Raw genomic sequence first — 72,089 nt, forward strand, 5'->3', positions numbered from 1 at the left:
AGAATTCTAGGCCCGATTTTCACACCACTACCACCATACACACTTTTTAAATATCATAGTCAGTCAAGTTTTTGCTTCTGTTTTTTTCTCTGAGAAGTTATATGTCAGTATTGTCATTGATTATTTGAAGACATTCCCTTGTATTTCATAACAACTCTTCCAGTTTTCTGTATCTTTATTTCTTTTATATATTTACATGTGAGAAACATACCATCATATTTGCTGGTTTATTACATTTAATCTGACCAATAATTAGTTTTATGTTTTGGGCCATGATTCTAATGTTTGCTTGAGTGGGTGAATGAAAGTCACTCAGTCGTGTCTGACTCTGCGATCCTATAGATTGTAGCCTGCCAGGCTCCTCTGTCCATGGAATGCTCCAGGCAAGAATACTGGAGCAGGTATCCCTTCTCCAGTGGATCTTCCCAACCCAGGAATCAAACAGGTGTCTCCTGAATTGCAGGCAGATTCTTTACCAGCTGAGATACCAGGGAAGCCTAAAGTTTGCTTCAGTTCAGTTCAGTTCAGTTGCTCAGTCGTGTCCGACTCTTTGAATCGACCCCATGAATCGCAGCATGCCAGGCCTCCCTGTCCATCATCGACTCCCGGAGTTTACTCAAACTCATGTCCATCGAGTCGGTGATGCCATCCAACCATCTCATCCTCTGTCATCCCCTTCTCCTCCTCCCTCCCAGCATCAGGGTCTTTTCCAATGAGTCAGCTCTTCCCATGAAATGGCCAAAGTACCGGAGTTTAAGCTTCAGCATCAGTCCTTCCAATGAACACCGAGGACTGATCTCCTTTAGGATGGACTGGTTGGATCTCCTTGCAGTCCAAGGGATTCTCAAGAGTCTTCGCCAACACCACAGTTCAAAAGCATCAATTCTTCGGTGCTCAGCTTCTTCAGAGTCCAACTCTCACATCCATACATGACCACTGCAAAAACCATAGCTTTGACCAGACGGACCTTTGTTGGCAAAGTAATGTCTCTGCTTTTTAATATGCTGTCTAAGTTGGTCATAACTTTCCTTCCAAGGAGTAAGTGTCTTTTAATTTCATGGCTGCTATTACCATCTGCAGTGATATTGGAGCCCAAAAAATTAAAGTCTGATACTGTTTCCACTGTCTTCCATCTATTTCCCATGAAGTGATGGGACCAGATGCCATGATCTTAGTTTTCTGAATGTTAAGCTTTAAGCCAACTTTTTCACTCTCCTCTTTCACTTTCATCAAGAGGCTTTTTAGTTCATCTTCACTTTCTGCCATAAGGGTGGTGTCATCTGCATATCTGAAGTTATTGATATTTCTCCCAGCAATCTTGATTCCAGCTTGAGCTTCATCCAGCCCAGCGTTTCTCATGATGTACACTGCATATAAGTTAAATAAGCAGGGTGACAATATACAGCCTTGATGTACTCCTTTTCCTATTGGGAACCAGTCTGTTGTTCCATGTCCAGTTCTAAGTGTTGCTTCTTGACCTGCATACGGGTTTCTCAAGAGGCAGATCAGGTGGTCTGCTATTCCCATCTCCTTCAGAATTTTCCACAGTTTATTGTGATCCACACAGTCGAAGGCTTTGGCATAGTCAATAAAGCAGAAATAGATGTTTTTCTGGAACTCTTTGCTTAGGTTGGGGGTAAATCAAGTGAGAATTTAAAATAAATTATCCATTTCTTTATTTACCCTTCAATTATGATACAATCACCTATTCCAACTCAGATTAAAAATATGGAAAGTATAAAATTATATTTACTTGCAACTTACATAAATATGCACACACCCAGACTTTTACTGTCTCCTTGAAAAACGGATATAGAATTAAATATAGGCAAAACTTAAATAAAACATTTTTCATGCTTTAAGATAAACTGGAATCCTGCTGCTTATTGTTAGGATATAGAAGTAAAGCCTATGCTTTCATGGTAACAAAATGAAAAAATAAATAAATTATTTAAAAGACAATAGCTCTTATATAGTATGCTATATATATTCTGAAACAGAATAGTGGATGCAAGGAACCCTGAGAAACTGAATTCCAGAGATGAAAATGTCTTCCGTGGGTGAGCTAAGAATCATAGCTACTGAGGGATAAGACAAAAGTAAAAGCAAAAAACACTTTTTCCAGGAGCAGACAGATAAAAGAGAGGCAGAATTCTTAATGATAATTTGAAATAGCATGGCAAATTGAATGAAAAGCCTCAAATATAAAATTAAATCACTCAACCTAAAATTCCCCTCTTCCCTCTTTTTTTCTGAAGAAAGTTGCTGTGAAAGAGTAGCTAGAAATTAAAGAGAACTTAAGAAGTCTTAATGAGTTTCAAAGAGATTAGATTCATAAACCCTCACACAAAATTTTATGAAGTTTTGGCTATTACAGCCCATATCAAATGTTTACACTATTAAAGAGATCAGTAACTGTTATGTGAGCAGACAGGGGTTTTACTAAGAAGGTTTAAAAAACATTGTAATTAAAATAGCACCTAAATTGGTATAGTTTAAATGTTTAGTTCCCTATCCTAGCTGCCAGATGAAGGACAGAACTGTTGGCTCAGGAATGCAAATTTTAAAAATTGTATTTCCATCTTCTCTACACTGTTATTTTATACCCATTATCCAGGAAAATGAAAGAAGAGGGAAAATTGAGAAGCATGAAAATACAAAAAAACCTGATACATTACTAAGAGGAAAATATTCAATAGAAACAGACCCACAGATGACTCAGATGTTGGCACTAACATTTAAACAATGATATGGTGCAGTTTCAAGGAGAAAAGAAAACTGATTGTTTTCAATCACAATCAGTTTTGTGATGCTTCTTACCTAAACAGCAAATATTTTTGTTTTTCAAATATAACCCTACAGAAAGGGATAGATTGAAGACCACTTTATTAGTAATGGGATATGGGATGGAAGTCCCTTTTAAATGGAAAGATTAAAAACTGCTTCCTTCACTACTTTGAAGTACCTTAGAGAGGAAGACAAAAATAAAAGGAGAGCAGACAGGCCCAAATGAGAATGTGGATCTAAACTTCGGGGTTTAAGAAGGTTGTTGCTTTGCACATACCCATGTGTGTGTAAAGGAAAGACAACTGAGCTGGCACAGCTTATCACTGGCAGATTTCCCACCCCTTGGCACCATTTAATGTGGAGTAGGAGCCATTCTGATCAACTGGTGAAAGAAATAAAAACTAAGGTAGCTTTTCTAATTCACCTTACTCTCAAGCAGCAAGAGGTAATTAAGAAACTCCTAAATGCTATGGGAGGAGAACACAGAATGCTGAGGTTAAAGCAGCCCTGATAGAGAGACGCTGAATCCAGAAGCAGAGCTAGGTGCTCAGACACCAGTAGTGGGCACCACATCATTCCAAAAGATTAGATAGGATTAATCACAGCATGGCAGATACAAATAAGGAACCAAAACTAATCAGCCATTCTTCATCAGAAAAGAGAGAGATCATGATATTCCTAATGGATTGAGTCTCTTCTCTGACTTCTATGGAGTCAATAAAAGCCACTCCTGGTACTTATTACCTATTTGGAGAAGATAATGAAGAGATAATAGATGTATGAAACACTGAAAAATTCCATGTGAATGTCTGGGGGAAAGAAAAAAAAAAAAAACTCTTAAGAAAGACCATTAATAGGCAATATCCAACTGTTTGTTTACTTCTGGACTTAGCCTGGAAACTGGAAAATGAAAGTAAATAAATAGCAAAAAAGTATACAGCTTATTTTGGCTTAACTGAGACGCAATCTAAATTTACAATTTACTGTCTGAACAACTGCAGCAGAAGTTTAGAATATAATTTTATTTTTGAACGTATATAGGAATTATTTTTAAGAACCAGTCAATAGGCTAAAAAGGCACAAATCTAAAATGGCTTTCAACTATTGTTCTTTTGATGCTTAGAAAGTAAGAAAAAATGCAAACAAAGATATCTCTTATTTAATTAATTAATTGTCTTAATCTCCCAAACCATAATCTATAATAGGGGAAACAGGCTCTGAGTGTTTGCTCTCTTCACACCACTGGGAGGGGGCCGTCCAGGGCAAAGCCATAGCAAGACTCTCAATAATGCAGGGCACAGAATCAGGGTCTCTTCTGCCCAGACCTAAGGATGGTACTGTCTCTCCAGCAGTATAATGCTTCAGTGATAATATTAATGGGAAACGAATGGGAAAACATGGGGACGTTTAAAAGGAAGTATCGCAGAGACCCAGGAAGGACTATGAAAGAGATTATACTTCAGTGCACAGATTAAAGTCAAATGCAGAGGTATGTTAACTCTGTGAGCTGCAAGTGGGATGAGTCATAGCTTGTAAATGGTTCTTATTTGGATATTAGTAAGCCAAAGTTATAACAGTTATAAAATTATGTGGCTTTAAGGTCAACCAAACAACGCTCTGTTGCCAATAAGATATCTTCGTAATTTCCCACCCACCTACGTGCTGAGTCATCACATTTCTGATATCTATCAGGCTAATTCACCAATGGATAAATTGTTTTCCCCTCGGAAGGAAATTGTTTTCCCCTCATTACAACAGGATATTAAAAACCAAATTTCATGTAATCAACCATCAGAAGATTGGTCCTAACTCACCCTGTCCAGTGTTTCACATCTTTTAATATTTATGCCAAAAGTATAATAAAAATGTGTCTAGAATCAATAAAAAACAGTACTTTCCTTGATTTTTAGTGCTTTTCAAGCAGTCTATTATCTAACATTATTAATGAAAATGGACCAACTTTACTTTTCATGATATACTCCATTAATATCAGTTACTTAAGTCCATGTAACCTATACAACGGAGAAGGCAATGGCACCCCACTCCAGTGCTCTTGCCTGGAAAATCCCATGGACGAAGGAGCCTGGTAGGCTGCAGTCCATGGGGTCGCTAAGAGTCGGGCACCACTGAGCAACTTCACTTTTCACTTTCATGCATCGGAGAAGGAAATGGCAACCCATTCTAGTATTCTTGCCTGGAGAATCCCAGGGACAGCGGAGCCTGGTGGGCTGCCGTCTATGGGGTCGCACAGAGTCAGACACGACTGAAGTGACTTAGCAGCAGCAACCTATACAAGTATGGTATAAAAAGGGAAAGATAATCAAAGTGCTTGAATGATGAACTATTTAATGGTTATTTACTGCTTATAATTTTGAATATGTATTGAATTAGAAAAAATAACGTAATTAATTGTAGTGTACCTTAATGAAAGGCCTCTCAGGTGCCAGTAAGGTAGAAGTAGTGAGAAAAAGTATAATTTATTTTTTAACTTCTAGGATTGTGGTATAAAAATATTCCCTCATTTGCTCCACTCAAAAGCAAGCCAACATTGTGAATTTAATCCAAATTGAGTTACTCTCATTTCCATAGTTATTTTACCACCAATAAAAGCAATCAGCAATTTTGGACTTATTAACTCTACATGGTATACATATTATTTGTATCCCTATGTTCAAATAATATTGTGACTGATTAACGGAGGAGAAACAAAAGATATGTTCATAGACTGTTCACATAAAATATGTCCATTATCAACCTTACTAACTCTTGTATTTTAGTATACCTCTTATCCCTGGCTTCCACCTTCACATTTAAACTTGATTTTAGTTTGATAATTAATCACATTATGAAAAAACAGTCTTTTGCTCCATCCTTGCTCTTATACAATCTTAATTATAAAATTGTATGAGTTTAATTATAAGACTTTAACTTAGTGCTCAATTATATTGTGTTCTTCATAGTGGAAATCATTCAATATCAGTGTCAGGAATGTTTCTTTTTTTTACCAACTGATTTATGGATTATACTCAATATAATCAGACAAATCCTGAAGTTTAATGAACATTCAGGGGAAAAAATGTCTACAGAAAATGGAAAGTACTTAGCTCTAGCAATCTGACTGTTTTTTGATTTCTTAAAGATCTAGTTTTTGTTCTAAAGTCTTTGCTTAGTCTGTGAACAAAGTCTCATGTCTCTTGTCTTGCTCTGTTAGCCATACTGATGATAAACAGAACATTTAAAGATATGATTGAATACTGTGGTTACTGATTTGGAACTCAAAGTTGGACCATTAACTGAAAATAAAATGATAATCATCAAACTATTCTTTGTCCCCAGTACTACGAGAGGAAATTAAAATGAGCCTAAAAGACAAATTCTTTACAAAGGGAGTTTTTCAGTATAGTCAGGCCATTTTATTTATCAAATCAATGATTTGACTTTAATGAAGTGATGCAAAATCTTCACAGTTATATATTTTAAGAAGAATTTTATTTCATAATAGTTTTAGATTTTCAAATAAAAAAAGTGAAGATAGTAATATGCTCAAGTTTCCCTATTATTAACAGCTTACCTTATTACAGTACATTTCTTACAATTAATGAACTGATACTGAATAATCATGAATAAGTAAAGTACATATTTACTAATTTATCTTTGGTTTTTATAGAATTTCCTTTTTTTCTACTTCAGAATCACATTCAGGATATGACACTGCCCTTAGCTGCCATGTCCCCTTAGGCTAATATTGGCTGTAACAGTTCCATAGACTTCTCTTATGTTTAATGACCCTGACAATTTTGAGGATTACTGCTCAGGTATTCAGTCATAAGTTGTGTTCACCTTTTTGTGACTCCGTGAACTGCAGCAGGCCAGGCATCCCTGTCCTTCACTACTGCCAGAGTTCACTCAAACTCATGTTCATTGAGCCAATAATGCCATCCAACCATCTCATCTTTTGTTGCCTGCTTCTCCTCTTGCCCTCAACTTTTCACAGCATCAGGGTCTTTTTCAATGAGTCGGCTCTTCGCATTAGGTTGCCAAAATATTGTAGCTTCAGCTTCAGCATCAGTCCTTCCAATGAATATTCATGGTTCATTTCCTTTAGGGTTGACTAGTTTGATATTATTGCTGTCCAAGGGACTCTCAAGAGTCTTCTCCATTACCACAATTTGTAAGCATCAATTCTTTGGTACTCAGTCTTCTTTATGGTCCAACTCTCACATATTTACATGACTACTTGAAAAACTATAGCTTTGACTATATGGACCTTTGTTGGCAAAGTGATGTCTACATTTTATATGCTGTCTATGTTTGTCATGGTTTTTCTTCCAAGGAGCAAGTGTCTTTTAATTTCCTGGCTGTAGTCACTGTCCACACTGATTTTGGAGCTCAAGAAAATAAAATCTGTCACTATTTTCACTCTTTCTCCATCTGTTTGCCATGAGGTGATGGGACCAGATGCCAAGATATTAGTTTTTAGAATGTTGAGTTTTTAGCCAGCTTGTTTACTCTCCTCTTTCACCCTCATCAAGAGGCTCTTTAGTTCCTCTTTGTTTTCTATCTTTAGAGTGGTATCATCTGCATATTTGAGGTTGTTGACAATTCTCCTGGCAATCTTGATTCCAGCTTGAGCCTGCTGACCTTAATCACATGGCTGTGTTAGAGTTTAACTGATTTTTTTCCACCATAGGGTTAGTTTTATTCCCTCCCTCCATATTTTGCCCTTTGGAAGGAAGTTACTATGCACAGCCCATACTTAAGGGATGAGGAGCTATGCTCCACTTCCTTGAAGGTAAAGTATCTATATAAATTAACTGAAATTATTTTATGTAGATTTATATTGTACCCAATGATTTATTCAATCATTTATTTACATCAATATGGACTCATATATTTATTTTGTATTTTTGGCTTATAATCCAGTGTTACTATTAATATATCTATTTGGTTGTTCAACCTGTTGTATATTTGGCCACTGGAAACACTTTGAGTTGACTTCTGGTTACTTACTTGTCTCTTTGGTATAGCCAATTCATAGTAATTTGTTTTATTTTTATTTTAAATGTCCTTACTTTCTGGCACTGAATTTCAGGCTCATTTTGTGCATTTCTGTCTAAGTCTTAGAATCAGCCATTTCTCCACAGAGCTCATTTCTTTAATTGAAAATCATATTATAAACCAAGATCTGGGTATTAAGTGTGCTCATTGTTAATGAGGTATCATTATCACCATCCTTCTCAAATGACAGAGAAAGGAATTATATGTATATATACTAGTGTGTATGCATATATCTCTAAAATTTATATATGTAATAATCTATATTCATATTAAGTTAAATATGAGTGAATAGTGCTGTCTTCAACTCTAATACATTATAATGGATCATCCTAACTTCCTCCCTTACCTGTGGACTTCCATTTGAATAATGAGAAAACTGGCCCCCACCATCCATTTATTTTTTAATGCTTGATCATTCAATTTCAGTATACATGTAGATTAGTATCAGAATTGCTAACTTGTGCCCTATGTGAGAAATAGTTTACTAATGAGTAAACAGGACTTATGTACAATTTCTGATTTAGTGTTACAAACTCTGCTCATTTCCAAAATTACTTAAGCCAACACCATTTTCCCCCATGCCCTTCAGTGAGTTTGTTTCATAAATTTGTAATAGAGTTAGATTGTTTTGTTGTCACATTCTGAATTCCATCTGAAGAGCTCATGACAGCTTAAATAATTCTTTTAAAAATATATATCTATTAAAGTTCAATCTTTGTTCCATAAATTTATATGGGTTTTAAGAAAGACATTGCATTCTATATCCCTTATTATAGTATCAAACAAACTAGTTTCAGTGTTCTAAAAATTGCCCTTTGCTTCACTTATCCAGCCATTTTCCCCAGCCTCCAGGAACTCCTGGAAACCACGTTCTCTTTACTATCCCTGTTGATGTTCAGTCACTAAGTCTTGTCCGACCCTTTGTGACCTCATGGACTGCAGCACACCAGGCATCCCTGTCCTTCACTATCTCCCAGAATTTGCTCAGACTCATGTCCATTGAGCTGGTGAAGCCATTCAACCATCTCATGCTTTGTAACCCCCTTCTCCTCCTCTCGTCAATACTTCCCAGCACTAGGGTATTTTGCAATGAGTCAACTCTTCACATCAGGGGGTCAAAGTATTGGAGCTTCATCATCAGTTCTTCTAATGAATATTCAGGGTTCATTTCCTTTAAGATTGACTGGTTTGATATCCTTGCTGTCCAAGGGACTCTCAAGAGTCTTCTCCAGCACCACAATTCAAAAGCATTGATTCTTTGGCACTCAGCCTTCTTTACTGTCCAACTCTCACATCTGTACATGACTACTGGAAAAAAAAAAACATAGCTTTGGCTATATGCACCTTTGTCAGCAAAGTGATGTTTCTGTTTTTTAATACACTGTCTAGGTTTGTCATAGCTTTTCTTCCAAGGAGCAACTATCTTTTAATTTAACTATCACTGTAGTTTTACCTTTTCTAGGTTGTCAAATTATTTGGAATCATACAATATGAAGACTTCTAGACTGACCCTTTAACTTTAGCAACACATATCTAAGATGCATTCATGTTTTTTTCATGCCAAACTGTCTCCCAAAGTAATGATCCCAGTTGGTATTCCCATGAACACCAAATGCAAGTTCCTGTTGTCCACAATCTCACAGGCAATCATGTTGTCAGTGTTTTTCATTTAAGCCATTTTAAACATATATAGCAGTATCTCACTATTGTTTTAATTTTCAATTCCTTATAATAAACTATGTAGAGTATATTTTCATTACATATGATCCATTTATACATTTCTTTGGCAAAATGTCTATTCAAATATTTTCACTGTTTTTTTTAAATTAGATTTTTTAATTACATAATGCCAAATGTTCTTTATATGTTTTGGATTCAAGTCTTAGATCAGATATGTGGTTTGCAGGTATTTTCTCCCACATTGTGGCTTGTTTTTTATTCTCTTCGCAGCTGTTCATTTGCTAAGTCGTGTCCATCTCTTTGCAACCACATGAGTGTAGCACATCAGGTTTCCCTGTCCTTCACTATCTCCCAGAGTTTGCCCAAGTTCATGTCCATTGAGTCTGTGATGCTATCCGACCATCTCACCTTCTGCCTCCCCCTTCTCCTTTTGCCTTCAGTCTTTCACATCATCAGGGTCTTTTTCAGTGAGTTGTCTGTTTTCATCGGGTGATCAAAGTATTGGAATTTCAGTTTCAGATCAGTTCTTCAATGAATTTCCAGGGTTGATGTCCTTTAGAACTGACTGGTTTGATCTCCTTGCAGTCCAAGGGGCTCTCGAGAGTCTTGTCCAGCACCACAATTCAAAAACATCAGTTCTTCGGCATACAGATTTCTTTATGGTCTAACTCTCACATAGACCATGTACATGACAACTGGAAAGACCATAGCTTTGACTATTTGGATCTCTGTTGGCAATGTGATGTCTCTACTTTTTAATACGCTGTCTAGGTTTGTCATAACTTTTCTTCTAAGAAGCGTCTTCCAATTCTATGGCTGCAGTCACCATCCGCATTGATTTTGGAGCCCAGTAAGGGAAAATCTGTCACTGCTTCCACTTTTTCCCCTTCTATTTGCCATGAAGTGATAGGACTGGACGCCGCGATCTTCATTTTTTGAATGTTGAGTTTTAAGCCAGCTTTTTCACTCTCCTCTTTCACCTTCATTAAAAGGCTCTCTAGTTCCTCTTCACTCTTGGCCATAGAATGGTATTATCTGCATATCTGAGGTTATTGATATTTCTCTGGAAATCTTGATTCAGCTTGTAACTCATCCAGCCTGGAGTTTTGCCTGGTGTACTCTGCATATCAGCTAAATAATCAGGATGATAATATGCAGCTTTTCCCAATTTTTAACCAGTCACTTTTTCCATGAAAATTTCCAGCACCATAAGCTTAAAAGACTATCCATTCTTCACTGACATGCCCGTTTCTTTGCCAAACATGAGGCGATTACATCATATGGGTTTATTTCTAGACTTTCTATTGCATTCTATTGATCTATGTGTATTTTTTTGCCTCCACTAATATCACATAGGTGACACTTGCTTATTGTAAACTTATCCTAAGTCTTAAAATTGGATAGTGTTAATACTCTGAATTTGTTCTTCTTCAGTACCGCATTAAAAGTTCTGTATCTTTGCTTTCTCTTTATAATTTTAGAATCTCTTTATAAATGTCAAGGGTATTACTCACTATAATTCTGACTAAGATCTCACTGAATATATTGATCAAGTTGGAAAGAATTTGTATCTTACCAATATTGAATCTTACAATACATGAACAAGATTATTTTGCTATTTAGTTAGCTCTTTGATTTTTTTCAACACAGTTCTTTAGTTTCTCACATATATATCCTGTATATATTTCCTTAAATTTATAGCTGCTGCTGCTGCTGCTAAGTCGCTTCAGTCGTGTCTGACTCTGTGCGACCCCATAGACAGCAGCCCATCATGCTCCTCTGGCCCTGGGGCTCTCCAGGCAAGAATACTGGAGTGAGTTTTCATTGCCTTCTCCATGTATGTATGTGAGAGTTGGACTAAAAAGAAAGCTGAGGGCCAAAGAATTGATGCTTTTGAACTGTGGTGTTAGAGAAGACTCTTGAGAGTCCTTGGACTGCAAGGAGATCCAACCAGTCCATCCTAAAGGAAATCAGTCCTGAATATTCATTGGAAGGACTGATGCTGAAGATGAAACTCCAATACTTTGGCCATCTGACTCATCACAAACTCCGAGAGTTGGTGATGGAGAGGGAGGCCTGGCATGCTGTAGTCAATGGGGTCCCAAAGTTTCGGACACAACTGGTTGACTGATCTGAACTGAGTTTCATCCAACTCTACCTGAAATTTAGCAATTCCCTCAAGTTTGAAAGAAAGTGAAAGTTAAAGTCACTCAGCCATGTCTAACTCTTTGTGACCTCATGGCCTATACAGTCCATGGAATTCTCCAGGTCAGAATCCTGGAGTGGATAGTATTTCCCTTCTCCAGGGGATCTTCCCAACCCAGGGATTGAACCTAGGTCTCCACTTTGCAGGCAGATTATTTACCAGCTGAGCCAAAACGGAAGTCCAAGAATACTGGAGTGGGTAGCCTATCCCTTCTCCAGTGGATCTTCCCAACCTGGGAATCAAACCAGGGTCTCCTGCATTGCAAGTGGATTCTTTACCAACTGAGCTATGAGGAAAGCTATAGGTAAAAATCAACAGTAATAAAATAAGTAACCATGACTTTGGAATTTGATATGATTTATGCATTTAATTTATGCATTTAAAAGTACTACATTTGAGAAAAGTTTACAGCCTCAACTAGACTATTAAGGTTCTTAGCACTAGTTAAAGAAACAGACATATTGACAGGCAGATAAGAAAACATACACACATACATAAACAAGTGAATGACTACACATTTTATATAGAGATATATATAGAGATACTTGATTATCCCTATGTATTATTATCTTAATGGAAATTTTAAAATTATTATTACTAGGAGTGTTACTACAGCAAAAATCATAGCTCTTCATTATTTATTTTGTAGCACTGGAAAAAAAAAAAAAAGACAACAAAAAACCTCAGGGACACTTTTAGCCTGGGTGTTATTTTCCTATGTCTACTATTTTTGCTAATGCAGATGACCAATTAATCTGAGAGACTGCCTCAAATTCTGGTGCACAGAGACACTACATAGCCATTTCTCTTCTGGGTGTCATGACAATTCCAAAAACACTATCTGGAAGGGGATTCAGGTCCTTTCTGCTCTTGGATCACACAACTTTGCTGCATATTTGAAAATTTTAACAATCCCTGTACTTTAAAGATACTCAGAGATATACTCAAGGATAGAGTGCGAGGAGAGCACAGAACATTCTTTCTGAAACCCACATAATCTATGTTTCCCTCATTTCCTAGTGTACTCACTTTCTCCCCTGAACAAGAAATTCTGATCATCTGTTTGGTAATATTAGCTAGAATTTCTTTGATCCCAGTGGGTTAAAGACTTCTGAAAAATTAAAAGTTAAGAGAAGTCCTCTGCTTGCTCCCTTCACCAACATTTTCTGTATTCATCTTTCCTCTGAGTCAAAGAATAATGAATGTTTAGCTGACTGAATATGGAAAACAGCATCTGTAGCATAAGATAAGCAATTCTCCTGATTAATGGGCTTCCCTGGTAGCTGAGTGGTAAAGAACCCACCTACCAAACGCAGGAAATGCAGGTTTAGTCCGTGGGTTAGGAAAATACCATGGAGAAGGTAATAGCAATGCACTCCACTATTCTTGTCTGGGAAATCCAATGGACAGCAGAGCTTGGTGGGCTACAATCCATGAGGTCGCAAAAAAGTTGGACATGACCTAGGGACTAAATAACAACAACCATTCATATTTCAAAAACGTTCGTCATTTCTTTTGCTTCAATTTTTTTTTCTGATAGTGAGAAATATTCCTTTTAATAACCTTGTAAACTAAAGAGCCTCTTGAATATGAAAGAGGAGAGTGAAAAAATGGGCTTAAAACTCAACATTCAGAAAACTAAGACAACGGCATCTGGTCACATCACTTCATAGCAAATAGATGGGGAAGCTATGGAAACAGTGACAGACTACTTTTGGGGGGCTCCAAAATCACTGCAGATGGTGATTGAAGCCATGAAATTAAAAGATGCTTACCCCTTGGGAGAAAAGTTGTGACCAATCTAGACAGTATATTAAAAAGCAGAGGCATTACTTTGCCAACAAAGGTTCATTGAGTCAAAGCTACGTTTTTTCTAGTAGTCATGTATTGATGTGAGAGTTGGACTATAAAGAAAGCTGAGCACCAAAGAATTGATGCTTTTGAATGGTGGTGTTGGAGAAGACTCTTGAGAGTCCCTTTGGCAGCAAGGAGATCCAACCAGTCCATCCTAAAGGAAATCAATCCTGAATATTCGTTGGAAGGACTGATGCTGAAGTGGAAACTCCAGTATTTTGGCCACCTGATGGGAAGAACTGACTCATTTGAAAAGACCCTGATGCTGGGAAAGATTGAAGGCGGGAGGAGAAGGGGACGGCAGAGGATGAGATGGTTGGATGGCATCACCCACACAGTGGACATGAGTTTGGGTGAACTCCGGGACTTGGTGATGGACAGGGAGGCCTGGCGTGCTGCAGTCCATGCAGTCCCAAAAAGTCGGACATGACTGAGCAACTGAACTAAACTGAAGTTGCATCAGTCATGCCTTTTCTATGTTTTCTGATGTTTTGACATCTGGAGACTTCCCGATTGAGGAGAGAGTTCCCCACGGATGACCAATATCTGGGGACAGTAAAGGGCCCATCTACAAGTGTGCCTTCCATGTGCAAACCAACCAATCCAAAACCTGTAATCCCTAACTACATCTCCTACTGAGCATTTATTCTTTGGAACACTATTCATCCACACTGATCACTTCATATGTTCTAGAACCTGCTGAAATTCTTCAAACCGGCCAATCCTAAACATAAAATTTAGCTCTGTCTTGCCTTCTCATGGAAACCACAGTAAAGCCCCTTGCCCATGTTTTCCCCTCACTCTCTCTACATCCTGACAGACCACGGTGCTTCTCTTTGGGCCTCTTGCATGGTGTGACAGGTCCCTTCTCTTGAGGACTGTGAGTAACAAGCTCTTACTTCAAGCGACAGTTGTCTCCTCCCCTGTTGGGCTCAACATGCTTGAATGACAATAAAACCTACCTTTTAAAACCTAAGGATAATTATGTATCTATCAAAAATGCATCTGGTAATTTTATTAGGCCAAGTTACTAAAAAGTTATGTGTTTTGTAAAAGTATATATTTTTAAGATGTTGGATATCAACTGCTTAAAATCCTGGAAAAAAGGAAACAGTTTATACTCTTTGCTACAGTACTTGGGAGTATTTATTTCCTCACATTCCTGACAATATCCTGTAAAATAATTCATCATAAAATTTGCCAATAAAGCAATATAGTATTTGCCAGTATGCAAATATTTTGCTTCCCCTAGGTCGGCTGGGCTCTGATAAAACACCAGAAAGTTAGGTTTGGGTTAGTAGGTTTCTCCTGAGGGCAGACCTTGTTAAGAACAGGATGTTCTGGGTTTCCTGATGGAAGCAGAAGGAGCTTTTTTCCAGTGTTCACTGCGAAGCTGGCAGAGCTCCAGGATATAAATTCACAAAAGTACTGGGCCCATCAGATGATTGGGTCTTCTTGGAGTATTTACTCCTCACTGAGCACACAGCAATTAGTCAATTGCATTTCAGGTTTTCCTGCCCTGGCATTGGTTCCCATGAGGATTTATGCTCTGCTTAGGTAAGTTGTGATGCTTTCTGTATTCCTGTCCATCTCTACATTTTGGGGACAGCAGTTTGTCCTGTGACTTCATTTCTCTCTTGGATCTAAGAAAAGTTGTTGATTTTTTAGTCTATTCAGCTTTTCACTTGTGCTTAGGATATAGTGGTGACTTCCAAGTTTCTTATATGCTGGCTCTTATTTACTATACAATATGGCTTTTTGAACATGGCCACTACATCTGTGTCTCAGCCATCCTCTATCCAGTCCGTGGCTGATGATGTTAATCTCATAACTTACTAAAGTGCATATCATCCTTAGCCAGAGTGGCCCTTTGCAGACCTTCTATTTCTTTTTAATAGTTTTTCCATTCACCTCACATTGGTACACAGAGATGTAGAGTCAGACTAAAAAGAGGAGCTGAGGAATCTACACTTGATGGAGGAGATGGCTGGCCTAGGGATGCTTGACTAGATGTTTCCCCCCTTCCATTTGTTAAATACAACCTGAGTGGTAAAATCTTGCTCTAGTATCACAATAAATGCAGGGATTTTTTCCTAAGGGGCTATCAGTTTTCCTGGGCTTCATTAGCTGAATATATGCTTCACAGAAGAATGTTCCAACCAGCTTCTCTCCAACTCACTTCTGAGATTATAATGGCGAAACAGGCTATATGAAATATATATGCTGTGGGGGAAGAAATTGAAAACTTACTGGTTTCATATATTTTTAAGTTATTCATTATGTTGGTTTTCTATTTGACTTGGCCTCTGCTCTAGAAAACCACTGTGTCCATGTACCATCAATTTTCCTGGTTATTTTGCTAGCCAATTTGGAAGGAAAAAAAAAATTTTTTTTTTCACTTAACTGAGATTTTGTTATTTATTTAGGAGCTTTCCTACAGATAGTTTTTGTCTGATGATAGGAAGATATTTATTCAGAAACAATACCTGTTGCTTGCAGGTGAGATCCATGACTACACATATTTTTTTCCTCTATTTTTCTAAAAAGTGTTAGCGTTTGAGAATAAAATCTCTCCTAGATTAAGAGTACTTGTCATTTCTACACTACAAACAACACTTCAGATGCAACTTTACTGGGTTAGAATATTTCTCTTTTGATTAAGAAACAAACTTACCGATAGTTGAATTATTTCAAACCCATACTCCTCTATTAGAAAATCAGTCAGAGTAAAAATCATCCAGCCATAGACTTTTCCATTTGTTGTAACTTTATATTTGCTGTATAAAGCATATTTTTGTATTCTGAGAAGGGCACCTTTCACTGCAGCAAAAGTGACTCCCATTGACCATTCAAAGAATAACCATAAATTGTGAGTTGCCCGTTTACTCCAGTAAAATATTCACCTCCAAATTTTAGAGATATTAAGAGGATTTTCTTCATCCACTTCATATAGCACTGAATTGCTTTTGCAGAAATGGGAAATGGAAAAATTCCTTCAACATGATACTATCTTCACTTTGGGAGAAATTCTTCTATTCAGTGCTTGGTTTATATCATGGCTTTAATGTCAGTTAAAGAAGGTTCTCCACCAGTTTTTCGCATTTTGGCAAATTCAATGTGTTCATGAAATAGAGATTTTTGAATACCATTCTTTTATTCATCTTTTCCAAAAGTTCCTGAATTCAGTTTATAGGAATAAGTAGAGACTAATCAGATAAGGAGAAGTTGAGTGATCATCTAGGCAAAAAAAATATTATTAATAATAAAATTACATAGTGTCTAGGTCTTTTCCCAACTTTCAGAAACTAAGATGAGGAAGGAAACATAATTTAATGAAAGTACTACTTGTGAACTTCCAAGTGGAAAAAATATGTAATGATTGCCATTTAAGAAATATTTCAAAGCAAAAATTTCTGTAGTTAGCTGGCAATTCATTAAAGGGAACAGACCAAGGGTGAATATTTTGCTAGGAAATACTTGCAACTATTTGAAATGATAAAAGTTAACACAAAATAGACCACATAAATTTAAGAAGAAAAGAGAGGGAGAAGAAGGAAGCTGAGTAGAAGGAAGAGGAAAAGCAGGTACTCACTATACTTACATGCAAATATAAAATCAACAAAACTGAAAGAGTTATTAAAGATAATAGTGACCTAAGTCAAGCCCTGAAAAATAAAAATTCACATACTATTTTAATTTTCCTAGAGTAATTAATCTATATAACAGCTTTGTAAAAAGGAGGTTACTCTAGCACTAAAATGTAAAAAAAAAAAAAATTGAATGTTCATCTAACTGATATTTTAGTTGTTCATACCTATCAACCCAATTATTTTCCTTTCAGAGAGAATATAAATCTATAGGGAAAAATGATTAGAGATTTATGTTGGAGTTTTCAGAGACAATTAGATTGTATACTTTTCTTCTGGTACCTTTTTGGAATGGATAGGGAAATAAGGTATCAATTTTGAAATTGCTCAATTTGGATTAGAAGACAAGATTTTCCTATCTGTAAACAGATGAGTTTAAAAAAAAAATAAAAAAAACTTTAGAGGGTTTGCATAAATTATGTTTAGTTTTTTAAAGACCCTTGTGAGACTTAGCAGAGATGAGCCTAAAGCTTCCCCTCATGGAATTATTCTTATGTAAATATTAGGTAAAGGTTTAAGGTTGTCGCCAATAGTTAAAAGCAAGAGGTTTTATAACAAAGAGAAAAATGGTCAAATTACAACTTCGTTGCCAATGACTTATATGAACTTGGGAAAATTTATTAACAGGTAAATGCTTCTGTTTCCGCTTTTGCAGTATGGGGGGAAATCAAAATGGGCTTCCAGGAATTATTGAGAGGGATTGGTAAGGCTTCCAGAAGTAATGTTACCAAGCAACACTCTTGTCAAAATAATTTTTGTCTATTTATTTATTTTGATCTATTCTGGTCAGAAAGTATAACATAGTTTTTTTATATTATTGACATTTGATGGGTTAAAAAAAATTCAATATTATTTAATTTTATTGTCTTTGATTATTGATCATTAAGAGTACAATATTATGGGTGTATTGGGCATCTGCATTAAATCTTTGGTAAGTTGCTAATTATCATCCATTATCTGTTTGTATACTTAGATGCTTTTTTTGTAATAATAAGTCATATATTTACATACATTAATACAATTACTATGAATTATACTACAAATCATTTCTTACAAATTGGTTCTTATCTTTAGCTTTGTATATATTATTATTGCTATTGTTTGCCTCTGAATATCTGATAGGGGTGAGGATGATTCTTATATAATATGCAGGAACAGCATACTTATCCTTTCTCTCTTACCACAGACACATTTAGTTTTTCATTTTGAAATGATTTTAGACAAAGTTACAAAAATGCTCTTTACCCATTTTCCCCAGTGCTAATACCTTTTACAGAATAATGATCAAAGCCAGAAAAATAGCATCATGATACTATACTATGATATTTTCAGTTTAGTTAGTTGTATTTTATAGTTTGCATAATTTCTTCTTTGGAATTTTAAATAAGATACATTAATTTAAGATCATTACTTTATGTACTTCAGACTGCGTCTCTTGATTTTATACCATTTAAGAATAATAAGTTAATATTTTTGGCACCTGTTTTTAAAATGTAATGGGTTCCTCCACTTTCTCTCTATACTATTCTACATTTTCACATGGTTTATAACATAATGCACTTCACTGCTAATTGTGTTTTTGTGTTTTTTTGTTTCTTTTTGTATTTTTTTGGTCACAGAGATGTTAGATGGGCAATTTTAATTTTAAAACTTGTAACAATTCCAAAATTTAACAATTCTGACTGCAGTCCTGAATTTCCTGGCCAACGTATATTCCGGTTATGAATCATTTTTTGAAGAAAAAATAAATTTCATTTGTCCTAGCTGGTGAAGTTAAGCTTTCTAAATTCATAACTAGGAGATCTGTTCATCAGGACCATTTGAACCAGATGTCTGTATACTTCCTGCAACACTGAATTTACTTATTTTTTGACACAATTACTGTCCTTATTACCTCTATTTCATAAATTTTCAGGTACCAACTCTCATAAATCATATTTTAAAATTGATTTTCCTTAACATTTGGTTGCATTTTTTGTTTTCTCTCATAAATTTATTCTTAGATTGTTTCATACAATCTCAAGGACTCTAGCTACATCATCTAGTTGATAACATCAAAATTATTTTTACCAACACATCCTCTGAGCCCCATCTTGTAGGTTTTCATGTTATGCTTTTACATTTGTCTAAAGCTTACTATATTCAAAACTAAACTCTTGTTTAAACCATCATCACTGTATCCACTTCTATCACACAGCCATTTCCATCAGAATAAATTGTATAATAAATAGAATATGTGAGTATTTTTATATATATTTTTTTGGTTACAGAGATGTTAGATGGGAAAATTTTATTTTAAACTTGGAACAATTCCAAAATTTGTTATCATATTCAAGTAAGCACAAATCAACAAATTTTGTCAGTTTTACCTATAAAAACATACTAAATTAAGTTTTGTCTATCTTCTCAAGAAGATGCCTAGTACAAGCTAGAATCCTATCCTCTTCTGCGGATGTATATTCCATCATAAAGTAATGACGTCTCAGTGGTCACTCTGTATAAACACCCTCCTTCTCTCAATTTTTTCTCTGCCATGTGACCTTAGTGATTTGCTTAGAACATACTTTACAGCCTTACTGTTTGAAGACAATTACGCATGGATTCCTTAAACGTCGGCGCGTTTTGGGAGCGAGATATTGATCTGCCTTTGTTCTAGATGATCTTTTCAAGGATATTTGTAAGACAAAGAGAGACAGTCTCTTACTGAGTGCAAAGTGGGCATGCTTACTGCTCAATTTAATTAAAACCATGTCTTTTTTTTTGTGGGAAAAGGGGCAGGTTTTTAATAACTATTACAAAAGATTTCTAATCCATAAGCTCAGGGGCCTTCCGTCTTCTGCAGCACAACCCATTGCCTGTTCCAGCACTTCTCTGGGCCCACCGGTGTTGTTGCTGTGGAAATCAGGCGAGGGGAACTGGTACAGATATGTTGATCCTCATGGCACTTGTTATGTCATGAATAATAATATCTTTCGTCTCTGACTTAAGTATTAAGTCTTCTACCAGTATTCTTCTACTTGTATCTGATAGGCTAACATAACCTTACAAGTAAGGTCAAATTTCCAACAACAGTTGGACTTCCCTGTCTACGGGTTCATCATTCATGGATCTACTAGTGGATTAGATTGGCTGAATATAAGGACCCTGAGCATTGACAACGTTTGGTATCTGCAGGGAATCTGGAAACAATGACTACCAAGGGATGACTGCATTCACATACCTTCATCCTGTCACTCTCATATCAATTTTTAACCATAATTCCAAAAAAAAGGAAATATTGTCTCTTTGTGATGGTTTGAGGTGCCCTGCATGGTCAGTACCAATCTATCTCATTTGATACAGTGCTAATTTCCCAGTTACGCATTGCACATTAATCATTCGAGCTCTCCTTTAGTTTCTCAAATATGCCAAGCTTTTTCTTGCTTAAGGGATCCCCCTCCCCTCCTTATCCTAACATGACTTTCCTTCTTAGCTTTTGAAAATCCGCCTCCTCACTTTCAACCTATTATTCCTTCATCCTTACTCTCTCACCATCACTCACTCTCGGCTCCCTGGTTCTTTCCTCTTAGTTCACGCCACAGTGCATTATTTTATTTGACCGGTTGTTTTTGTTTGTTTCCCCATTAGGCTGCATTTCTAAATCTTAATACAAAGTTAGAATATTCTGAGTAAGACTCTAACTTTCTGTGCCAAAAGTGGTTGTGACATATAATTTTCTATGTCAAACTTAATTTAACTTTATTTCTTTTTTTTTATTCCAACAAATTGCATTTTTTTTCCATTTATTTTTATTAGTTGGAGGCTAATTACTTTACAATATTGTAGTGGTTTTTGCCATACACTGACTTGAATCAGCCATGGATTTACATGTGTTCCCCAACCCGATCCCCCCTCCCCCCTTCCCCCCCATCCCATCCCTCTGGGTCTTCCCAGTGCACCAGCCCCGAGCACTTGAAAATAAAGAAACCCTTGATGGCCCTAAACAATTTTAATATGTGCATTGATCATGTTTCCAGATTAAAAAAGGAAAAATGCACATTATAGAAATGTATTTTATTTGCATTTGAAAATGGTTTCTAGAATGCATGAAAATATAAACTTTAAGGAATATATTTAATAATATATTCCTATTAGCAATTAGAAAATATATATGGTGACCAAAAATCCGCATGTAATCAATAATTTTTTCTTACTTCTGTATTAATGTAGTAGTTATTTTAGTGGTAAACATGAAACAAAGAATGTGTATTTTTTTTTTATTTTGTAAGAACACATAACATGACATCTGTCTTTTTAGCAAATCTTTAAGTGCACTTATTGATGACATGTGCAGTGGTGCTCGGCGTCCCACATGTTGGCTGCTGTGGATAGTGCTGCAATGAATACGGGAGTACTAATAGCTCTTCAAGATTCTGATTTCAGTTATTCTGGATGAATACTCAGAAATGGGATTGTTAGATCACATGGTAGTTCAGTTTTATTTTTAAATTCCTGAATAACTGACATGCTATTTTCATAGCAGCTACACCATTTTGCCTTTCCACAAGCTACCCCAAACTAAAATGCTTCTACACAGCAAAAGTAACAATCAAAAGTGAAAAGACAATCTACAGAAGGGGAGATAGCTTTATCTCCAAAATATAAAAGGGATTCCTACAGTTCAACAGCAAGATAACCTCTCTTACACTTGGCTAAGTACTCAAATAGACATTTCTCCAGAGAAGATATACAACTGGCTCTCAGGAATATGAAAAAATGCTCAATGTCACTATATCATCAGGGAAATCCAAATTAAACCCACAATGAAATATTTGTGTTAACTGATTAAGGGTATATTTACATGACCACTTCATTGGAGACAAAGGAGAGTTTTGTAAAACAATTAACTAGATAGAAAATTATTCCCCTGACATCACTGGCTTTATTTAACTGTACTTGGTTGTTTATATGATTGCATCTCAAATTAATAAAATACTGTGTCTAGTGAGTTCTTTATCCATTTTGAAACTCAAAACATAAATGACTGACTTCTGGCTGATCCATGTTGAGATTTGACAGAAAACAATACAATTCTGTAAAGCAATTATCCTCCAATAAAAAAATAATTTAAAAAGTTATGCTTAAAACAACACTTGAAACTGCCAAGTTAGGGATAAATATAACATATAGCTCAGTTGGTTGTGGGAGGTACGTATATCATTCTCTGTCAATGCCCAGAGGCAGGGAGAGGGTTGCTAAGGATGGTCATATAAGATTGAAAGTAGGAAATGCACCCTAAGAGCAGGCATCTTAGTCTATCTCAGTTATAACTGCTCCCAAGGTGCCAGTAAAAAGATACTTCTAAGAGTGCAAGAAACACAAGTTACCAGTAATTGCAAGAAGGGTAAATGGGCTTCTTTGGTTGGGTGGGAGAAGCATGGTTTTTGAAGTTAAAATGATCAATGGAAAGAGTTCTGTGAGTTCATCCATATTTCTGGAGGGGTGACAACTGCTTTAAAATCTCCATGATTTCTGTCATACTTCAAACCCAGCACTTATCTCAGTTTTCTCTGGGGTCTATTCACCTAAGAGGTGGTAAGTCTGCACTGAGAGTTATAAGATTGATGACTTCGCTGAAGCTCTAAGCTGAGAGACACACTGGCCCTGTGACATATATATATATATTATATGAAAGAAAAAAAGGAGTATGTATCAGAAAACAATCTTAATGTTATTTTGTCAGTTGTTACTGTTGCTGTTGTAACTTAAAAGGAACCAAAAATCATGAAAAGATTTTAGGGCTTTTTCAGGATCTTGTTTTACAATTTCTAAAAAAGAGAAATCTCAACAGCAGAATGGACAATGGGACCGTACGAATAGATGAGTGTGTGGTGCTCCATAGCTACATCCGTACCCGACTCTTTGTGACCCCATGGACTGCAGCCCGCCAGGCTCCTCTGTCCATAGGATGCTCCAGGCAAGAACACTGGAGTGGCTTAGAATTCCTTTGCTAGAGGATCTTTGAAATGCAGGGGTCGAATCTGCATCTCCTGTGTCTACTGCATTGCAGGCAGATTCTTTACCACTGAGCCACCGGGAGGGAGACATATAATCACTGAAATGATGTCTCGAATCTGAGTTCAATCAAAAGTAGAAAGGGGTAAGATTGTGCATGTGTGTATACAGTATGTGTGGCTGTCTGTGTGGGTGAGTAGGAGAGACGAAAGAAAGCAGTTCTGATAGAATATAAGTTGACTTAGTCATTCTCTATAACACATATTGCATAGGAACCTGAAATGTTAGGTCCATGAATCAAGGCAAATTGGAAATGGTCAAACAGGAGGTGGCAAGAGAGAACATCGACATTCTAAGAATCAGTAAAATAAGATGGACTAGAATGGGTGAATTTAACTCAGATGACCATTATATCTACTACTGTGGGCAGGAATCCCTTAGAAAAAATGGAGTAGTCATTATAGTCAACAAAAGAGTTCAAAATGCAGTGCTTGGATGCAATCTCAAAAATGACAGAATAATCTCCATTCATTTCCAAGGCAAATCATTCAATATCATGGTAATCCAAGTCTATGCCCTGACCAGTAACACTGAAGAAGCTGAAGTTGAATGGTTCTATGAAGACCAACAAGATCTTCTAGAACTAACACCCCATAAAGACATCCTTTTCATTATAGGGGACTGGAGTGCAAAAGTAGGAAGTCAAGAAACACCTGGAGTAACAGGCAAATTTGGCCTTGGAGTACAGAATGAAGCAGGGCAAAGGCTGTAGAGTTCTGCAAAGAGAATGCACTGGTCATAGCAAATACCTGCTTTCAACAACACAAGAGAAGATTCTACACATGGACATCACCAGATGGTCAACACTGAAATCAGATTGATTATATTCTTTGTAGCCAAAGATGGAGAAGTTCTATACAGTCAGCAAAAACAAAACCAGGAGTTGACTGTGGCTCAGATCATAAACTCCTTATTGCCAAATTCAGACTTAAATTGGAGTAAGTGGGGAAAACCACTAGACCATTCAGGTATGACCTAAATCAAATCCCTTGTGACAATACAGTGGAAGTGAGAAATAGACTTAAGGGACTAGATCTGATAGACAGAGTGCCTGATGAACTATGGACGGAGGTCCATGACACTGTACAGGAGACAGGGATCAAGACCATCCCCAAGAAAAAGAAATGCAAAAAAGCAAAATGGCTGTCTGAGCAGGCCTTACAAATAGCTGTGAAAAGAAGAGAAGCAAAAAGCAAAGGAGAAAAGGAAAGATATACCCATTTGAATGCAGAGTTCCAAAGAATAGCCAGGAGAGATAAGAAAGCCTTCCTCAGTGATCAGTCCAAAGAAATAGAGGAAAAGAACAGAATGGGAAAGACTAGAGATCTCTTCAAGAAAATTAGAGATGCCAAGGGAACTTTTCATGAAAAGAAGGGCTCAATAAAGAACAGAAAGGGTATGGACCTAAGAGAAGCAGAATATATTAAGAAGTGGGGGCAAGAATTCACAGAAGAACTGTACAAAAAAAGATCTTCACGACCCAGATAATCATGATGGTGTGATCACTCACCTAGAGCCAGACATCCTGGAATGAGAAATCAAGTGGGCCTTAGGAAGCATCACTACAAAAAAAACTAGTGGAGATGATGGAATTCCAGTTGCTGTTTCAAATCCTGTAAGATGTTGCTGTGAAAGTGCCACACTAAATATGCCGGCACATTTGAAAAACTCAGCAGTGGCCACAGGACTGGAAAAGGCCAGCTTTCATTCCAATCCCAAAGAAAGGCAATGCCAAAGAATGCTCAAACTACTGCACAATTGCAATCATCTCACACACTAGTAAAGTAATGCTCAAAATTCTCCAAGCCAGGCTTCAGCAATACGTGAACCGTGAACTTCCAGATATTCAAGATGGTTTTAGAAAAGGCAGAGGAACCAGAGATCAAATTGCCAACATATGTTGGATCATCAAAAAAGCAACAGAAGTCCAGAAAAATATCTACTTCTGCTTTATATGCTACACCAAAGCCTTTGACTGTGTGGATCACAATAAACTGTGGAAAATTCTGAAAGAGATGAGAATACCAGACCACCTGACCTGCTTTTTGAGAAACCTGTATGCAGGTCAGGAAGCAACAGTTAGAACTGGACATGAACAACAGACTGGTTCCAAATATGAAAAGGAGTACATCAAGGCTGTATATTGTCACCCTGTTTATTTAACTTATATGCAGAGTACATCATGAGAAATGCTGGGCTGGAGGAAGCACAAGCTGGAATCAAGATTTCCAGGAAAATATCACTAATCTCAGATATGCAGATGACACCATTCTTGTGGCAGAAAGTGAAGAACTAAAGAGCCTCTTGAAAGTGAAAGAGGTGAGTGAAAAAGTTGGGTTAAAGCTCAACATTCAGAAAACTAAGGTCATGGCATCTGATCCCATCACTTCATGGCAAATAGATGGGGAAACAGTGGAAACAGTGGCTGACTTTATTTTGCAGGGTTCCAGAATCACCACAGATGGTGATTGCAGCCATGAAATTAAAAGATGCTTACTCCTTGGAAGGGAAGTTATGACCAACAAGACATTACTTTGTCAACAAAGGTCCATCTAGTCAAGGCTATGGTTTTTCCAGTGGTCATGTATAGATCTGAGAGTTGAACTATAAAGAAAGCTGAGCACCGAAGAATTGATGCTTTTGAACTGTGGCGTTGGAAAAGACTCTTGAGAGTGCCTTGGACTGCAAGGAGATCCAACCTGTCCATCCTAAAGGAGATCAGTCCTGGGTGTTCATTTAGAAGGACTGATGCTGCAGCTGAAACTCCAATACTTTGGCCACCTGATGCGAAGAGCTGACTCATCTGAAAAGACCCTGATGCTGGGAAAGATTGAGGGCAGGAGGAGGAGGGGACGACAGAGGATGAGATGGTTGGCTGGCATCACTGACTCAATGCACATACGTTTGGATAGACTCTGGAAGTTGGTGATGGTCGGGGAGGCCTGGTGTGCTGTGGTTCGTGGGGTTACAACGAGTTGACACAACTGAGCAACTGAACAGAACTGAAGTGATAATACATATTTACAAAAATAAAAACTGTCACACATAATGTGTAATTGGAAGTGAAGAGCTGGAGAAATTCCCAGAAAACTCTCAAGAGTCTGTTAAATATGCCTTCCTACTTTATTTGAGAGATAATTTTACAGCAAATTTTCAAATATATACAGTATATCCACATATATGTGTATATATATATATATAACCCATATGTATATGTATATATGTGTATAGAGGTATTTAGTCTATATTCTATTTTCTTCACTGTTCAGTCACTCAGTTGTGTCCAACTCTTTGCAATACAATGGACTTCAGCACCCCAGGCTTCCCTTTCTTCCACCATCTACAATTTGCTCCAACTCATGTCCGTTGAGTTGGTGATGTCATCCAACCATCTCATCCTCTGTCGTCCCCTTCTCCTCCTGCCTTCAATCTTTCCCAGCATCAGGATCTTTTCTAATGAGCTGGCTCTTCATATCAGGTGGCAAAAGTATGGAGCTTCAGCTTCAGCATCAGTCCTTCCAATGAACATTCAGACTGATCTCCTTTAGGATGGACTGGTTGGATCTCCTTGCAGTCCAAGGGACTCTCAAGAGTTTTCTCTAACACCACAGTTCAACAGCATCAATTCATCGGTGCTAAGTCTACTTTATGGTCCAACTCTCACATCCATGCATAAATACTGGAAAAACCATAGCTTTGCTTAGATGGACCTCTGTTGGCAAAGCAATATCTCTGCTTTTTAATATGCTGTCTTGGATTGCCATAACCTTTTTTTCAAGGAGCAAGTGTTTTTTAATTTCATGGTGGCAATCAGAATCTGCAGTGATTTTGGAGCCCAGAAAAATAGAGTGTCACTCTTTCCATTGTTTCCCCATCTATTTGCCATGAAGTGATGGGACCAGATGCCATGATCTTAGTTTTTTGAACGTTGAGTTTCAGCCAGCTTTTTCACTCTCCTCTTTAACCTTCATCAAGAGGCTCTTTAGCTCCTCTTTGCTCTCTGCCACAAAAGTGGTATCATTTGCATATCTGAGATTGTTGTATTCCTCCCTGGAATCTACATTCCACTTTGTGCTTCATCCAGCCTGGCATTTCACATAATGTGCTCTGCACATAAGTTAAATAAGCAGGATGATAACACACAACCTTGATGTATTCCTTTCCCAATTTTGGACCAGTCCACTGTTCCATGTCCAGTTCTAAATGTTGCTTCTTGACCTGCATACTGGTTTCTCAGGAGGCAGGTAAGGTGGTCTGTTATTCTCATCTCTTAAAGAATTTTTCACAGTTTGTTGTGATACACACAGTCAAAGGCTTTAGAGTAGTCAATGAAGCAGAAACAGTTTTGTTTTTTGTTTTTCTGGAATTACTTGCTCTTTCCATGATCCAGCAGATGTTTGCAATTTGATCTTTGGTTTCTCTGCCTTTTGTAAACCTAGCTTGAACATCTGGAAACTCTTAGTTCTCATATTGTTGAAGGCAAACTTGAAGAATTTTGAGCATTACTTTGCTAGTGTGTGAGGTGAGTGCAATTGTGCAGTAGTCTGAACATTCTTTGGCATTGCCTTTCTTTGGGATTGGAATGAAAACTGACCTTTTCCATTCTTGTGGCCACTGCTAACTTTTCTGTATTTGTTGGCCTATTTAGTACAATGCTTTAAAAGCATCATATTTTGGGATTTGAAATAGTTCCACTGGAATTCCATCACCTCCACTAGCTTTGTTTATAGTGATGCTTCCTAAGGCCAACTTGACTTCACACTCCAGAATGTCAGGATATAGGTGAGTTGATCATACAGTCATGGTTATTTAGGTCATTTTTAGATCCATTTTGCCTTGTTCTTCTGTGGATTCTTGCCACCTCTCCTTAATATCTTCTGCTTCTGCTAAATTCATGCCGTTTCTGTTGTTTATTGTGCCCATGTTGCATGAAATGTCCCTTGGTATCTCTAATTTTCTTGAAGAGATCTCTAGTTTCCCATTCTATTGTTTTCCTCTATTTCTTTGCATTGATCACTTATGAAGGCTTTCATATCTCTCCTTGCTCTTCTTTGGAATTTTGCGTTCAGATTGGTATATCCTTCCTTTTCTTCTTTGCCTTTCACTTCTCTTCTTTCCTCAGCCATTTGTAAGGCCACCTCAGACAACCATTTTGCCTTTTTGCTTTTCTTTTCCTTGGAGACTGTTTTGCTCACCACCTCCTCTGCAGTGTTACAAACCTCTGTCCATAGTTCTTTTGGCACTCTGTCTGTCAGATCTTATCCCCTGAATCTATTTGCCACTCCCACTGTATAATTGTAAGGGATTTGATTTAGGGCATAGCTGAATGACCTAGTGGTTTCTCTACTTTCTTCTATTTAAGCCTTAATTTTGCACTAAGGGGTTTATTTTAGCCTTCTTTAAAGGAGTAGCACAATTCTTCTATAAAAAAGAAACTTTTAAGGGCACTTTTTAAAAAAATGTTAGCTATTAAACTATTGAATATAATTTGGTATATTTCTTGGTAGAATCATTTTGCGGATCTATGTTTTGCTAAATTTATTCATCATATATAGTTTTGACATATTTGTTCATTCTAATCAACTGCTACCTTGTCAAGAACTTAAAAGTTGATTGATTTTAGTTCTTTTTATTACTTTACTCACAGAAGCCAAAAATAATCACTAGAAATTGGCTAACCACATATATTAGTATTTGTCAAGTTTAGTTTACTTACTTTTAAAGATTTAATAATCATCCAATGTTTCCAAGATAAGGCTCTATAATATTCATTTTTAAAGAGCTATTATGACTGAGACTTAGAAGATAACTGCCTTCAATAAATTTTTGAGAAGCACCAAAAAAGCCTTGCTCTACTCCAAATAGCATTCTTACACTAAGCCAAAATTACCCATATTAATTGACTACAAATATACAAAATTCTAAATGTTTTTAAGAAAAATTCATTTTTAAAGAAAAATGCAGAATTAAGTCCTTTATTTGCTAATACGTCTGATTTTCAGGCAGGGCACACAAGATTAGTTGGTGTTTAGCTGCAAAGTTGTATCTGACTCTTTTGGGACCCCTTTGACTGTAGTGTGTCAGGTCTCTCTGCCCATGGGATTTCCCAGGCAGGAACACTGGAGAGGTTGCCATTTCCTTCCTTCTCCAGGGGATCTTCCTGACCCAGGGATCGAACCTGTGCCTTTGGCTTGGTACATGGATTCTTTACCACTAAGCCACCAGGAAAGTCATACAAGATAAGCAGAGTAGGTCATTAATGGCCTGATCTATTAGCAGACTCTAATTATCTACTTGGTTTATTAACCCACATACTGAATTATACTGGACTGAAATACATAACACATAAGACAAGATCTCATAGGCCTTTATGAAAGTGTGGCACAACAGATGAATAAGTTTGAGAAGTCAGAGTCAAAAATGTACATATACGGAGTACTTGGGGATAACTAGTGTGCCCAAATAGAATTGCCAAATAAAATAGAGAATGCTAAGTTAAATTTAGCTTAAAATAAATACCAAAAACTTTTAGTTTAATAATTATGTTCTAAAAATTGCCTGAGACACAATTATACTTAAAAATATACATCGTGTTTATCTAAAATTTAAATTTAACTGGGATCTTCATATTTTATTTGCAACTGTTTCATCCTCACATCTAAGGAAACAAGGGCCCAGTGTGAGACCATCAATAGCTACAATGGAAGAGAAGGAAATGAGCTTAAAAATGATGGTTGTAGAGGTTATAGCAATCAACTCAAATTTGCCTGGGAAGAATCTAGGGTAGAAAGATACACAATTGAGAAATATAAAAATTTAAATATTTAAATATTATTTGCTGACAGAGATACCTATTAGATATTAATATTCATAACTTGGAATTTTACCTCAATGACTCTATAGTAAGTACTAGGAAATTTATAGTTCCAGTTAGCTCTCTATAAATACTCATATCCGTCTAGCTAAAGTCAGTAATGAAATATTTCCTTTATGTTAAACTACAGGTTATTTTTTTTAAGGGACTGAATCATTTGAACATGAACTGGAAACTTTGTAATTTGGTTTGTTTCATTTGGATACTTTTAGAATTTATTAAAAAGTGAAGGATGTGTTAAGAAATGATATCATTTTTATTATTTTCTTCTCATTTTGGAAGATGGTATTCAGTTCAGTTCAGTTCAATCACTCAATTGTGTCTGACTCTTTGTGACCCCGTGAGTCACAGCACACCAGGCCTCCCTGTCCATCACCAACTCCTGGAGTCCACCCAAACCCATGTCCATCGAGTCGATGATACCATCCAACCATCTCCTCCTCTATCATCCCCTTCTCCTCCTGCCCTCAATCTTTCCCAGCATCAGAGTCTTTTCCGATGAGTTAACTCTTTGCATCAGGTGACCAAAGTATTGGAGTTTCAGCTTCAGCATCAGTCTTTCCAATGAACACCCTGGACCAATCACCTTTAGGATGGACTGGTTGGATCTCCTTGCAGTCCAAGGGACTCTCAAGAGTCTTCTCCAACACCACAGTTCAAAAGCATCAATTCTTCAGCACTCAGCTTTCTTTATAGTCCAACTCTCACATCTGTATATGACCACTGGAAAAACCATAGCCTTGACTAGATGGACCTTTGTTGGCAAAGTAATGTCTCAGCTTTTTAATATGCTGTCTAGGTTGGTCATAACTTTCCTTTCAAGGAGCAAGCTTCTTTTAATTTCATGGCTGCAATCACCATCTGCAGTGATTTTGGAGCCCAGAAAAATAAAGTCAGCCACTGTTTCCACTGTCTCCCCATCTATTTGCCATGAAGTGATGGGACCGGATGCCATGATCTTAGTTTTCTGAATGTTGAGCTTTAAGCCAACTTTTTCACTCTCCTCTCTCACTTTCATCAAGAGGCTCTTTAGTTCTTCTTCACTTTATTTAGTTCTGCTGAGTGTTATTTTACTCATTGTATAATTGATACTGGAGAGTAGTCTCATCACTGAAAGAATTCAGAGACAAGACAAAGAGATCAAAAAAGCAAAGTGAGGATTTATTAAGCAATAGGAAAGTCTCAGGGGCTTCCCTGGTGGCTCAGACGGTAAAGCGTCTGCATGCAACATGGGAGACCTGGGTTCGATCCCTGGGTAAGGAAGATCCCCTGGAGAAGGAAATGGCAATCCACTCCAATACTCTTGCCTGAACAGAGGATCCTGGTAGGCTACAGTCCATAGAATCGCAAAGAGTCAGACACGACTGAACGACTTCACTTTCACATTTCAGGACCGTCTCAAGGGGAAAGCGGGCATATTCAGGTGAGTAGCTGCCCTGAGTTTCTTTGGCAAGCTGGTTATATTGGGTGTGAAAGTGAAAAGGTGGAATGCTCATTGAGGATGGAAGGATTTGGGGATCGTATTTCTTGATTCCCATCTCAGCTCCACCTTCACACGGGGAGGAGGAATTTTTATCCTTACTTCATCTTGATTGCAAGTGTAGTAGCATCAGTGCGTGATGAGTACTTCTGATCTGCAAGGCTAGTCTTATTATAGTGATGGCATATGAGCAAAAGGTCATATTCACATGCCAGAGGATTCCTGGCTTTTCCCAGTTTTGTTTGTCTCCTCTAGGACCCCTGTTACCTCAAGATGTATGGCTTCCTGCTGTCCAGAGGTCCCTGCTTTTCTGTGTCTCTGCCCAAGGACCCCTGTTGTCACAAGATGTATTGTTTCTTATCACCTGGCCTGTGGCCCCCTTTCTCTGCTCATATCTAGCTGTCAGCCTGCTTGAACATAATTACTCCATTCTTATTATAAACTTTCATGGTTAGACTGAAAAGACAGTAACAAATTCAGTTTATCATTTAAATAATTTGGTTTAAACAATTTTCCAAAGATGTATTTCGATGACTGTATTACACAGAAAATAAGATAAATATACAAACTTAAAAGATTGAGTCATTAATTTATAGTTCAGCCAATGAATACATTAAGTCTGTTTTAGGTCACTGGTTGTATGGAGTGTTTACTTCTTATAAACAAGGATAATTCAAATTCTTATTTTTAAATCTGCCATGTGACAGTAACTCTTCTAGACACTGAAGATACAGGAATGAAACCAAAGGAAACAAAATAACTGGTCTTTGTGGAATTTATTTTTAAATGAGGGTCAGACTTTGAATAATGTAAAGAGATAAAATAAGTAAAACATACAGTATATTAGATGTGAGAGGTGCTATATTATAGATAAAACATCAGTCAAGGAAGGAAGATAAAGAATACAGGGACAAGTGAGTTTTCAATTTTAATTCAGAAAGGAAAAGACTCACTAGGAAGATAACAAATAAACCAAGACTTATAGATGGTGAGGTAACAAGCCATGTGAATAGACACTGGAGAGAATCTGTGCAGAAAGAAATGTATGTCCAAATCCTGATGGTGTAAACATGCCTGATATGTTCTAGGAACCAAAGAGAGGCTGAAGGGGCTAAAGTGGAGTAAGCTGGAAGAGAGTAGTTGAGAAAGTCACTGGAAAAGGGAAAGTCACGGTCCCAACTGTGCAGCGTTAGTTGGATCATCTATATGGGACCTGAAATCATCAAGAGAGAGACGTTAAGATGCTAGTACATGCTCAGTTGCTGCTGCTGCTGCTGCTAAGTCGCCTCAGTCACGTCTGACTCTGTGCGACCCCATAGACGGCAGCCCACCAGCCTCTTCTGTCCCTGGGATTCTCCAGGCAAGAACACTGGAGTAGGTTGTCATTTCCTACTCCAAGATACTGGTACTGATGGAGAAAGACAGTCAGCTAAGAGCCTATCAGTTCATTTCAGTTCAGTCGCTCAGTTGTGTCCGACTCTTTGTGACCCCATGAATCGCAGCACACCAGGCCATCACAAACTCCCGGAGTTTACTCAAACTCATGCCCATCGAGTCGGTGATGCCATCCAGCCATCTCATCCTCTGTCGTCCCCTTCTCCTCCTGACCCCAATCCTCCCAGCATCAGGGTCTTTTCCAATGAGTCAACACTTCACATGAGGTGGCTCAAGTATTGGAGTTTCAGCTTCAGCATCAGTCCCTCCAATGAACACCGAGGACTGATTTCCTATAGGATGGACTGGTTGGATCTGCTTGCAGTCCAAGGGACTCTCAAGAGTTTTCTCCAACACCACAGTTCAAAAGCATCAATTTTTTGGCACTCAGCTTTCTTCACATTCCAATTCTCACACCCATACATGACCACTGGAAAAGCCATAGCCTTGACCAGATGGACCTTTGCTGGCAAAGTAATGTCTCTGCTTTTTAATATGCTATCTAGGTTGGTCATAACTTTCCTTCCAAGGAGTAAGCATCTTTTAATTTCATGGCTGCAGTCACCATCTGCAGTGATTTTGGAGCCCCAAAAAATAAAGTCTGACACTGTTTCCACTGTCTCCCCATCTATTTCCCATGAGGTGATGGGACCAGATGCCATGGTCTTAGTTTTCTGAATGTTAAGCTTTAAGCCAACTTTTTCACTCTCCTCTTTCACTTTCATCAAGAGACTTTTTAGTTCCTCTTCACTCTCTGCCATAAGGGTGGTGTCATCTGCATATCTGAGGTTATTGATATTTCTCCCAAAAACCTTGATTCCAGCTTGTGATTCTTCCAGACCATCGTTTCTCATGATGTACTCTGCATATAAGCTAAATAAGCAGGGTGACAATATACAGCCTTGATGTACTCCTTTTCCTATTTGGAACCAGTCTGTTGTTTCATGTCCAGTTCTACTATTGCTTCCTGACCTGCATACAGGTTTCTCAAGAGGCAGGTCAGGTGGTCTCATATTCCCATCTCCTTCAGAATTTTCCACAGTTTATTGTGATCCACACAGTCGAAGGCTTTATAGAATCTAGGAATACCAAGAAGTGCTTTAGAATTGTTAGATGACTTCATGAAAGAAAGGAGTGATTTGATGCCAAAATACTAATTTTCCAGCCCAGTAATACCCAAAGTATGGGTAAAAAATCTTATTATTTATGCAAGCTAGATTGAACAGTTTTTCTTCATAAGAAGGATACAAGGGGACTTTCCAAAAAGAGAGAAATAATTCTGGGGATTTCAATAGGTCCTGCAAGCAGAATAGAAAGTTTCAGGAGCTCAAGGGGAATGACAGGACAGAAAAGACAATGTGTAGAGACACTAGATTCCAGGTGCAAAGAAAGGTCTGGGAGTCTTGTGTGTTCTTGTGATGATGAGCTATTGACCAAAAACAGGCAGAGGGCACAGCATCATTTGTGCTGAAAGAAACAAGGCAGATAATAGCTGTGAAACTGTGAATGTTAAGGGAGTATTGGGAACTTTCCACAATCTGGTCGAGTGTAAGGCTCCTCCTGGATCTGTGCCATGGGAGGCATGAAGGTCAGCAGAGGGGTGGCCTCTGGGGCTGCCAAGTGATCCCCAGAAGGGCAAGTCAGACCCAGTAACAGGGGCTCCCATGTTGTACGCCAAGTGATTTCTTTAATACTTATTCTAGAAACTGAAAGTTATGTTTCTCTAGCTTATCCCTATCTTTTCACTTAGAGATTGGATCTATTAACTATTAATATCATGCTATTGAAAAATGAAAATATAGTTTAATGTATTCATCCTGGAATAGTCCAGCAAAGGAGTTATCTTAATTAACTATAGGAATGTTGGATTGAGATATATTTCTGTATGTGTCTCTGTGTTTCTATGTACAAATACATACTAATATCATTTTTATATATGGTTGTGTTTATATCCATGTAATATATAGGCAGATATTTTAGAAGAAAATAAATGCCAAAAAGCTGGCAGGAAAGAAAAAATGCCTTCATCAAAAAGTTAGAAGACTGCCTTGATAATCATACTCAAAATAATTTTCAAAGAGAAATTCTAGAGATTTAAATGCCACTATTCCTTTTTATTATAATGGCTACATACAAGTTACCTATATTTTACTTTTTTTCCCTTCTTTTCAACAAACATTTGGGGAAGTCATTAGTCAGCTAGATACATTATACTAAACTGTAACATCAAGGATTTTATGCAGGTATTATTATTATATTTGCATAATGGATTTTTAAATTGGATGCAGAAACATTTATTACCTAGAGCTTCTATAACATCAAAGTATAATATAGCACACTCAAAGTATTGATCCCCATCTGGTTTAAAGTTTGTACAAACTGTACAAGGATAAGCATGCTCTAGAAGACTTAGGATATTGCATGGCCCGAAAGATACTTAGCTTTATGGATTTTTAGCAGGAACATGATTGCTAGAACTCACCTATGGGATCCTAACCTTGTTTATATCCATTGCTTGGCAGGAACTACAGTTTTTCTTAATGTTTATGCTTCAGAATAAATATCTGCATGTTGCCCTTTGGCCTTTAAGACACCTTAAAGCTAGAGACACCCCTGTTAGTAGTTTAAGAAAGACCAGAGCAATTATGCTGCCTGTCCTATTTCATGTTCTTACAGTGTGACTCCAGGCAAGAGTAAATATTATTTTTCAAAGGAAAGTCATGGGAGTAGATCTTAAGAAGTCATTGACATATATAACTGGTAAAGCTAAGCAATAAATAAGTTGCTTGTCAGTACAATTCATGCAAACCCATGAGTCAATAAATTGGTTACATATCAAAGACACATAAGAAGTTCCTTCCTCTGGCCACCTGAAACTAACATTTATCCAACTAGTGACTTAAAAAAAAAAAAAAAAAAACCTCTGATTTACTTTTTTAATCAGAAAAAAAATCTACTTGACCTTCATTTTTCTATTTCACATTTAATGACTTCCTCTTCTTCACTCATCCTACCAAACCTTTCTCAGAGAAACAGATGTCTCATCATCTCATTCTTCCTTCCTTCTTCCATACATGTCCTCATCTTTGACTTGAAACCTACAGAACTCAGATATTTAGATAGAGTGTGGCTTCTCAGACTTTAAGACTCTTTGGCATGTGCAAAGGTCCAGTAATCATTTTCATTTCCATATCCTGATGGATCATCAATGCTGACTTTGAAAAACATCTACTACACAACTGGCTATGTTTACCAACTGGTCAAAACAATATTATTTTTCTAACTCTCCCATATTTTACTATATCTGAATGTGATGTTTCCAGGAAAGTAAGCCTAAAATATTATAGCATTCTTTGATCCTTCACTCTGTGCTTCTACACTCAATTATTGCTTTAAGATTAATTATTAATTAACACTCTTCATATCACATGATTACCTCCCTACCATAATTGCACTGCTTTAAGTTTTCATGAGTTTATGAGCACTTAATTTTAGTATAATTTCTTAACTGGCAGAACTAATCTCATGCTCTTCAAGTTACTATCTTATACAAAATATCTAGTGGCTTAAACTATCTTCATAACTATTTATCTCATCTGCTTAATTATCACTGTTTCTTTACAAACCTGTATTATACTTTTTGTCTGACAGTCAGGAACTTCCATAACCTTATGTCTTTCAGTTTTTCTAGTTCTTTCTAATTATACTCCTATAAATTTAACATTTAGATTAAACCAGACTAGTTACACTCAACTTAGATTTCAAGTGTTCTTTCTTATAAACTTGTCATTGTCTTACTGACTCTTTAAATGGAATACCTTAAACACCTTCATATTCTATAAAGTCCAAATTAAAGATTACTCCCTAAATAGTCATTTCTGAACAACCTAATATTTTTATCTTCCTTCACTCACCTCTTCCTGCATTTTTAAAAAATTATTATACACTATGCTGCTAAGAGATGTATTATTCCTTCTCTCTTATATACTCCAAGCATTAATATATTATCTATGAATGCACAGATGATTTTAAAAGATTATTTGTTTGCAATTAGCAAATATTTCTCCCTTATTTTTAGCTTTATGGGGACAGAATGTCAGAACTCTAATTATAAGATGTATGAATAATAAAAATTATATGCCTTTCATTAGTCCACACTGAAAAAAATAGTGAAGTAATCCTTCATCTATTTATATGCTGTCTTGATTTAATAATAAGTTAGGCAGCTGAATTATAAAATAATCTACATAAAGTCAGATACTAAATGATACCACTATATGCAAACTGTGAATTACCGTTTTAATTGGTGGGGTATAAAACTTTGGCAAAGAGGATAAGGCATTTATTTTCATTCTCTCTACCACATTTTTTAAAATGAAGATTGTTTATTTTTAATTTTATAATCATGGCCAATGGGTGACAAAATTCTGTGACTGCATTATAAAAACAAGCATGCATTAAATTGGAGAGAGAGAACAAGACTATAATTTTTAAAATTAGAATATCATATAACTTATTTTCAGGGAAAAATTTAACTGAGGTAGAATTTAATAGTGAGCAAACAGCCCCCAGCAACTTTATTCTGTCCTAACACTTAAACCATTCTTTGTTTCAGAGTTTATTGTTCTAAACATGGTTTTTTCACTTTCACTAGAAAAAAATGAAATCTCTCGTGAACTTTTCTCAGGTTATTTATTTGCCATAAGACAGAAAAAGAATCTTGCAAAGTCTTCACACACAATAACTAATTTTAAGGATGTGTACTAAGTCTCTCAAATGAAAAACACATTTTAACTAACAATATTATTGATTTTAGATGGCTGATATTTTATTTCCATTTTCATTGCAGCAATGAAGTAGTATTTAAAGGCCTATTAAATACTATCTAGTTGAGATATATGATGAATGCATTTATTAATTTTCATGAATATTTTATGCAAGTTTAGATCATCAGGCATCCAAATCTCAGTAAAATGTATTATCGTAGACTGATACAGTAGCCTTTATAGTAGACCAATTCTCTCACAGGGAATGCTCCGGGGGGCGGGGGGGGGGAAAGATGAAATGTTTAAAAAATAATTAAGATTAACCCTGAAATTTTTAGAGAATTATCAAGCCACAATAACATGAGGAAAAAATAATAAATAAATATAAACATAGTAATATAAGAGGAAACAGTCAACAACTATTTTCTCTCAGAGAGCATGCACTGTTGCCTCAGTTGTGTCCAGCTCTTTGCGACCCCATGGACTGCAGCCCACCAGGCTCCTCTGTCCACAGGATTCTCCAGGCAAGAACACTGAGTGGGTTGCCACTCCCTTCTCCAGGGGATCTTCCTCAACCAGGGCTCGAACCTGTGTCTCCTGCATTGCAGGCAGATCCTTTGCTACTGAGCCACCTAGGACAATGGCCTAAAATTCTTCTGAATATCCGGAAAGACTCTGAACATATTTTACAAAAGGACCTAAGTCCTCTACTAAGAGTCAGAGAAACCAGCAGAGATATTAATGTTTCCTGAGGTAGATGGGGGAGAGAGTTTTCAATTTTCCAGAAGTAGAGCCATGAACTGCAGAGAAAAGAGAGCTATAAAATATCGGATGTGCCCCTCTCCTCAGATATTTGTTAACCAGTGTAACTGCACCAAGCGTGAGGCCAAAGGTCAGTCAGAATATTTAAGAAAGTTAGAGTAAGTATTTTGACAGTCTGTAATTCTGGGAAAACAGTTATTAAAGCTAATAATTGGAGCTCAAGATCTGTGTGTAGGTGAGTAAGGGGCTTCATGAAGCACCCCCAAAGATCTAAATATAAGCTATCCTATAGTCAAGTCTTGCCCTAATTTGGTTAATGTAATCAACCCATATTCTTTTACTTTCTATAAGAAAAAAGTGTGAACACTCTCTGTAGGAAGAAAACATCTATATGTTAGAGAGTCATTTCCTGGGCAGGTTGATAAGAAGTCTACGGGTCCCCAAGGAGAGAGAGGTCTGGGATATTCAAGGAGGAAGAAAGGACAAACTTTTTTACTTTTTTTCCTCTACATTCCTTAGGATTATATAACAATAATGTATCCTGCCTGAGGACAGTCTTTGGCTAATTCTGTTATCTTAAAAGGTAAATTATGGGAGTAGGTCTGGTCTTTACAAGGATGTATCCTGCCTGAGGACAATCTTTGGATTAAACCTTCTAGCCAACTCTGTTATCTTAAAATGTAAATTATGGGAGTGGGTCTGGTGAGGTCTTTGCAACCTCCAGACATTCTTTGGATTCACTGGATATATAACTCCATTGCTAACACTAGCAAAGGGGGTACTCTTTTGCCCCCTTCTGATGCCTATGTCAGAAGCTTTCTCTATCTCCTTTATACTTTAATAAAACTTTATTACTCAAAAGCTCTGAGCGATCCAGCCTCGTCTCTGGCCCCGGATTTAATTCATCTCCTCTGGAGGCCAAGAATCCCGCGTCTCATCGTTCAGCAACAACCTTTCATATGCTTTGTAAGCAAACGCAATAACAAGCATTTAAGGAAAAATTACCAGGCACAGAATAAGGCAAAATAAATGTTTTAAGTAGTTAAAAAAAAAAGGTAAACAAGTGATAGAGATATTGGAGATAGTAGACTGTAGAGAAAAACATGAAGAAATAATAAAAATTGCACCATATTCTGAGATCTATATTAAATAATAAAATGAAAATTTTAGAAGAAATAAAACAACTGAAATTAAGAAATAAATGAATTTAACAAGCTGTAAGATTCCGACCAGAATTTTTTAAAAGGTTAATAAAATATAAACTGAATCTGTAATCTCCAAACTGAAGACCAGAGGAAAAAAATGAAATAAAATATATTCACAGAATCGTTAAAGAACTAATTTTTTTGTTTTTTTTTTTTAAATTCATTAATTTATTTTAATTGGAGGATCATTACCTTGCAATATTGTGATCGTATTTGCCATACATCAACATGAATCAGCCACAGGGACACATGATAAAGACCTAAATTTAAAGGGCTCATATGATTAGGTCAAGCTCACTCAGGTAATCTCTCTATCATAAAGTCAATTGATCAGGGACTTTAATTAAAGCAGATTACCCTCCAGAAAGGGCCTCATCCAATTAGTTCAAAGTTTTATGAGCAAAGACAGGTTTCCTGAAGGAGAAGCAATCTGTCTCACTGCAACATAAAAATCCTGCCTGAGTCCCAGGTTACTGACATTCCCTGTAGTTTCTGAGCAAATACTACAACATCAACAATTACCTAAATTTTCACCCCACACATTGCCCCACAAATTGCAGACAAATGAGCTAATAAATGGCAGTTGAAGCCTCTTAAGGCTTCCTGCAATGCATGATATCATGCAATGCATGATATCACAATAGAAAACTGATATATAATTTAAAATATATATTGTAAACTTTTAGAAAAGTAAAGAGGACATTAAAATACAGAATTTCTGCAAAAAAATAAATATAGCAATCATCAAGCTTAAATTTGAGATATTCATAATTTTCCCCTATTATATCAGGACTAGGATAAAAATGTTATCACCATATCTATTCACCATTTATTGGAGAGTCTAGCCACAGTCATAAGTAAATGTAAGTGCATTGAAGGAGAAATAAAAATTTCATTATATAAAATATAATTGATATTACATGTAAAACACTCAGAAGACTCCACAAACTACTAGAACAAATTTGTAATGTTTTTCCACAAATGATTTTTATAAATACCAGAAATATGAAAAATGAAATAAAAATACTATTTACAGAAACCTAAAACCTTCCAATATCTAAGAACAAATTTAACAAAGAGGTAAAATTCTATTATGAAAGTTATTAAATATCATTGGGAGAAATTAAAGACAAACCAAATAAACAAAAGGATATACCATCTTTGTTAAAAGGAATGATTAATATTAAAAGCTGTTAATTCTACCCAAAATGACCTACAAAAGCAATGCGGACACAATAATAATCATCCTAGGAGGCATTTTGAAGCAGACAAATAGACTCTAAACTTTCCATCCAAATATAGTTTTTATGAGTAACCAGCACTCTTGAAGAAGAAAAAAGTAGAAGGACTTGTATTAAAAAGTATGAAGGCTTCTATACTGGCTATATCAATATGGCCAGTATAAAAGCAATGATAAAAAAATAAATAAATAAATTAGAATGGTTTACAGAAGCAGACACAAACATACGTTGCCATTTGATTTACAAACAATATGGCAGTGTCAAAAGAAAAAGAAAACATTATCTTCTCAATAAATACACTGAGTCAACTGGATATCTATATGACAAAAAATATTCCATTTTACTTCATATCATACACAAAGCATCAATTTTAGTTATACTGTAGAAATGTGAATACAAAACAATAAAAGGTTTTTATCAAGATGAAAAAGATAGCCATAGATGTCAAATTGCTCATTAGAATTAAGAATTATACCACTGAGAGTCAAAAGTGAAGCCACAAATTATCAGAAGATATTGTCAAGGCACATATTTGATAAAGAACTTCTAGCTGGAATACATAAAGAACCCCTACAATTGATAAAAAAATTACTGACTATGCAGTAGATAATATGGGCAAATGACTTGAATTTATGTACTATAAAAGTGATATAAAATGGTCAACAAACTTACAAAAATATGTTTAAAATCATTTCTCATCACAGAAACACAATTTAAAATTACAATGTAATACAACTGCATACTCAAAAGAATGACTACAATGAAACAAAGACAATACCAAATGTTAGAAAAAAAATAAAGTGTAAATGAAAATCTTGTTTACTTCTGGTGTCACTTTAAATAGAGTCACCCAACCCATTGCTTTGCACTATCTTCTAGGGCTAAACATACAAACGTATTGTGATTCAGTAGCTCCACACCTAGGTACTTACCTAAGATAAATGTGTACATTATTTGCCAATGACATGTGAAAAGGTGCTTTTAGTAGGCCTTTACTTGATGATGTTATTAAGTCACCAAGTCATATCCAATTCTTCTGCAACCCCATGGACTGTAGCCTGCCAGGCGCCTCTGTCCATGGGACTTCCCCAGCAAGAATATTGGAGTGGGTGGCCATTTCCTTCTCTAGGGGTTCTTCCCAGACCAGGAATCAAATCCACATCTCCTGCATGGGCAGGCAAGTTCTTTACCACTGTGCCAGGAAGAAAGCCCGCTTTATATGATAGCCCCAATATTAAATAAAAACAAAAAGAAAGGCCCATCAAATTCAGTAAACTGTGACATAGTCAAGCAATACAATGCTCTATCACTATGAAAACAAACAAATTTGTAACTTGCAACATCACGAATAAACATGAGGAACATAATACCACAAAATAATTCAGACAATATGATTCCGTTGTTACATAGTTTTAAGGCACACGTGAATTATCTAAAATGAGGATCTGGATCACCTTACGAGTGTACCACTGAGTGGGAAAGAGAATGAGGGCTTTTGGAGCTACAGTAATATATCTTTAATGTTGATTACAGGAAGTGATATTAGTTTGTAACAAACTGCTGATATATTTTTATGATTTATGCATATATTGATATGCATCTCCCTAAATAAATATGTGAACTCCAAAACCATTTTCCAATGAATGAAGGCATTGACAATTTGGGAGCCATGTCTTTCACTTTTGGAAAACTAAGTCAAAAAATTTTTGAAAGAGGACTAGAGTTCACCTTGTAGTTTCTTAGTATATTGGAAGGAACGAGGGGTAAGAGAACAAGAGGGGAAAGGGACAAGGGGTAGAGAATGAATCTCCAAATATAAACAATGTCTGTAACCTTTACACTTCTTAGCTGTGTCCAATGAGAGTATCCTGAGGCAATGATACTCCAATAGTGAACACTTTAGCTCTTAGATATTCTTATCAAAATCTCATGTCCCACTTAAGGAATCAATACTCCCTAGAGTAAAGGCTAAATCCAGTACCGAAGCAGGGAAGCTGCAAGATTATCCTGGAATGTGTTCATTTTATTGTGTCCAAAGTTGCTCAAAGAATGCTAGAGACCAATCAAAAGGACATAATTGCTGTCATGAAGGGACTTTAAGTGCAATTTGGAAAAATATGACTACCAAAATGAAGATAATATTGGATTATAATGCTGTAAATAACATAGGACCATATAAGGCCATTGTTGCTGTCCTCCTTCTTCAGTTGCTATGTCGTGCCTGACTCTGTGACCCCTGGACTTCAGTATGCCAGGTCTCACTGTCCTTCACTATCTCCCAGACTTTGCTCAAATTCATGCCCATTTAGTCAATGATGTCATCTAACTATTTCACCTCTGTTGCTGACTTGTTGGAAAAGACCCTGAGGCTGGGAAAGACGGAGATCAGAAGGAGAAGTGGCCAACAGAGGATGAGATGAGCCCATACTAGGATTAATAAATTAAAGAATGAATAAGTAAATATATTTGAAGGGAAACCCCTTCTTTTCCTTTTAATGGCAACTCATACAGATGAAATGATGAAGTAGAAAATCACCCAGTGAGACTAAGATTAATAATTTGATTGAAGAAAAGGGTATTTGCATGCTTTCAAAGAATTTAATCCCAAATACTTATAAGTCAGTTCAGTTCAGTCCCTCAGTCGTGTCCAACTCTTTGCGACCCCATGAACCGCAGCACGCCAGGCCTCCCTGTCCATCACCAACTCCCGGAGTTTACCCAAACTCATGTCCATTGAGTCGGTGATGCCATCTAACCATCTCATCCTCTGTTGTCCCCTTCTCCTCCTGCCCTATCTTTCCCAGCATCAGGATCTTTTCAAATGAGTCAGCTCTTCGCATGAAGTGGCTAAAATATTGGAGTTTCAGCTTCAACATCAGTCCTTCCAATGGACACCCAGGGCTTATTTCCTTTAGGATGGACTGGTTGGATCTCCTTGCAGTCCAAGGGACTCTCAAGAGTCTTCTCCAACACCACAGTTCAGAAGCATCAATTCTTTGGTGCTCAGCTTTCTCTATAGTATAACTCTCACATCCATACATGACCACTGGAAAAAGCATAGCCTTGACTAGACAGACCTTTGTTGGCAAAGTAATGTCCCTGCTTTTTAATATGCTGTCTAGGTTGGTCAACACTTTCCTTCCAAGGAGTAAGCGCCTTTTAATTTCAGGGCTGCAATCACCATCTGCAGTGATTTTGGAGACCCAAAAAATAAAGTCAGAGTGAAAATAATAAGTTTACAGTGGAGAGAACTAAAGGATACAGTCTTAACAAAGTGATTTTAACTGGCATCAATAACACTGAGGAGAATACAATAGCTGTCTGTGATATGCTTCCCTAAAGTGCATAATTTCAATCAAATCCTCAGAAAACAGTCAAGAAACATAAAACGAAAGACATTCTATTTCTCAGAAATATTCAGGTCAAGCAAAACTGTTAAAGAAACTCTGTCAAATTAAAGTTGCTAAAGAGAGAAAGCAACTCAATGCAATGAGTACTTCTCTGCTGAATCCTATATCAAGGAAATAACAAAACCTATAGAGGGCATTGTTGAGACAACTGACAGGATTTAGGTATGAACTGTGGATAATGTTTGATCAATATATATATATATATATATATATATATATATAATTTTGATTAAAAAATACTATGGTTTTAAAAAGAATGTCTTTATCCTTGTTTTTAAGGGAATATAAACAATAGTACTGAGTTGCAGGATGCATGATGTATTAAATGTACTCTCCAATATAAAATTTATTTTCATGTCTGATGGTGTCCATTTCTTTGTGATTAACCTTTGAGAATGATCTGAATTTCCTGGATTAAACCCTGAGGGACTATATATATATAACTATTGGTCACAAACAAATGAGCTACTGGTCATAGATATTAATTTAATCCAGTGCACGAATGATGTTATAATGGTGCCCTATTGAATTAGATATAAAATACACTGGTTGATTCAATTGTGCATTGTAACCTTAAATCTTCAAAGAAAATATATACATGCAAACTCACTTTGAAATATGCTGTGTAGGCAGTTCATACTGAACCTATATTTATGTGTTTATATCCATATTTTTGAAATATTATTTATGTTAGAGTCTGCCTCCTGAGTGCTGTATTGACTACACAGTGAGGTTTAAAACAGTATATAGCCATTTAAAAAACAACTCATCTGGGTAAGAGAGGGCAATTACCATTATTACCTGCCACTCATGTAAGTTAAATCCCACATATAAATATATTCTCAAGAGAAGATGACAGATTGCCTCTTTGTTAAATTAAGAAGGTTCAAAGAGTGACATTTCATAAAAAATTGCCCTGCTACTTCTACACAGGCTGTACCTACTCGTATTTGTAATCAGACTAAAGTACAGACTAAAGTACAATCGGACAGAGCTTGTCTGGATTCACAGCTCTGCATCATATTCAGAAATTTTCTTTTGATGGATGGCATGTTGCCAACAGGCTCATCTGGGAACATCAGAGATAGAGGGAAACACATTAAAGCAGTCACATAAGTAACAGATCAATAACCAAAGCATCTTTTCATTGATGCAATCAGAACACTGAAACACTGACAGGAAGTAAAGACTATTGGTAGTATTTTTTCATTTTTTTAGCTACTATGAAGCAGTAATGTGATTGATAAGGGTGGAGAAGTATGACTGTGTCTTATATACTATCCTATGTGGGCATGTACAAGTAAAACAAAGACCCTGAATAAAGCAACTTTAAAGACAACATAAATCATCTTCTCTGCATTATTACTGAGTTTCCCAGGGAGTTCAGTAATAAAGAATCTGCCTGCCAATGCAGAAGACATAGGAGACACAGGTTCAATCGCTGGGTCTGGAAGATCCCTTAGAGGAGAACATGGCAACCCACTCCACTGTTCTGCCTAGAAAATTCTATGAAATGAGGAGCCACATTCCATGAAATGAGGGGACACAAAGAGTCAGGTACAACTGAACACACACAGGCACACATATTGTTACTATCATTAACAAGTAACAAGGACAATAGCTGTTTGATACTTATTACATTTAACACTTGAATCTGTACATTTCAGGGAACACTAATAAATGCATTCAAATATTTAATAACTTTCTATTTGATTTGACTCATCTGATCAATAGAATTGGTATTACTTGTCTTATAACACACAGTATATATGTAATAGAATGTCAGTATAGGTTTGCTTCAGTAAACCTCCCATTTAGTGAGATAGAAACTGAGTAAGTGATGCTCACAAACACATTTTTAGAGCCTACCATGGTACTTGAAAGATAATATTTACCTCAAAAATATTTGTTAAATGATTTTTTGCAAATATTAGGGAAGGAATGAGGAAGAAAATTAAATTATCAGAGCTAGTCAAAGATGGAAAACGCTGGCCTAAGAGTCACCACATTTTCTAATGGAAAATATCCAAACAGATACGTTAAATGATGGAACTGAGAAACTTGAAGTTAACTAGGGTTTGACCTAGTATCAGTGTATTTCCAGCTATTTTTTTTTAAACCTCTGAATCAGATATAATTGAAATTTCATGTGAGGTGAAAGTTGCTCAGTAATGTCTGCCTCTTTGCAACCCCACGGACTATACATATACAGTCCATGGAATTCTGCAGGCCAGAATACTGGAGTGGGTAGCCATTCCCTTCACCAGGGGATCTTCCCAACCCAGGGACTGAACCCAGGTCTCCCACACTGCAGGCGGATTCTTTACCAGCTGAGTCACCAGGGAAGCCCATGAAATCTCATGAAGAAGTCTTATTCACAAGGGATTTTTTGTTTTTGTTTTTAATAGGTACATAATAAGAACATTTAAAACCAGCTTCAAAAGGGGAGATGTGAAATGTGTTGGTTCATGTATATAAAACAACCAAAGATGAGTTTAGCCTCTGTCAATGGAATTATGGTGAGTGATTACATTGCTATAAGAGTGGATGGTGTCTCCAGAGCTTTTTCAAACTTCATGGCCCTTGGATTATCATCAGTAAATCAAACAACTTTCCCACTCAAGCTACTTGATTGTGAGGTGTCTGAGCATCATTAATTCACCAGTTTGACTGTTTCCAGTATATGCCAGCCTTCATAAAACTAAACATTAAGCAACCTAGTTAGGTTCATAATGTTATCCTCTTTGGGCTGTGTGCATATTAAGTCACTTCAGTCGTTCCTTACCCTTTGTGACCCTATGGATTGAGCCTGACAGGCTCCTCTGTCCATGGGATTCTCCAGGCAGGAATACTGGAATGGGCTACCCTGACATACTTCGGTGGATCTTCCTGACCCAGTGATAGAGCCCATGCCTCTTACGCCTCCTGCTCTGGCAAAGGGGTTCTTTATCACTAGCACCACCTGGAGAACAAATGCATGAGAGTTAAGTCACCACAGGTCACATAGTTAGAGAGGTTAAATCCTGGGTCTTAACTCAGATTTCTATACCCTTTGGTGTCTACATCATGGTCAGTATTTGCAATTTGATTAACTGAATTTATAAAATGGGGAAAAAATAAAACTTCTTTAGATTTTTGACTCATCACAGTAAATGTGTTTATATCTTCTATCAATAAATGGCAAAAGCATCTGAAGGGAAACACCTTTATTCCCTTGAACAAACACTTGAATAAACACTTCACTTGAGCATTTTTAAACCTACTTAGGAATCATCACCTTTCAAAACCAGTCAACCAGTCTTTTCATTTTTTGGTTTTGCTTTTTGGCTTGTGAGATCTTAGTTTCCTTTTCAGGTAGTGAGCCCACCTGCTAAGCAATGAAAGCTTGGAATGTTAACCACTGAACCACCAAGGGATTCCCCAGTCTTTCCTTTGGCTTCTATACCTTACAAGTTTCTGTGAGTAAAGTACTTGATTAAGAAATCAGAAAAACAAAGCAATCAATTCTGTCTTCCTTAGTGTTGAAAGTTTAAAGAGTTGAAGTAAATTAGCATACAGGTACTACTTTCTCTCAGAAAGCATAAGATAAATTTAATATTCATTCCAAGAATTTCCTTTCCTAAAGAATACATGTTTAATTTAATATTTTTCCTACTTTCCCTTTTGCAAATAATTTTGACATGTGGGAAATAAGCAAGTTGTTGTTGTGTTTGTTCAGTTGCTAAGTTGTGTCCTACTCTTTGCAACCCCATAACTACAGCACACCAGGCTTCCCTGTCCTTCACTATCTCCTGGAGCTTGCTCAAATTTATGTCCATCGAGTAGGTGATGCCATCCAACAATCTCATCCTCTGTTGCCCCCTCCTCTTCCCACTTTCAATCTTTCCCAGCATCTGGGTCTTCTTCAATGAGTTGGCTCTGCACATCAGGTGGTCAAAATATTGTAGCTTCAGCTACATCAAGACTTCCGATGAATATTCAGGGTTGATTTCCTTTAGGATTTACTGGTTTGATCTCCTTGCAGCCCAAGGGACTCTCAAGAGTCTTCTCTAACATCACAGTTCAAAAACATCAATTATTTGGTGCTCAGCCTTTGTTATGGTCTAACTCTCACATCCATACATGACTACCGAGAAAACCACAGCTTTGACTAGATGGGCTAGAGCAAAGTGATGACTCTGCTTTTTAATACAATGTCCAGGTTTATCACAGTTTTTCTTCCAAGGAGCAGGTGTCTCTTAATTTTGTGGCTATAGTCACCATCTGCAGTGACTTTGGGACACAAGAAAATAAAATTTGACACTGTTTCCACTTTTCCCCCATCTATTTGACATAAAGTGATGAGACCAAATATAATGATCTTCATTTTTTGAATGTTGAGTTTTAAGACAGCTTTTTTACTCTCCTCTTTCTCTTTCATCAAGAAGCTCTTTAGTTCCTCTTCATTTTATGCCATTAAAGTGATATCAACTGCATATCTGAGGTTGTTGATACTTCTGGCAATCTTGATTCCAGCTTGTGAGTCATCCAGCCCAATATTTCATGCGGTGTACTCTGCATATATGTTAAATACTCAGGGTCACAATATACAGCCTTGATGTAGTCCTTCCCACTCAACAGCCAATAAAGCTATACATGTTCAATGAGCAACCGCAGTGGGATGATGATGACATGGGCATGTCACCCAACTATGCTGAGTGGCTGAAGGACATGTTCCTGCTAGTTAGGGCCTGAAACAATGTGGTCCACCAGAGAAGGCAATGGCAAACCACTTCAGTTTTCTTGCCTTGTGAACCCCATGAACAGTATAAAAAGGCAAAAAGGTGTGACACTGAAAGATGAGTCCCCCAGGTTGGTAGGTGTCCAGTACACTACTGGGAAAGAGTGGATAAATAGCTTCAGAAAGAATGAAGAGGCTGAGCCAAAGCAGAAACGATGCCTGGTTGTGAATGTGTCTGGTGGTGAATGTGTGATGCTGTAAAGAACAATATTGCATAGGAACATGGAATGTTAGATCCATGAATCAAGGGAACATGGATGTGGTCAAATAGGAGATGGCAACAGTGAACATAAACATTTTAGTATCAGTGAACTTAAATGGATGTGAACAGGCGAATGTAACTCAGACGACCATTATATATACTACTATGGACAGGAATCCCTTAGAAAGAATGGAGCAGCCCTCATACTCTTCAAAAGATTCCAAAATGCAATAATTGCTCACAGTCTCAAAAGTAAGAGAATGGTCGTGTTTCATTTCCAAGGCAAACATTTCAACATCACAGTGATCCAAGTAAGCAAGTAAATGTTTCCAACAATCAACAAACCAAACATATACAAACACTCCATGCACTAACCAAATAGGCATCCTATAATAGCTGGAAGATAAGCTTCAAAGGATTTGCTTAGCAGAAAATTAACAGAAAAGAAAGCAAAAAAATTTCTACATTGAGAAAGAAGTACATCTGTCAGTTCAGTTCAGCTCAGTTCAGTCTCTCAGTCATATCTGACCCTTTGCAAATGCATGGACTGCAGCACGCCAGGCCTCTCTGTCCATCACCAACTCCCAGAGTTTACTCAAACTCATGTCCATCGAGTTAGTGAAGCCATCCAACCATCTCATCCCATCGTCCCCTTCTCCTCCCCCTTCAAATCTTTCCAAACATCAGAGTATTTTCAAATTAGTCAGCTCTTCACATCAAGTGGCCAAAGTATTGGAGTTTCAGCTTCAACATCAGTCCTTCCAAGAACTCCCAGGACTGATATATTTAGGATGGACTGGTTGGATCTCCTTGAAGTCCAAGGGAATCTCAAGAGTCTTCTCCAACATCATACTTCAAAAGTATCAGTTCTTCAGGACTCAGATTTCTTTACAGTCTAACTCTCACATTCATACATGACCACTGGAAAAACCACAGTCTTGACTAGACAAACCTTTGCTAGCAAAGTAATGATTCTGCTTTTTAATATGCTATCTAGTTTGGTCATAACTTTCCATCAAAGGAGTAAGCATCTTGTAATTTCATGCCTACAGTCACCATCTTCAGTGATTTTGGAGCCCAAGAAAATAAACTCTGCCACTGTTTCCACTGTTTCCCCATCTATTCGCCATGAAGTATTGGGACCAGATGCCATGATCTTTGTTTTCTGAATGTTGAGCTTTAAGCCAACTTTTTCACTCTCCTCTTTCACTTTCATCAAGAGGCTCTTTAGTTCTTCACTTTCTGCCATAAGGGTGGTGTCATCTGTATATCTGAGGTTATTGATATTTCTCCTGGCAAATTTGATTCTAGTTTGTGCTTCTTCCAGCCCAGCGTTTCTCATGATGTACTCTGCATACATGGTAAATAAGCAGGGTGACAATATACAGCCTTGATGTACTCCTTTTCATATTTGGAACCAGTCTGTTGTTCCATGTCCAATTCTAACTGTTGCTTCCTGACCTGCATACAGGTTTCTCAAGAGGCAGGTCAGGTGGCCTGGTATTCCCTTCTCTTTAAGAATTTTCCACAGTTTATTGTGATTCACACAGTCAAAGGTTTTGGCATAGTCAATAAAGCAGAAATAGATGTTTTTCTGGAACTCTCTTGCATTTGTGATGATCCAGTAGATGTTGGCAATTTGATCTCTGGTCCCTCTGTCTTTTCTAAAACCAGCTTGAATATCTGGAAGTTCACAGTTCACGTATTGTTGAAGTCTGACTTGGGGAATTTTGAGCACTGCGTTATTAGTGTGTGAGACGAATACAATTGTGCGGTAGTTTGAGCATTCTTTGGCATTGCCTTTCTTTGGGATTGGAATGAAAACTGACCTTTTCCAGTCCTGTGGCCACTGATGAGTTTTCCAAATGTGCTGGCATATTGAGTGCAGCACTTTCACAGCATCATCTTTCAGGATTTGAAATAGCTCAACTGGAATTCCATCACCTCCACTAGCTTTGTTCATAGTGATGCTTTCTAAGGCCCACTTGACTTCACATTCCAGAATGTCTGGCTTCAAGTATGACCTAAATCAAATCCCTTATGATTAAACAGTGGAAGTGAGAAATAGATTTAAGGGACTAGATCTGATAGAGTGCCTGATGAACTATGGACAAAGGTCCAGGATATTTTGCAGGAGGCAGAGATCAAGACCAGCTGAAGAGGGGGAAGAAAATTTAAAAGGCAAAATGGTTGTCTGAGGAGACCTTACAAACAGCTGAGAAAAGAAGAGAAGCTCAAGGCAAAGGATAAAAGGAAAGATATGCCCATTTAAATGCAGAGTTCCAAAGAATAGCAAGGAGAGATAAGAAAGCCTTCCTCAGCAATCAATGCAAAGAAATAGAGGAAAATAACAGAATGGGAAAGACTAGAGATCTCTTCAAGAAAATTAGAGATACCAAGGGAACATTATATGCAAGGCTGGGCTCAATAAAGGACAGAAATGGTATGGACCTAATAGAAGCAGTAGATATTTAGAAGAGGTGGTAAGAATACAAAGAAGAACTATACAAAGAATATCTTCACGACCTAGATGATCATGATGGTGTAATCACTCACCTAGAGTCAGACATTCTGGAATGTAAAGTCAAGTGAGCCTTAAGAAGCATCACTACAAACAAAAGTACTGGAGATGATGGAATTCCTGTTGAGCTATTTCAAATCCTAAAAGATGATACTGTGAAAGTGCTGCCTTCCATGCCAGCAAATTTGGAAAACTCAGCAGTGGCCACAGGACTGGAAAAGGTCAGTTTTCATTCCAATCCCTAAGAAAGGCAAGGTCAAAGAATGCTCAAACTATCACACAATTGCATTCATCTCACATGTTAGCAAAGTAATGCTCAAAATTCTCCAAGCCAGACTTCAAGAGTATGTGAACCGTGAACTTCCAGATGTTCAAGTTGGATTTAGAAAAGACAGAGGAACCAGAGATCAAACTGGCAAAATCCGTTGAAACATCGAAAAAGCCAGAGAGTTCCAGAAAAACATCTATTTCTGCTTTTGATGATGCCAAAGCCATTTACTGTGTGGTTCACAATAAACTGTGGAAAATTCTTCAAGAGATGGGAATATCAGACTACCTTACCTGCCTCCTGAGAAATCTGTATGCATGTTACGAAGCAACAGTTAGAACTGCACATGGAACAACAGACTGGTTCCAAACAGGGAAAGGAGTACATCAAGGCTGTATATTGTCACCCTGTTTATTTAACTTATATGCAGAGTACATCATGTGAAATGCCAGGCTGGATGGAGCACAAGCTGGAATCAAGATTGCCAGGAGAAATATCAATAACCTCAGATATACAGATGACACCACCCTTATGGCAGAAAGTAAAGAGCTAAAGAGCCTCTTGATGAAAGTGAATGAAGAGAGTGAAAAAGTTGGCTTAACACTCAACATTCAGAAAACTAAGATCATGTCATCCAGTCGCATCACTTCATGGCAAATAGATGGGGAAACAATGGAAACAGTGACAGGCTTTATTTTTTCAGCTCCAAAATCACTGCAGCTCGTGACTGCATCCATGAAATTACAAGACACTGGCTCCTTGGAAGACAAGCCATGACCAACCTAGACAGCATACTAAAAAGCAGAGTCATTACTTTGCCAACAAACTTCCATCTAGTCAAAGTTATGGTTTTTCCAGTAGTCATGTATGGATGTGAGAGTTGGACTATAAAGAAAGCTGAAAAAAAAAGAAAGCTGAGCCCTGAAGAATTAATGCTTTTAAACTGTTGTGGTGTTGGAGAAGACTCTTGAGAGTCTCTTGGACTGCAAGGAGATCCAACCAGTCCATCCTAAAAGAAATCAGTTCTGAATATTCATTGGGAGGACTGATTCTGGACCTGATACTTCATTACTTCGGCCACCTGATGCAAAGTACTGACTCATTGGAAAAGACCCTGATGCTGGGAAAGACTGAAGGCGGGAGGAGAAGGGGACAAGAGAGGATGAGATGGCTGGCTGGCATAACCAATTCAATGGACATGAGTTTGAGTAAGCTCTGAGAGTTAGTGATGGACAGGGAAGCCTGGTGTGGTGCAGTGTATGGGATCACAAAGAGTTGGACATGACTGGGCAATTGAACTGAACTGAACTCAGTCATTAAATTAAGAAGAAAAACAAGATTTTTGTCATCATCAAAAAATCTACAAACAATAAATGTTGGAGAAGGTATAGGAAACCGAACCCTTCTACACAGTTGTTCACATGCTGATTCACTTCAGTCGTGTCTGACTCTTCATGACCTTATCGACTATAACCAGCGAGCATCCTCTTTCCATGGGATTCTCCAGGGAACAATACTGGGGTGGGCTGCCATATCCTCCTTCTCAACCCAGAGATCAAACCCATGTCTCTTACATCTCCTGCATTGGTAAGCAGATTCTTTAACACTAGCACCACCTGGGAAGCCTCCTAAATAGTTGGTGGGAATGCAAATTGGTGTAGCGCTATGGAGAACAATCTGGAGGTTCCTTGAAAAACTAAAAATAGAGTTACCATATGATCCAGCAATCTCAATCCTGGACATATATCTGGAAAAGACGGAGACTCTAATTTAAAAAGATACATATACCCCAATGTTCAGTGCAACACTATTTACAATAGCCATGTAATCTAAATTTCCATTGACAGATGATTGGATAAATGAGATGTGGTATATACATACAATGAAATATTAATCAACCATAAAAATGAGTGAAATAATGTCATTTGCAGCAACATGCATAGGCCTAGAGATTAAATGAGACAGAGTAGAACAAATAATCATTTGATACCACTGATGTGTGGAATCTAAAAAATGATACAAATGAAATCATTTACAAAATGGAAATAAGACTTTCAGATATAGAAAAAAATTATGGCTGCCAAAGGGAGGAGTTAACAGATACACACTATGATATATAAAATAGGTAAACAGCAAGGAACAAGGACCTACTGTATAGAACAGGGGATTCTACTGAGCATCTTGTAATAATGTATAAGGCTAAAAAATTTGAAAACATATTTTTTAGACATACACACACACACATATATGTATGTAATATATATGTAACATATATATATTATATATATATAATCAGTTCAGTTCAGTTGCTCAGCCATGTCCGACTCTTCGTGACCCCATGGACTGCAGCACGCCAGGCTTCCCTGTCCATCACCAACTCTTGGAACTTACTCAAACTCATGTCCACCAAGGCAGTGATGCCATCCAACAATCTCATCCTCTATAGATTGTGTATATATATAAGTCACTATATATAAATGGGGACGTCCTTATGTAATGACCATATCTTCCTGTTGTTTTGTGTGCCTTATGATTTTTCTCTTGTAAAATGAACCTTTAAATCGAATAATGTGGCAACTCTGAAAATCATATTTTCCTTTTTCCCAAGTTTGTGTTTTTTTTTTTTTTTTTTTTTTTTGGTGGGGGGAAGGCATGGGAGGATTGTTGTCTTTTTGTGGTTGTTTGGTTTTTTGGGTTTGTTTTTTTTTTTTTTTTTTTTTTGCTTTTGTTTTTATTTTAATTGCAGGCTCTCTCTGTGCTAAGCATCAGCTTTATAAATTTAAGGTCTTCTCAGCCTTTCCCCAGGCATGCACACTTTTAAGTTCTCATTGTATAGTAAATCCTCTACATATGAACAGGTCTCATTCCAGGAGCATGTTCATAAGTCCAATTTATTCTTAAGTCCAGCAAAGTTAGCCTCGTTACCCAGCTAACGCAATCAACTATATAGTGTTGTACTCTTAATAGGTTTGTAATACTTTCCACAAAAATGATAACATAAAAAAGAAACAAATATAAAAAAATAAAGAAAATATTTTAAATCTTATACTACAGTGCTTTGAAAAATGCAGTAGCACAGTACAGCGGCTGGAATCCAGGGGCTGGAGTCCGGTGAGCAGTGCAGAAAAGCAGCTGACCGGAGAAGGGAGAGGAGGTGCGTGACAAGCTGCAATTTCCCTCATGCCTGATGTTGATAGCGCGGATTCCGGTTCCTTGTTGGATTCAATTCTATTTCCTCTCCTAAAAAATGAAAAAAAAAAAAAAAAAAATCCAAAGATGTCTGGGTAGTAGCCCTTTTTCTTTTCTCATTACAGATGACATAGTAGCAGTGGATAGTATTCCAAATGTCTGCTGCAAATGTGTACTGTTCAGTGTTGGGATCCTGTGCCTCAAAAAGTAACAGTCAGCCGTACGTCTGAAGAACATGTGTAAGACTGCTGTCAAAAATTTAACCTGAAATCCCAATAATATAACCTGAAAAAACTATTCAGACAAATAGAGATGTAATGAAGTTGACAAATACAAAACATAAGGAAAAAAAATACGTATATATATATATATATATATGTAAAACTAACAGTGCCTCTTTGAATAAAGAAAATGCCCTTGCCATTTCCTTGCATCGTGAATCTCTTTGGTTCTTCATCTTCATCCTCCTCTTGTCTCTCTTCATCCTTTCTCTGGGCCTCCAATTCCATCAAGCCTTCATTAGCAAACTCCTCTTGCTGCACAGAGGAGAGGGAAATGGCACCCCACTCCAGTACTCTTGCCTGGAGAATTCCGTGGACAGAGGAGCCTGTCCACGGCTGCAGTCCATGGGGTCTCAAAGAGTCCGACGCACTGAGCGATGTCACTTTCCCTTTTCACTTTCATGCATTGGAGAAGGAAATGGCAACCCACTCCAGTGTTCTTGCCTGGAGAATCCCGGGGCCGGGGGAGCCTGGCGGGCGGCCGTCTGTGGGGTCGCGCAGAGTCGGACACGGCTGAAGCGACTCAGCAGCAGTGATGCACAGGCGCGCACACAAAGGCGCCGCCGCTGGCAGAGATGCACGCACAGAACATGGACGCCAGACACGTGAACGAACGTGCATGACTGGCCGAGTGAATGCATGTTTACATCTTTGACAGTTCTCAACCTGGAGGTTCATATGTAGGGGACTCACTGTATACACACTCATTTTTGAATGTCCAGGTCTTTAATGTCCGGCTGCATAAGGGGTAAAAAGTTGAAAACCTTCAACAGACTCCAGAGCTCTAGCAGTTACAATATAGTTACCTCAGAAAGTCTGTCAGTGAAATTATTGGCAGGTAGAGAGACAGATTACTGATGGGACCTACTCCATTTTCCCAGAAACCTCTGGACAATCTTTGAAAATATAGTTTAAGAAACTCTCCATTGAACTTTGTACAAATTTTGTCCTTAGCCCCACATTTTGACTCCAAGCATAAAAAACAGTACTCTGGAATTTTTTTTAAATAGACTATTTCTTTTTGACAGAATGTGCATTAACTTAATATCCACACCTATGCAGTCACTATCATTATTATCACAATACCATATACCAATGTGAAAACTGAGAAAAAGATTATAAAAGTCCCCTGATATCTCACACCCAATAAACGACAAAACTTAGATCTGAACCTGAGATATATGCTCCTGGATTTGTACTCCAACACCTACAATATATTGCAAAGTGGTCATGTGAGCAACTACAAAAGGTGATTCTCACCACCGAAGTACTTAGTGCGTTTATTAATAAAAAATGAAGTGAAAGTGTTAGCCACTCAGTCGTGTCCAACTCTTTACGACCCCATGGACTGTAGCCCACGAGGCTTCTCTGTCCATGGGATTTCCCAAGCAAGAATACTGTAGTGGGTTGCCATTTCCTTCTCCAGGGGATCTTCCCAACCCAGAGATCGAACCCAGGTCTCCCGCATGGCAGGCAGATTCTTCACCATCTGAGCCACCAGGTAAGTCCAGTAAAAATAATAAATGCATTAATTCATATGATTAAAAATCTTGGTACTAACAATGCCTCCAAAAGTTAACAATATATTATAATGCCTCTTTAAGTAAAGTTCACAACAACAGAAAAATATAAATAGCTTTGTTTTATCAGAACAATCTGGAACCCTATTCCTCTGATTAAGGAAAGTTCAAAAAGTAACACAATTGTTCACTCTTTCCAGTGAAACTTGGCCTCAACCACAAAGCATATTCACACTTTCACACCCTTCAATGTCACCTCTAAGGTGCTTCTGAAAAAATGACTGGAGCAGTAGTCTTCTGAAAGAAGTGGTACCTATTAGTAGTTCAGCTTATATGTCTTTTCTACTTGTATACAAATGGAGGGTCTTGTCGCATTGACATCTGTTAGAACATTTTACTCCTATTACTTTGTTTAAAAATTAGTAAAAAGTGGAAAAGTAAAAGATAAAAAGTTGCCATTGCCTACTCTGATAAATAATGATACATATTAGTATATGTGTTGAAAGTGCTGAGTCTTAACTCCATTCATACTTATTTGACTAAAGCTGATTTACCGTATATTCAAATACAAGGAAACAAAAGGTTCTTTGCCTGAATCCAAAAATGTCTTGGGTGACAGATGCTTAGGCATCTGTCAAAGGAAAGCTCATAGCAGTGAATTTCCATACCCAGTTATGTGATGAATAGCACTCTGTCAGTTTTTCCTGTTGGAAATTGACATGAACTGAGGAAAATGACAACTCTTTTGAGATCTCTGAATTGTGCCTGTTATGCAACAGATTTTTTAAAAATGTGTAATAGTTATGCCTTCTAACTATTGGAAATATAAGGATCTTACCTCCTAATCTCCCTTCAGAGTGGAGCAATTTAACCTACTCACTGATGCAGAACGCTTGATCCTTATGAGTTTCTTAGAGAAGAGTTTTGAATTGCTCAGAATCCTACACAGGGGTTAATGTCCATGTTATACAATGTAGACAGATGGTTTGATTTGAACTATTTTAAGAGTAGCTTCTGACTGGTCATAGCTTCAGACATGAAAGGATTGACTATAACAGTAAAAAGAAAGGAAAAAAAAAAAGTCTTATTCTGAGTGGCTCTGCCTAATAACTGTTCACTGTATTACATCTACTAATATCTGCCAAAATCTACTTTCAGTTCTAAGTTTGCTAATTGTGATTTTCGTTTCCTTAATCAGGATCTAACCTCATCCTAAGGAGGTTGACTCCTTAAATAAATAAATAAATAAATGGTTGACTCATTTTATTTCTTACTACTTTTCAGTACACTGAGAAAAATGCTTACTAAAACTGTACAAAAAAGATCTTCATGACCCAGATAATCACGATGGTGTGGTCACACACTTAGAATCAGATATTCTGGAATGTGATGTCAAGTGGGCCTTAGGAAGCATCAGTACAAACAAAGCTAGTGGAGGTGATGGCATTCCAGTTGAGCTATTTCAAATCCTAAAAGATGATGCTGTGAAAGTGCTGCACTCAATATGCCAGCAAATTTGGAAAACAGCAGTGGCCACAGGACTGGAGAAGGTCAGTTTTCATTCCAATCCCAAAGAAAGGCAATGCCAAAGAATGCTCAAACTACCGCACAATTGCACTCATCTCACACACTAGTAAAGTAATGCTCAAAATTCTCCAAGCCAGGCTTCAGCAATACATGAACCGTGAACTTCCAGATATTCAAGCTGGTTTTAGAAAAGGCAGAGGAACCAGATATCAAATTGCCAACATCCGCTGGATCATCGAAAAAGCCAGAGAGTTCCAGAAAAACATCTATTTCTGCTTTATTGACTATGCCAATGCCTTTGACTGTGTGGATCATAATAAACTGTGGAAAATTCTGAAAGAGATGGATGTATCAGACCACCTGACCTGCGTCTGGAGAAACCTGTATGCAGGTCAGGAAGCAAAAGTTAGAACTGGACATGGAACAACAGGCTGGTTCCAAATAGGAAAGAAGTACGTCAAGGCTGTATATTGTCACCCTGCTTATTTAACTTATATGCAGAGTACATCATGAGAAACGCTGGGCTGGAAGAAGCACAAGCTGGAATCAAGATTTTTGGGAGAAATATCAATAACTTCAGATATCAGATGACACCACCCTTCCCTTATGGCAGAAAGTGAAGATGAACTAAAAAGCCTCTTAATGAAAGTGAAAGAGGAGAGTGAAAAGTTGACTTAAAGCTCAACAATCAGAAAACTAAGATCATGTCATCCAGTCCCATCACTTCATGGCAAATAGATGGGGAAACAGTGGAAACAGTGCCTGACTTTATTGTTTTGGGTTCCCAAATCACAGCAGGTGGTGATTGCAGCCATGAAATTAAAAGATGCTTACTCCTTGGAAGGAAAGTTATGACCAACCTAGACAGCATATTAAAAAGCAGAGACATTACTTTGCCAACAAAGGTCTGTCTAGTCAAGGCTATGGTTTTTCTAGTGGTCATGTATGGATGTGAGAGTTAGAGTATAAAGGAAGCTGAGCGCCAAAGAATTGACGCTTTTGAACTGTGGTGATGGAGAAGACTCTTGAGAGTCCCTTGGACTGCAAGGAGATCCAACCAGTGCATCCTAAAGGAGATCAGTCCTAGGAGTTCATTGGAACGACTGATGTTGAAGCTGAAACTCCAATACTTTGGCCACCTGATGCGAAGAGCTGACTCATTTGAAAAGACCCTGACGATGGGAAAGATTGAGGGCAGGAGGAGAAGGGGACGACAGAGGATGAAATGGTTGGACGGCATCACTGACTCAATGGACATGGGTTTGGGTGGACTCCAGGAGTTGATAATGGACAGGGAGGCCTGGCGTGCTGCGGTTCATGGGGTCACAAAGAGTCGAACATGACCGAGAGACTGAACTGAACTGAACTGAACTAAATGGTTCCCTTATGTCCATAGCTTAGTGTTAGCCCTAATCATTGTTTTTGGAATCTATACCTAATAATGTATTAAATGTCAAGTGAGCTAGAGAAATCAATGCAGTCTGAACTTCCTCACTGTGAAAGTGAAAGAGCTGGTCCAATGAGATCAGTCAAGCTATCTAGAGGTGTACAATGTTTTATATTTGCTTATGTAATTCTTGTTGCTATCTAGAAAAGATTTAGGACAGCCTATAATGATATTTGAAACACAGCAAGAGAGCTCAACAAAAAATAACTGAAAAAGAAGGTAGGTAAATGACATGAGAAATAAGAGAAAAGAGACAGAAATAATCCTAAAATAAAAGTAAATACTGTGAAATTATAAATTTTCTAGATATGAGACATTTATTTGCCTCTAAAATCTTAGCAACGATCACACAAACTACTCAAAGGAAAAACTATTAATGGCATTATAACCAACATATATTTTTCCAAACACCTTCATAATGAAGAATTTGTAATAATTCTTAAAATGCATTTGTTTTAGTAGACAGTGAGTCTTATGACGTCTCTTAACACAAAACAATAATGTCTTTCAGGAGCACAAATGAATAAATACATTTGTATGAAGACTAATAAGAAAAACTGTTATTATTCAACATTTTGCTGACTTTACTAGAGGATAAGTTTATATTCTTTGATATAGATAATCACTGTAAGTTTCAACAATTTTCCAGAGTTGTCTTTCATCTGAACATTTTACACTTTTGAGTAGCATTACATTAAAAATTATATTGCCTGATAAATACACTGAATCTCTTTTGCAATTGGTCATTGTTTTTTCTATTATGATAGATTATAAATTTATTTCTTTAACTCTTTGCCATGGCAGTGATTATGCAACTGATCTGATCTGAAGCCCAAATGAGCTTTCAAACCCATGAGTGAAATATGTATAGTTATAAGCTTCTAAGATAAGGGAACCGCTTGCTCCTTGGTATTATCAAAGAAATGCCTAGTAGAGTGATCAGATACAGAAACGTATGTTCAATTATGTAGATTACCAAGGGCAAGACTGACACACTTTTTAATGTAAATCCACATCATCAAAGTTTAATAAAAGGCCATCTAGATTTGGTTCAGAGGGGAGGGAAAACAGATATCTGGCCATCCAGATTTAGTTTGGGCAAAGGGAAAACAAATGATTAGTTTTGCAATGACTCCTAGTTATTCACAACTACATTTCATTTTACAATGCTGTCCTTCATACCACAGTTAAATATAATCAGAGGAACTAAGATGGGCCTCTCTTGGACTAGCTATTTTGGAACAACCTCTCTCATCTGGGAATAATGATAGGCAGTTCCCAGTTATCATAACTCTGAATTTTCACCCTACCTGATTCTTCAGGAATATATATTTGACCTAGACTGGGCCAAAATTTTAAATTTGGAAGAAAAATCCAGGGAACTAGCAGTAAATGATATCACATATGATTGGTTGGCAAGCCTTTCTTTTATTTCAATTCATCAAGACTCTCATCATCTTTTCATAAAGCTATGCATTGTCTACCTTTACTGTTTTTTCAAATCCAGTTGGGGAAAGATGCTAATACATTCTTGCAAAATAATATAGCATGTTTTGTCAAAAACATATTTTTTTTCTGACAAGTGCAACCGGATTAGTTCCTTACAGATTAGTTCTTACACTGAATGTCGTCTGAGTGACTATGCTCTCATTTATATCACTTATAAGCTGTATTGCTTTTTACACTGCAAAACTCCAGCATGTCCAGGGAAATTCATCCTCATTAATAAAATATTCTAAATTTCATTTTTATATACTATCATTTAAAAAGGAAACATAATACAAAAACTGTCACATATATCTCTGTTATTAATACCAAGGAATCAAACCCAGGTTGGTTATTTCAATATTATTTGGCCACAATAAACAACACATTTTATATTTTCATTTTTCCATGGCAAAGAATTTTGCTGTTCCTCTTGCTGACACTATACATACACTCGGGCAGTTAAACTATCACCAGTCTTCTATTTGGCTCCAGGTAAAGGAATTAACAGCTTGTAGGGAAGCTAATTAGATCCAATTATTATTCAACTGACCTAATTTGACATTCAGTGTCTGGGAAGAAGTCATCTGAATTAACTGAATAGAGATTTAGCTACTATATACATATGAGTTCCATGGATAATTTATTTCTAATGAAACTCATTTGGAGAAGAGGAATGTACTGATTAAGACAAAATAATTTTAAAAAAAAAGGAGGGAGATATCTAAATAAAAACTCCTAAAGGAATATGATAGTGTAATATAACTTGTATTCATTCATTCTTCTACTCATTTATTTTTTCAAAGCAGACCCTTTCTGTGAGTTAAACAAAAGCACAAGGACACAGGTGCTACAATAATCTGTTTTGGGCATACACTATATGTTTGCTACCCTGTCTCATTGAAAAGACAAAATAAACAAGGAATCAGAATATGAAAACAAAAAGTTATCCAATAGTAAATAAGTACATTTCAAAAATTTTAGAAAGAGAATATATTTTTGACAAACCAATCAATTGAAAATTATGTGTAATTTGAGAGCCTCTTAACATAATACATTCATTTTCCCTCATACAACAGCAGATTTCTTCCTGTCTTTTTATTTGGAGAAGACAATGGCACCCCGCTCCTGTATATTAGATGGATGGTAAATTTCAGCAACCTAATTTTGGCTCTGAGTCACTCTGAGAAAACTGACCAGCAGTTTCCTTGATATGATCAGCTCAGCAGGCCAGCACAGATGGGACTTCATCACCTCCTGTCGCTGAGTGCATCCGTGTTGTCTGCCCCCAGATCCAATTACAGGAATGACGCCCGGCCAAACAACACCCAGCCGTCCTTGTCTCTGGTGTCTCCTTTTTGAAGTGTGTACAATATCGCTTTGCCTCCTGGTGCTGGAGGTGGCCTCCTGGCTCATTTCATAAAGAGAACAGAAAAAATAATGTGACCCAACCCAATGCTGGCAACTGACTCAGTGTTCATAATATATATATATTTAACATTTGTAATCCTATCTCTTAATAAATAAGACACAACATTTTTCCCTTGGCAACTGAGACCCTAATGCACTGGGTTAGTGTTTCTAACAGAATCAGCAGCACGGTATATGTATCTTCATTCTGCAGACAAGACTCATCACACAACAAGCTTTATTATTCCCTATGTAACCTCAACACATTATTCTACCACCAAGACAGGATTAGAGGTTTCCTCTGGTATAATTTCAGTTTCAATTTTTAAGTTATAACTTCGTTTTTGATTTCTACAAAGTAAGTGACACCATTAACAGAAAAGCTTCAGAATTAAAAAAAAAATACCTATAGGTATTTTTTTTTAATTTGGTTAGAATGTATGTAAACCATATATCACCAACTAAGGCAATATTTCTATTTTCATAATAAAAGAATAAAATAACTCAACAGTTAAAGAAATCCAGAAATTCATGATGGGTGATGTTCACTGTTGATAGTTCTTAAATGTCTGCTTTAGTGTTCATATTCTTCAATGCAGAAATAAAACACAATCATGATAGTGGCAGAAGTAACTTAGGTTATGATTGTCAGTCCAATTTCCTTAATTGATATTCATCTCTCAACTATCTATCTTCTCTTTTACATTGAAGGTAACTCAAAAAATAAAATTCAAGAACCATGAAACCTAGGTAAATACTTGGAGATCTAAATATATGCGTCAATACTTGGTCATTTAGTATGTGAAGAGTAATGGTAGTGGCTTTGAAAGGAGACATTTTTTGGTTGATGAAGGATCACCAAAATCTGCTCAATTAGTGAGTTCAAACAAGTTCTGTATTCTTTGGGGAGATAAAACCATATCCAGGGATATTATACAAGCAAATTAGTCAAAGCAGAGGTCAGAGCACTTCTAGTGGTCCTGAGCACTTCTAGCTGGTACATCAGTGAAAGCCAGCTAACTCAGCTCACTGCAACACTTTGAAAGTTTAATTTAGGAAAATATCTTCTCAAATATTAGACTCTTAGTCCCTAAATTGTTCGATTATTTGTTATCATTTCCTTAAGACAACACAACAATGGATGGAAGTATGTCTAATCAGAAATAAGTTGAAAGCATGATTCAGACAGAGAGAATAGTATCAGCAGAAGCCTGGGGAGTGGGATAAACAGTATGCCCAAAATGTTACCATGCCTGCAACACAAAAAGCATTCAGAGTTGTTGTAATAAATGAAAAAAAGAAAAGAAAATGGTAATATCAGACAATCATGGGTTTCCCAGGTGACACAATGTTAAAGAATCTACATGCTAATGTAGGAGATGCAAGAGACATGGGTTCAATCCCTGGATTGGGAAGATCCCCTGGAGGAGGAAATGGCAACCCACTCCAGTCTGGAAAATTCCATGGACAGAGAAGGCTGGCAAGCTACAGACCATGGAGTTGCAATGAGCAGGACATGACTGAGTGCCTGAGTGTGCTCATACACACATCAGGCAATCATAAGGCCATTTTTAGATTTTTAAATTCAATTTGATAGATTCCTCAGTTGGGAAGATCCACTGGAGAAGGGATACTCCAGTATTCTTGGGCTTCCCTTGTGGCTCAGCTGGTAAAGAATCTGCCTGCAATGCAGGAGACCTGGGTTCGATTCCTGGGTTAGGAAGATACCCTGCAGAAGGTACCCACTTCAGTATTCTGGCCTGGAGAATTCCATGGACTGTACAGTCCATGGGGTCACAAATAGTCAGACATGACTGAGCGACTTTCACTTTTGATAGATAATGGAAGATTATAGATGAAGCCAGAAGAGATATATGAGATTACTGATATAATAAATAACTTCTACTGCCACTGAAATAGTGGAAATAAGAAAAAAAAAATTGTCAGGATGCGATACAATAATTATTAAATATTTAGCTTATATTGAAAGAATTATGGCATACACTTAAACACTGAATATTAGATAAATTTTTGGATAAGTTAATTTAAAAAATGTAAAAACAAAAATAGGGCTGTCTAGGGACTTCCTTGTGGTCTGGTGGTTAAGAATCCGACTTCTAATGCAGGGGACTTGGGTTTGATCTCTGGTAGGGGAACTAAGATCCCACATGCTGCAATAGAACTAAGCCCACAGGCTGCAACTACGTAGCCCACGCTGCCACCAGAGAGCCCTTGAGCTATGACTACAGACCCCACATGCTCTGGAGCCTGTGCTCTGTAGCAAAGAATCCATGTGCCACAACTAAGAGCTGATGCAGCCAAACATAAAATAAACAAATTAGTATTTTTTCAATAGTGCTATTTACCATGGAGTTAAAGTACTAGAGCTGTAGGTATAAAAATAAAATAAGAGGCAAAATGTAATGACACAGAATGTGGAAATCACTATGAATGCAAAGAATCCAAATTATTTTAGAAGTAGTATATCTTGAAATAATAAATGCCACATTTAAGAGCTACGGTAGCAGTAGTGACAGAGGAATAAAGGGATGTGGATGAATATAGGAGAGCTTCCTAACAGGGTTTTAATGACATATGGAATGTTGCATTTCATTTAAAGTTGAATCAGATATGCACAAAAATACTAGCTTTTAAAAATGCATAGTAGGAATATTACTATTTTATCTTTTTATATATTATCATACATGTGTTTGAAGTATTTAATAAGAAAAAAAATGTATTCTTGGTTTTAATTATATTTCTGCCAATTACAAACTATGTGCCTTTGGACAAGTCACATTCTCTCTTTACCTTCAGTTCAGTTCAGTTCAGTCGCTCAGTCGTGTCCGACACTTTGCGACCCCATGAACCACAGCACGCCAGGCCTTGCTGTCCATCACCAACATCCGGAGTTCACTCAAACCCATGCCCATCGAGTCGGTGATGCAATCCAGCCATCTCATCCACTGTCGTCCGCTTCTCCTCCTGCCCCCAATCCCTCCCAGCATCAGGGTCTTTTCCAATGAGTCAACTCTTTCCAAGAGGTGGCCAAAGTATTGGAGTTTTAGCTTCAACATCAGTCCTTCCAATGAATACCAAGGATTGATCTCCTTTAGGATGGAATGGGTGGATCTCCTTGCAGTTCAAGGGATTCTCAAGAGTCTTTTCCACACCACAGTTTAAAAGCATCAATTCTTCGGCACTCAGCTTTCTTCACAGTCCAACGCTCACATCCAAACATGACCACGGGAAAAACCATAGCCTTGACTAGACAAACCTTTGTTGGAAAAGTAATGTCTCTGCTTTTTTTTTTTTTTTTTTATGTCTCTGCTTTTTAATATGCTGTCTAGGTTGGTCATAACTTTCCTTCCAAGGAGTAAGTGTCTTTTAATTTCATGGTTGCAGTCACCATCTTCAGTGATTTTGGAGTCCCCCAAAATAAAGTCTGACACTGTTTCCACTGTTTCCCCATCTATTTCCCATGAAGTGATGGGACCGGATGCCGTGATCTTAGTTTTCTGAATGTTGAGCTTTAAGCCAACTTTTTCACTCTCCTCTTTCACTTTCATCAAGAGGCTCTTTAGTAATTCTTCCTTTCTGCCATAAGGGTGGTGTCATCTGCATATCTGAGATTAGTGATATTTCTCCCAGCAATCTTGATTCCAACTTGTGCTTCCTCCAGCCCAGAGTTTCTCATGATGTACTATGCATATAATTTAAATGAGCAGGGTGACAATATACAGCCTTGATGTTCTCCTTTTCCTATTCAGAACCAGTCTGTTTTTCCATGTCCAGCTCTAACTGTTGCTTCCTGACCTGCATACAGGTTTCTCAAGAGGCAGGTCAGGTGGTCTGGTATTCCCATCTCTTTCAGAATTTTCCATAGTTTATTGTGATCTGCACAGTCGAAGGCTTTGGCATAATCAATAAAGCAGAAATAGATGTTTTTCTGGAACTCTCTTGCTTTTTCAATGACCCAGCGGATGTTAGCAACTTGATCTTTGGGCCTCTGGCTTTTCTAAAACCAGCTTGAACATCTGGAAGTTCACAGTTCACATATTGCTGAAGCCTGGCTTGGAGAATTTTCAGCATTACTTTGTTAGCATGTGAGATGAGTGCAACTGTGCAGTTGTTTGAGCATTCTTTGGCATTGCCTTTCTTTGGGATTGGAATGAAAACTGACATTTTCCAGTCCTGTGGCCACTGCTGAGTTTTCCAAATTTGCTGGCATATTAAGTGTAGCACTTTAACAGCATCATCTTTCAGGATTTGAAACAGCAACTGGAATTCCATCACCTCCACTAGCTTTGTTCATAGTGATGCTTTCTAAGGCCCTCTTGACTTCACATTCCAGGATATCTGGCTCTAGGTGAGTGATCACACCATGGTAATTATCTGGGTCATGAAGATCTTTTTTGTATAGTTCTTCTGTGTATTCTTGCCATTTCTTCTTAATATCATCTGCTTCTGTTAAGTACATACCATTTCTGTCCTTTATTGAGCCCATCTTTGCATGAAATATTCCCTTGGTATCTGTAATTTTATTAAAGAGATCTCTAGTCTTTCCCATTCTGTTGATTTCCTCTATTTCTTTGCATTGCTCACTGAGGAAGGCTTTCTTAGCTCTTCTTGCTATTCTTTGGAACTCTGCATTCAATTGGGTATATCTTTCCTTTTCTCCTTTGGTTTTTGCTGCTCTTCTTTTCACAGCTATTTGTAAGGCCTCCTCAGACAACCATTTGCTTTTTTGCATTTCTTTTCCATGGGGATGGTCTTGATCCCTGTCTCCTGTACAGTGTCACGAACCTCCGTCCATAGTTCGTCAGGCACTCTGTCTATCAGATCTAGTCCCTTAAATCTATTTCTCACTTCCACTGTACAGTCATAAGGGATTTGATTTAGGTCATACCTGAATGATCTAGTGGTTTTCGCTACTTTCTTCAATTTAAGTCTGAATTTAGCAATAAGGAGTTCATGATCTGAGCCACAGTCAGTTCCTGGTCATGTTTTTGCTGACTGTATAGAGCTTCTCCATCTTTGGCTGCAAATAATATAATCAATCAGATTTCGGTGTTGACCATCTGGTGATGTCCACATGTAGAGTCTTCTCTTGTGTTGTTGGAAGAGGATGTTTGCTATGACCAGTGCATTCTCTTGGCAAAACTCTAATTAGCCTTTGCCTTGCTTCATTCTGTATTTTAAGGCCAAGTTTGCCTGTTATTCCAAGTGTTTCTTGACTTCCTCTCTACCTTACTTTCTTCTTATTTCTATGTTTCAATAAATCCTGAGATACTTCAGTGCAAACATTGGAATGTCCTAGACTTCAGTGTCAAAATATCCTCAATGTATTTAAAACCAAAGCAAAAGAAGATCACCAATTATTTCCAGTATTTCTTTTATACGTGTGAAATGCAAAAAGCAATATGAAAACTTACCACCATTAATGAAAAGCTTAGGATTGAAGAGATCCCTAAGACAAAAAGAGGAAGAAAGCAAAAAATAAAATCCTGAAAACAATAATTAGCAGTCTTATCTTGAGTAAGTCACCTTCCCAATACTCTACACCTATACATCGTGGAAATTGTCTAGAGTTCTCTAATAAATATACACAACTCAGTGTGCTGAGCACAGACTTAAATTGCCCTTTATAAAGGCAATTCCTACTATATCTAGCAAAGAGGATAAAATTTAAGTAGCAACAGAATATACTATAAAGCAGAAAATGAAAAAAAAAAAATCGAGGAAATACTTCCAGAAATTCTATTTTAATCAGTCTAGATTTAGAGCCAAAACACTAGCCTATTTTTAAAGTTTCTCAGCTCATTCTAATAGGAAAAAGACATTGAAGTCCTTAAGTCTGAGGCGAGTTTTGCAACCAACTCAAATCTTAGCACAGAGATGCCCTATCTATGCACTGAGCAAGCCTCCATGGCTCAAGAGAAGGCCCCCAGGAAGGGGAGCAGAGAGAGCCATATCTCGAGGAGGGAAGCCTTCAGTGAAGATAGCAATTTCCACTGCAGACAGAAAGGATTTGCATAGGGCTGTGAAACTACGTATGCTGTTATACAGTTAAGCAGAATGCTAGTTTTACTCTCTTATAATAACATGTAATGCAAGTATTGAATCTTTAAATCATGCCAATGCAGAAATATAACTCATGAAAATCAGGAGGTAGATGAAGGATGGAAAAATGATTTATAATCACGAAAACAGCTGTCAGAGAAGTACGATATGCAACAAAAAAGTCAAGAGTTGAGTAGGTGAGAGAAAATATAAGAGGCAATATAAGCGTATCCTCTTCTGTGCTTTCTCAGTCTGGACTATCAATACTCACTTCTACAGTTGGTAACCCCATAAACAGATATATAGATGCATTAGCATTATTTCATCTTAAAATGGTAGCAGCCATCAGAAGAAATTAATCTTGGAAATATTAACTGTGATTTCTTCTGCAGAATTAGAGTGGGCATAGGAATTATTAACAGTGAAAACAACCCCTTACCATTTTATATAATTATTTTCTAAAATCATGCATGTGCATGAGTCAGTTGTTGATTTTTAAAGAAAAGGGAGATAGAGAAGTAAAAAATGTAAAGTTACATTACGTAGTAACAACATAGACTGAATTTTAATACATTCTCATGACTAATCTCAAACCTTGTTTATTACGTTGCCTAGGTCATAATCAAATAATTTCTATACAAAAAGGATCAAATATTATTCTTAAATTAAATTTTATTTTACCGAATATATTTGATATCAAATGGTAATCTTAATTTGATTCCTGAATTTTTGGTTCTTCTCTCTTGTCTGTTTATAATAATTATTTAGATTGAAAGTATTATTACTTTTTCAAGCTCTTAAATAATAAACTCTGGTTTCAAACCTCTGAAGCATCTATGATAACGTAATTGAGTCACCAAACCAATTCTCTAAGCTACTTACTTGCATGACCCTGGAACAATGAATAAAACTAAAGGCAATTCTCCAGATAATGACTTTTGATGGAAATGTATGTACAGTTTTCCCAAAGGGCACACTTTTTGACTGTAGAATTTATACTGAAAGGAAACAAATAAAGAGTCCAGGAGCAGGGCAGTACTATTTCTAAAATTTTTACTAACCTCCTCCTAAAAAGTTGTACACAGTAGGATGTAAACAGAACATCTCCTGCTTCTCTCACTCCCACAACATTACTGTCTCTCTTGTGCACTGTGCTCCTTAAAGAGCTCTTGGGTAGCTATTTGTCCTAGAAATGAAATGCCAAGTATGGTAGTAACAGAAGGCACACAGAAGCATTTTGATGTCAGAAGTCAACAGTAGTAATGGAGCAATTAGAAAATAGGAGATGGGAAAGCAATCTTTAATATAGTGATATGGAACATTATACTTCCTGTGCTGAATAGATTACTTAATAATGTCCCTCTTTTTTAATTAAAACAAGAAATATGGAACGGAAATTATCCTTACTCCCTCTCTCCTTCCCCTTGATGGATACTCTTAAGTCATGAGTCATATTATTTTCATTTTAAAATTATTATACATTTAAGATAAGAATTCAGTTTTCAAAAATTTCAGTGTTTGAGGAAAGTAGATATAAAGTAAATGCAAAAAAAAAAAAATGAAATGCAAAAGTAGCCAATTTTACCACCAACCAATAACCTGACCTCTGACCCTCAATCATAAGCCACAAATTAAAAAATGTTTAACCTTTTCTTGTTTGGCGTTTTCTAGTGGATACTTCTCTTCATATAATATTTTTATATATTATGTATTAACTCTCCTATTTGATGTTTGAAAATTTACTTAACTGATCCGACATCTCAAATTTCTTCTTCATCTTCCTTTCAATATTTTCAAAGGAACCTAGTTTTCAGATTTCCTGTCTTTATAATTCTAAAATATATGTTAAATCTCTATTTTAAACACATTATCCTAAACCTTGATTATCCAACATATGACAAACATCACTCTTGCCATTCTTCATCCAGTTTTCTCTGCTCCCAAATTTTATCTGCTGTCCATTAAACTAGAATACTCTCACAGCCAAGATATTATGCACATATATATAATCAGTTTGTATGAGCAAGCCACCTATTCTTTAACTATAATTTAATTGTGAAAATCTGAAATAATGTCATTAAATATGTTTAGGTCAAAAACAAGCAATGTGTATGAGCATAAAAAGGAAATCATTAAACTACTATGTTAAAGAGAATGTTCCAAGTATCAAAGTAAATACATCTTAGGCACAATTTTATAGTTGCTATAAATTAGAACAGCCTTCACTGATTTCTGAATATTTTATCTTCTTTGTCAGAGATAATAGATAGGTTTTCACCCTATCATTGTAAGGATCAAACATCTTAGTCATTTAATCCCTTGTCTTCATTTTTCAGTCTTTTCTTTAAATTTTAGCAGTTGTACATTTTATTGCTAAAATTATATTACATAGTATCTCATTCATATCATATTTTAGCTGGCGTATATTTTATTTTATTTTTTTTTAATTTTTTACTTTTTTTTAATTAGCTGGAGGCTAATTACTTCACAACATTTCAGTGGGTTTTGTCATACATTGATATGAATCAGCCATAGATTTACACGTATTCCCCATCCTGATCCCCCCTCCCACCTCCATCTCCACCCGATTCCTCTGGGTCTTCCCAGTGCACCAGGCCAAAGCGCTTGTCTCATGGATCCCACCTGGGCTGGTGATCTGTTTCACCATAGACAGTATACATGCTGTTCTTTTGAAATATCCCACCCTCACATTCTCCCACAGAGTTCAAAAGTCTATTCTGTATTTCTATGTCTCTTTTTCTGTTTTGCATATAGGGTTATCGTTACCATCTCTCTAAATTCCATATATATGTGTTAGTATGCTGTAATGTTCTTTATCTTTCTGGCTTACTTCGCTCTGTATAATGGGCTCCAGTTTCATCCATCTCATTAGAACTGATTCAAATGAATTCTTTTTAATGGCTGAGTAATATTCCAT

At 37.0% G+C, this 72,089-nt stretch overlaps 1 long non-coding RNA gene across 1 annotated transcript; it reads right to left on the bottom strand.

The window, feature by feature from the left end:
• Positions 1–4,748: 4,748 nt before the first annotated feature.
• LOC122687459 lies at positions 4,749–23,715 on the bottom strand. Its single transcript, XR_006339147.1, has 3 exons — positions 23,488–23,715; positions 11,654–11,657; positions 4,749–4,765 (listed from the first exon to the last, which is right to left on the bottom strand). It is a non-coding gene; the product is annotated as an uncharacterized LOC122687459 (long non-coding RNA).
• Between the last annotated feature and the right edge of the window lie 48,374 nt (positions 23,716–72,089).

This window comes from Cervus elaphus, chromosome 31, assembly GCF_910594005.1.
Source record: "Cervus elaphus chromosome 31, mCerEla1.1, whole genome shotgun sequence".
Lineage (NCBI taxonomy): Eukaryota > Metazoa > Chordata > Mammalia > Artiodactyla > Cervidae > Cervus > Cervus elaphus.